This window comes from Spermophilus citellus (genome assembly GCF_964194105.1).
Source record: "Spermophilus citellus genome assembly, chromosome: 10".
In the NCBI taxonomy this organism is placed as follows: Eukaryota; Metazoa; Chordata; class Mammalia; order Rodentia; family Sciuridae; genus Spermophilus; species Spermophilus citellus.
The window spans coordinates 73,604,207-73,675,255 of NC_138197.1; the positions used below are offsets into that span (position 1 = coordinate 73,604,207).

At 41.3% G+C, this 71,049-nt stretch overlaps 3 protein-coding genes across 10 annotated transcripts; 1 reads left to right on the forward strand and 2 right to left on the reverse strand.

Annotated features, from left to right (window-relative positions):
- Positions 1-1,460: 1,460 nt before the first annotated feature.
- CBX5 (chromobox 5) lies at positions 1,461-36,351 on the reverse strand. 3 transcript variants are annotated; one of them, XM_081310252.1, is made up of 5 exons: positions 36,181-36,351; positions 16,351-16,528; positions 11,222-11,408; positions 7,647-7,747; positions 1,461-5,823 (listed from the first exon to the last, which is right to left on the reverse strand). In XM_081310252.1, exons 1-5 carry the CDS (start codon positions 36,323-36,325, stop codon positions 5,673-5,675), a joined length of 762 nt encoding a protein of 253 aa, XP_081166378.1. In that variant the 5' UTR covers positions 36,326-36,351; the 3' UTR covers positions 1,461-5,672. The 3 variants fall into 3 exon arrangements, with proteins under 3 accessions (XP_081166378.1, XP_081166379.1, XP_081166380.1); XM_081310253.1 differs by lacking the exon at positions 36,181-36,351 and adding an exon at positions 35,732-35,880; XM_081310254.1 differs by lacking the exon at positions 36,181-36,351 and adding an exon at positions 18,267-18,355.
- Positions 36,352-36,384: 33 nt separating this feature from the next.
- On the forward strand, positions 36,385-42,725 carry HNRNPA1 (heterogeneous nuclear ribonucleoprotein A1). Of its 6 annotated transcripts, none has more exons than XR_014024096.1 (12): positions 36,385-36,540; positions 37,085-37,201; positions 37,499-37,645; positions 37,789-37,999; positions 38,092-38,184; positions 38,282-38,374; positions 38,506-38,580; positions 38,787-38,948; positions 39,507-39,662; positions 39,918-39,986; positions 42,295-42,375; positions 42,581-42,725. XR_014024096.1 is itself a non-coding variant. In XM_081310242.1 (11 exons), the coding sequence occupies exons 1-10, from the start codon at positions 36,526-36,528 to the stop codon at positions 39,971-39,973; spliced, it is 1,125 nt and encodes a 374-aa protein (XP_081166368.1). In that variant the 5' UTR covers positions 36,385-36,525; the 3' UTR covers positions 39,974-39,986; positions 40,226-40,889. The 6 variants fall into 6 exon arrangements, 4 of the variants coding, with proteins under 4 accessions (XP_081166368.1, XP_081166369.1, XP_081166367.1 ...); XR_014024097.1 differs by having other exon boundaries at positions 39,918-39,982; XM_081310242.1 differs by lacking the exons at positions 42,295-42,375; positions 42,581-42,725 and adding an exon at positions 40,226-40,889.
- Positions 42,726-45,398: 2,673 nt separating this feature from the next.
- Positions 45,399-55,211, reverse strand: NFE2 (nuclear factor, erythroid 2). The gene is made up of 3 exons (XM_081309584.1): positions 54,971-55,211; positions 48,887-49,056; positions 45,399-47,512 (listed from the first exon to the last, which is right to left on the reverse strand). Exons 2-3 carry the CDS (start codon positions 48,998-49,000, stop codon positions 46,502-46,504), a joined length of 1,125 nt encoding a protein of 374 aa, XP_081165710.1. The 5' UTR covers positions 49,001-49,056; positions 54,971-55,211; the 3' UTR covers positions 45,399-46,501.
- Positions 55,212-71,049: the final 15,838 nt, after the last annotated feature.

Genomic DNA, 71,049 nt, shown 5'->3' on the forward strand with positions numbered 1-71,049 from the left:
CCCAGAAACACACTCCTTAAAAGAAGGTGACCATTTGGACCTGGATCAGCTGTCAGGGTCATACCTGTCAATGCCAAGGGACATCACACACACAAAATGGAGAATGACAAGATAAAAAGTTCATTGCATTCAATTTGGCCTAATTTCTTGATAATAGTTTCCTATTAGATTTTCCGATTAATACTGATGGCTCTTACCTAGACTGTGATAATTAGGTTTTGATCTATTATGACATTAATGATCACAATCAGTTGACTTTGAAATTGTCTTAATTAATGGCTCTTTCTTTGTCAGCTTTTGCCTCCAGTGCAGGATCTGTCCCTCCCCCATCACCTTGTTTTAACTCCTCTCTTACTGACCTCAGAGAAAAACAGCACTGAAGGATCACTTCTTCCCATAAAACAAGACTTTAAACTATTTTAAAACATTTCTTCTGACAGAGAAGCAATGTGAGATGATGCTAGGTGAAATGAGGACCAGAAGAAAAGGAACTACCAAATAGGAAAATGCCACCTTAGAAAACAACCAGTCAAACATGATGTTCAAGTGGCAATGACAGGCAGAAGTAACTCTAAAGACAAGATGAGGTAGATTAAAATTCAAGAAATCCAGCACAAGCAAAATGAAACAAATTGTTTTTATGAAGCTATCCAAAGAACTTCACACTTAACTTTCCAGTAATTAGTCTAAATCCTGGGAATTCTGACTTCCAAAGCTTCTTTACTCTTGCTAATCCAGTCAGAGCTAAATTTCTTCTTATGAGCATGTGGGTTAGAATGGACAATTTCTTAGGATTACACTATTTCATAACTGGGTTAGGATTCATTGAGACTCCAGGTTATGTGTATTTTTGGGAAAGGTTACCACATAACTGACATAAGTGAGAAATCACTCTCCTGCTGTACTTGAATAAAACTGTACTACCCCGAGGTATATGCTCAGGTATTAACAGATGTGCCCCCAGCTTTTCTTTTTTTTTAAACAAATCTTCTCAAGAGATAGTACATTTTAAGCTTAAAGCCCACCTCATGTTTACTCCTCCAAAGGGGATAAGAAACTGAAATATGTGTGAGCAACTTTGATAACATGTCCATGAAGAACAGTGTTAAAGAATCTACAAACAATTAGATACATAACATAGCTGATGCTTTCCACAAGCAAGAACTACATCACTGAATACTTTGGCAGAGGACAAGCCAGGGACTCAAATCAGGGGTTCTCTATACCCACTCATCTGATTTCTCTCTCCATAATGACAGCATTTTAAACTCAGCTTTGTTTATTTTCTGGAAAACAATTTTGCTGTGTTCTACGGCCAATTAGCTCAGTTCATCCAAGGCCATAGGTCTTTTCCACATATTAACTAATTATTGTCACCTTCCTACTCTAGAGCTCAAAACTACACCACATCAGTCAGCTGTCTCTGTCCCTAAACCAGAACTTTGTACCCACTTGTAATCTTTAAAAAATATTTTATTAGTTGTTGGTGGCCCTTTATGTGGTGCTGAGAATTGAACCCAGTGCCTCACACATGCTAGGCAAGTGCTCTACCACTGAGCTACAATCCCAGCCCCCACTTGTAATCTTTATTATTCAAAATTATTAATGATCAATTCATCCCATACCAATATGAAAATTCTCTTGAGTGTAAAAGGATGGCCCCTTTTTGAACTTGGTATCCCCAGGCCAAAAAATGTTTGTTGAATGAAATCACCAAAGTTGATGTACATTAACATGGCGAGAATTTAGACAGCTCTATGTAAAACTCGGGGCACCCAATTCAGAGCATATGCCTTTGTGTGTAAGGCTGGACAACATCTGTTTTTGAAAACAATCCTTCATTAGAGGGTGAAGCCAATGTCAAACAGTGGCTCCAGACCTTTCCTCTCTCCTCCTTGGTACAGACATGCCTGATGATTCAATTATAAAAGTACAGACCTCAAGTCTATACTGTGTTAGACTGTAAGTTAAAGACTGTAAATAACCCTAACTTTGACTCTAAAAATCTAAACCAAAGGGATGGGGCCATAAATCCCCTTTTTTTTTTTTAGCCCATTTGAGATTTTTCAATTCAGCTCTAAAAGGGCTCTCACATCCTCACAAAGCAGTGTTTTAGACCCTCAAATTTGAACCCTAATGCGGGAGACAACGATTCCTCAGTCCAAATGCTGCTCCTTCACTGTTCCTTAGTGAGCTGGATTAAAGCACAGGCCCAATAAAAACTCAAGATGAAGTCCTAAAACCTTTCCCAGTGCCCTGTGATTTGGACTGAATGTAAAGAAAACAGACAACAGGTAGTTCTAGAACAGGAATAAAAAGAATTAAGGATAATAACTGCCTGGGCTGTGGGAATAGGACCAACCCTTCAACAACCAGAAGTATGCAGATATGGTTGGGGGACAGCCAAGGACCATCTAGAGTTGTCTGTGCTGGGAGCACCACAGGTTCAAATATTCCCGAGAGCCCGTTTGAACAAGGAAAAAAAAAAAAACAACAACAATATGGCTCTCTCCAGGTTTAAAATGGGCACTGCCCTCCAGGCTGACCTTCCCAGTAGTGGACTTAAACCTGAGAGCCATTTGTGCAGTCCTGGGAATCAGAAGACCTGCTAAGCTGTCCCTGGTAGACTCTACTCCAAAAAGCTCTGTTAAACTCTGTAGAAAGGGATATCGCTTACTGCTGTTTATTGGAAGAAATTCAGCATTAGAATGTTTTGAAAGAGAACTGAACACAGGAAAAATATACCGCGAGCACCTGAGACCTACGCATTTAAGAGTGTTTTCTTTGCAAACTGGGTGCAACAGCATACCTGTAATCCCAGTTACCTGGGAGGCTGAGACAGGATTCCAAGTTGGAGGCCAGCCTGGGCAACTTGGCAAGACCCTATCTCAAAATAAAATAAAAAGATCTAGGGATGTAGCTCAGTGGTGAGCACCCCTGGGTTCAATCCTCAGAAAGGGGAAGGGGGTGCTTCACCCATGGCTACAAACTCCTCAGAGAGGAGAAAGTTCCATGAAACAGATTTGTTTGAGGCTGCAATTCTCCAATGGAGAGAACAACTACCCAGCACCAACAAATGCTGGAGGCACTGGCAGGCATCTGGTTTCCTTTGTGCTAAGGGCTGAAATTAGTATTGGTGCTCTGGTTCCCTACATTCCACACGACCAGCTGTGAGTAGCAAGGAGAGAACAAAAGTTGTTTTGATGGTAACTCAGAAAACCATGATTCTATAAACTGAAGACAGAAAAAGATGAAATGAAGAGAATTAAAGGGGTGATGAGTAACAGATGACACTAGGGTCATTTTGGTAAAGGAAATTCAGACTTTGATAAATGTTTTCAACATTACCTATAGCCACAGCAAAACATCGTGTACCTGGTTTCAAGGACTAATCTCAGTACCAAATATTGCTGTTTTCCTTGTCCATGTGCTAGATTTGATTTTAAAAACATGCTCACTGCAGTTCACATAACCACTATCACTGGGAGGCATGCACTGGTTACTTAGGTAGGTTAGCATTTTCTCCAGCAGTCAGTCAAAGTGATATGGGTGATCCCCTTCTCAGGAGCTCTGGACATCTTTTGCCCTATTCTTACCTACCCTGATATCCTGTTACTTGTACGAAAAATGTGTTTTCTGACCATCCTTCTTTTCTTGCTGATGCCCATCAGATTAAATACAAATGACTGTCAATGATCTACCACTTGATCCGGCCTTTAAATCCTTCATAGAGCAAAGGAATATGGAGATAAAAACTCCTACCCACGTTGAGGAATGGGTTATGAACTCTCCCCCCAATCACATTACCATTAAGAAAAATTTTCCTGGCTGACTTAAACCAAAAGCTCCATTGTTCCAGTCTGTCCTGTCACTGCAGCAACAGCTGTCTTCTCAACTGTGCAGTATAATTTTTGACATAATTTATACAACATACAGAATTCAATCAGCAGCTGAGCAGGGAAGCAATGTAACAAATGCTATGAATGGGTATATGATTTGCATATTATTTGGCTCATCTGTGGACTGGAGCAATCCACCATTCCCCTCATTACTATGAATAATCTAGCAATGGCTGAATGCTCCTGGCCAGACAGCTATGTTTTAAAAGTAAAAAACAACAACAAAAACAGCCTCAATGGCTGGCAAACTCTAGAATTAAGGCTACTTCAAGCATTTATTCTTATTTCCTCAGCTTTGAGGCTGGGACAAGGATGCTCAAACCCTGCTACTTCCTTATGTTTAGTCCTGATTCTCTAGCCCTCTCAATTATAAGAAAAGGATAAAGGGAAGTAGGGCATTGTTTGGGGGACAAAGGCAGAAGGATATGATCAGAAAAAAATCTCTCAATAGCAAAGCAAGAAGAAACCAAAAGGGAACTATTTGGCTGAGTAGGGAGTAAAGGTTGTGTCGACATGCTAATGCAAGGACCTGCCACTTTCTGAGGTGATAGTTTTCCATGAAAATGGGTTTTAAAAAATAAGATTCAAATAAAATTTGAGGGTGGAAAAGGAGAAGAACATTAATACTTTGTGGACTCTGTTGGCAAATCCAGGAGTCAAAAAAAGCAGGAAACGTATATATAATTGTTAATGAAAATTTAAAATTGATATTGTGGCCAATGGCTCCCCTCCAATAATTCCCCACTGAAAATAATGACATGGAAGGGCAACATAGGTCCATTGAGAAGAGAGAGTCAGGTTTGAAGCCTCTTTGGTAACAGGAATGCTTTGGGAGGCCATAAAAGTTGGCAGGGTTGGAGGGTGCCTAGCACCTTGGCACAAGCAAGCACCAGGCAATCACTCACACCTACATAAATACAGTCTAAATATAAGGGATGGAAGGAAAGAATACGTACACATCATACATGATAAAGACAACTGTTTCTTGCCCCTACCCTATATCCTCCTGTCCCATAGTTAATAATCTTGTCATTTTATGACAAACTTACAGAAGGAGAATCAGGGATTACTAAGAACAAGGCCAAAAATCCTAGGGCTAAAAGGAGGGCCTTGATAAATTTCAACATAAAATTTCAAGTCCTCCAAAGGACGGAGTTATTCTGGGAGGATGGGTGAGGATGAACAACAGAGGGTAGCCCAGAAGAAGACCACACCAGGGACCCTGCATTCTCCTGGGTAGAGCTAAAGAAGTTGGGAAAGCCCCAACAGGTAGGCAGTTGCTATTGGCTTTTTAAAAGATGGGCAATATTCTTTCCATCCCAACATGTCAAAATAAAGGCCAGCTGGTCATCAACATATTCTGAGAAACAAAGCAAGAAACCAAAATTCATCATCATTGTAATAAAATCCCCCAATCTAAAAAGCAACCAACCAACCCTGAAAAGATCAAGACTCTTAAGGTGATTAAAAAGTTAAAACTTATCTTGAGGTCACAGGGGAGCAGAAGGAAGAGATAAGGGCAAAGGAAAAACTTGTGGGAATTACACACAGTATGTAAATGCCTGGTCTTCACAGAAAGACACTTATCATGAATCAGACCATCAGTTATGTTACAAGAGAACCAATACCAACATTTCTCCTGTGGAGCACAGTGATAAGCACATTTTTTTTTTTTTTATGGATGTGTTTAGGATAGAAGAGGGAGGGCAGAAGGGAAAGGCAGGGACGCGAATGTATTATGTACAAAGAGAAATGACAGAGACCACCCGTCCTTTAGCTCTTTGCGGTTTCTTTCTCTTTGTTTTCCGCATCTTCAGGATATGCATGCCACGTCAGTCTCTCTTCATAAAATGCTATCACAATTTGTGGACATTTCACATTAGCTTCTTTTGCAAGAACCAAGTCGGCTTCATCTGTGTCTTTCCTGGAAGGAAGAATAAAAGACTCAGAAGGAAATGAAGTAAGAGGGAGAGAATCTGTCCAAACAGACTTTAGGTCACTATGCGCACTGAACTGACTTGATGTCCTCCTCAGCTTTATTTCAGGGTGAAAGGATGAATAATACATTATTCTACTTTTGTAAGTTTTATTCGTGTGTCTCAACATGTGAGTAAACACAATTAAACATGTACTCAGCATAATTATGATATGTGTAAATCTAGTTTCTGAATCATTTTAAGCAAAGAGATCTAATCCTCCTCATTTTGTGGCCTTTTAAATACTCATTACCTTTGGTCATAACTATGATCCCCCCGCCCCCCCACCCCCACCCAGTGCCAGGATCAAACCCAGGACCTCATGCATGCCAGGCAGATGCTCTACTACTGAGCCACATCCCTAGCCCCAGAACTGTGATTTGAAACAATAAGAACATAGAAATTTGGTGAAAATTCCTATTACCCAAGTCACATAGCCCCATTACCAAGTAAAAACAAAATATCTTAGCAACACAATTATTTTAATTAATCAAAAAAAAAATTTAAATTCTCCTGAGATGTGGACAAATATAGCTATACTTTCTTTTCTAGAAAATTGAGCATTTAATTCACAGAGGTAAGTATTATGGATGAGAGGAAATAGAAAATGCATAGCTTAGAGCAGATATTTAATTTTGGACTATGGTAGAAAAAACTAGTTAAATATGTGAATGTAGGTGGGCACACCTATAATTCCAGTGACTTAGGACACTGAGGTAGGAGAATTTCAAGTTCAAGGCCAACCTCAGCAACTCAGTGAAATCTTGTCTCAAAATAAAAAGAAAAAAGAATTGGGGATATAGTTCAGAGATTAGATGTACCCCTAGTTCAATTTCCAGTATCAACTACAACCAAAAAAAGTTAAGGGTCTAAATTGTTTAGGGCCTCACTAAGCTGCTGAGGCTGGCTTTGAACTCTGATCCTCCTGCTTCAGCCTCCTGAGTCACTGGGATTATAGGTGTGCACCTCTGCACCCAGCCCCCTTTTTATCTTGTTAGACAGAGTCTTGCTAATTGCCCAGGCTGGCCTTGAACTTGCAATCTTCCTGCCTGAGCTTCCAAGTGGCTGGGACTACCTTGGCTAATCACCCCACCTTTAAGAACCCAAATTGAGCTGGGCACATTGATGCACACACCTGGAATCCCAATGACTCAGGAGACTAAAAACAGGAAGATGTGAAGTTCAAGGCAGCCTCAGCAACTTAGCAAATGTAATCTGTCTCAAAAAATAAAAAGAACTGGGGATGTAGCTCAGTGGCAAAGTGTCCCTGGATTCAATCCCTAGAAATAAATAGATACAACAAACTGAAAAAAGTACTGCACTTTACTTCAAGAGCCACTCTCTCTACTGGCCAAAGTAACCTGTGCTTTGGTCAGTATTAGCCTTAATATTTTTCGTTGAGGTTATTTTTCTCTTTTTGATCATTCAGTGGTCTTAGCCCTCAGGAATGGTAGAAAGTCTAATTCAACTCTTATTGTCACAGGCTCATGGTCTTATAGTAAACAATTCAGAACTGTATAACAAATAGTTTATGTTTTCTACTTTTTTCTGATATATGGGCTACTATAACATAATTTGGTTTCATAATGAAGCTTGAGAATGTCATAAATACATTGTGAATCACAATTCCCATTTAATGCCAGATAGCGGGCATAGGATTTGGATCTCTGAAATTCAAAATTCTTAGTTTGGGAATTCTCAGTCTTGTCACTCTATCTTCCATACAAATTCAAAGAAACACAATCATGAAGTGGAGCCCAATCTCTCTCACCATTTCATTAGGAACATTAAATCACCACAGGAATCTGTTGCCCCAATGATCTTTTCTGGTTCCAGTCCTCTCTCAAAGCCCCGAGCAATATCATTGCTCTGCTATAAATAGAAGATAAAGAAAGGTTACTTACAGCTTGGAGAAAGAGTAAAAAAAATTTCTGTTTCTCAGCACAACAAGCTCAATCTGGGTTAATATCATGTGATACCACTTCTGTCACAGATTCAAAAAAGTCTTAGGATTTAAGAAATATAATAACTAGGTTAAGTCGGTGACAACTATGATGCCCAGAGATTTTTTTTTTCTTTTGCAAGAAGATGCAATTGTCCTTCCTTATATTCCCTTCAAAAGATTCAGAGTGACCCTTACAAGTCTTTAAGGTCCCATGAGATGTTCTGAAGTCACTATTTAGAAATTCCTCTAATCCTCCTACTCACTCTGAATCTCTCTAGTATTCTAAGCAGCTGCCCCTGTCCTATAGCTTCTGAGATGACTAGCAAGTTCATGTTTACTCTACCTAAACCTTTTCTCACCTTAAAAACTTCAAATATACCATCTCTCTCAACTCTTTTTTCTTTTTTTAAATTTTTTAGTTTTTGGCGGACACAACATCTTTGTTTGTATGTGGTGCTGAGGCTGAACCCAGGCTGCACACATGCCAGGCAAGCGCACTACCGTTTGAGCCACATCTCCAGCCCTCTCTCAATTCTTATTTGAGGCTTTTACCCTTAACACTGAACAATAGTTTAAATTTTCCTTTTCACATAGTCACCTATGTTATGAAAGAACAGAGGTAAAAATGATATGAGGCTGATGACACAAAACAGTTTCAAAGATCACAAACTCTAATACCCACGCACTTGGTCTGCCTATCCCCTCCAATGTGAATGAGCTGTTAGTGAAGATAGAATTGGACTGTGATTATGAACTAACTAACTAGTTGATAAGTCACAAGAGAAGTGTTGAAACTTGGTTTAAATGTAATCATTATCTAGACAGGGTCTTATCCAGGTGGATAGCAAGAAAATAAAATTTCATATAAAACATAATTTTTAAAAACTATATCATGGAAGATAATGCAAGCTTATCTAGTAGCAGCATACTAAAAAATTTAGGAAAACTATCCAAATGAATGAAATCCCTTGTGTCTAATTTTTATAAGATCTCTTTGATCTAAAATTCACCTTACTTTCCTCTAAGAGATGCAGGGTTCAGGTGGCCCCCAAAGATACCAGAACCCACAATAGGAAGGAAATTCCAGGCATGGATCAAGGGGAAATACTTTTAAAAACATAGCCTCTTTTGGGGGTGCTTAAGGGGAAGAGGTTCCCAGATGTGCACACAGCTGCTCACAGCTGGAAAGCTGGCGCATGGTCTGGGTAGTAAATCATAGTTGGCGGCTGAAAACAGTTTGCCACATTGGGAGGGAAGGGGGGAGGGGGATGGGAGAAAAATATTCAAGCTGCTGAAAAGGAGCTGAGGCGAGGTAAATGCTAAAATCATCACAGAGACAGTGATTTTAAATCAGGCATAATACCAACTAACCAATTTTTAATGCAATGGTGTTAAAAAAAAAATGCAATCCTCCTCTGTTCCTCTATACTTTAAAATATACAATCATCTGTCTTCCCAGCTGCCTACCTGATAGCCACCAGTACTGCTCAGAATGCTATCAAGGGCCTCGGGTGAACAGCACAGGTAGGGGTTGTTTTCAAGGTCGGCAGCCTCAGAATCAGGCCTAGGAATGAAACTCTGTACTGGCCAGTGACGCTAAGCCAGATTACTCAGATTGCTCCTTTGCAAAAGGACAGAAACCCTAGATTGAGTACATACTCACTATCTGTCACAAATGCCTAACTGGAAGTTTTATACTGTGTTATTTTTGCTCTCTTAATTTAGACAGAAACTGAATCAAATAATAAAAGCCAGAATACAAAGGACTCATAAAAAAGAAGAAAGAGACTCAAGACCTCCCTCCTTAGAGAAGGCAAAGCATTCTCAAATCCTTTATAAGTACAATATATCATAATAATATACAGACCTCACCAAAATAGGGCAGTTTTTAAAATAAGGTTGCAAAAAACAAAACAAAACAAACAAACAAATAAAAAACAATTAGTCGGGGAAATAAGGACATAGAAATTGTGAGTCCCCTTTCACTTGCAGCTTCCAGTCTTTCATGCTCACTTCTTTCTAAGCTGTTTTTCCATATCTTGCCCTATGAAGACCAGGAATCACTTGTGTAAGATTTTCTAAACCATGATTCCTGGGTCCAAACCACAGAAATTCTCCTTGAACTAGTCTGGGGGTGCATCTTGGGCACTGGAGATTTTTTAAAGCAGCCCCCCCAGGTGATTTTAATGTGCAGCCAGTGATAGGTATCCACGCAGAATAAAGATAAATAGAGGTGCTTGTGGCAGTGATGCTGGAAGACTCAGAAGTGGACTTATGCTTTTATTTTATTAAACTTTAAGTGTGTGATATATCCTTCACCACAAAAGGTTTGTAACCTTGAAATAAATGAAAGGAATAAAAGCTGGAGGGTGGTGTGTGTTTATGTGCACACATACAGGTGAAAAAGGAGGTAATAACAGTGCTTATGCTAGTTACTTGAGAGCTAAAGAGCACGGATTAAAGCAACTGAATCAAACAAAAATTTCATAAATATACTTTCCAAATAAACAACAAAAAGATTCAAAAGGAAGATTAAAATTAATTTCTTTTGTGAAGTATGAAAATATATTAGGATCAAGAGAGAACAGAAATGTCAGTTAATTGGATATTATGTGAATTTCATCTCAATTAAAAAAATAGAAAGGGTTGAAAACAAGTACTATCATTAAAACAAATAAAGGTCTTTTCCATTCTTAAAAAATTCATCAAAGATACTCCCTCTCTAAAATAACTAAATCTTCTATTTACTGAGAAGGCAAAGTAGTTAAATGTTTTACAGATTTAATTTTTCCACTTTAATACAAATCCATTGACCACAAATTACATTTCCCACTCAGCCAGAAGGGGGCACTGCAGTTAACCAACAAGCCTCCGGAAAGCTTTTGTTCTAGGTACATCCTTAGAACAGAAATACCTAAAATAAAACAGTTTGTGAATGCTATGGTTTGCACACAAAGTGTTCCCCAAAGACTCATGTGTTGAGGCTTGGTCCCCATGCAGCAATATTAGGAGGTGGGGCTTTTGGGAGAATGAATCCACTGATAGCTGAATGGGATACTAGGAGGTGGTGGAATCTATAGGCAGGGGGACATGCTTTTGAGGAAGTAGGTGTGGGGGGGCATGCCCTTGTTGGTTCCTGGCCTCCCCTTCCCCTTTCTCCTCTGCTTCTAAGCTGCCATGAATTAAGCAGCTCTGCTTTGCCATTCCCTTTGGCCATGATGTCCAGCCTAGCCTCAGACTCAAAGCAATGGAGTCAACAACCATGAACTAAAAGCTCCGAAACAGTGAGTAAAAACAAATCTTTCCTCTTCTAAGTTTTTTTTTTTTTTCCTTCATGTGTTTGTCACAGCAACAAAAAGCTAACACAGTGGCACAGTGGGGAACAGGGAAAGGAAACTTACCTCTCTCTTTTTTTTGGATTTGATATCATCAGCACTGTTTGAAAAATTGGATTTCCTCTTGTTACTTTCTGACTTCTCCCTGGGTTTGTTATTCTCACCCTCCTTCATCTTCTTATACTTTTTCATAAACTCAGAAATTAGCTCAGGACAATCCAAATTTTTCTCTGGTTCCCAAGTATTGTGCTCCCTGAGCAAGAAGATTGGAGAAAAGAGGAAAATGAGTGTACAAAAAAAAAAAATCAGGCATTTTTTGTTGTTGTTGTTGTTTGAACCAGGGATTGAACTCACTGAGCCACATCCCCAGCTTAAAAAAAATTGCCCAGACTGGCCTTGAATTTGTAATCCTCCTGCCTCAGCCTCCTGGGTCACTGGGATTACAGGTGTACACCACCATGCCTGGCATCCATCTTAGATTTCTACTATGAAAAATGAAAAAACTATGCCGGTACAAAGACTTGTACACAGTTATTTACAGCAACATTTTAATAGCCAAAAATGAAAACAAACATCCTTCAATTGGACAAACTGGTATATTCATACAAGATAATACTATTCAGCAACAAAAAGAAACAAAATACTAACATATGCCACAACTTCAAAGAACCTCAAAAACATTAAACTAAGTGAAAGAAATGGAAAGCAGATTAGTGGTTGCCTGAGGTTGAAGATGGGAGTTGGCATTAACTACAAATGAGTTGAATGGAATTCTGGGGGATGGAGGCATATAAATGTTCTGAAATTGGAGTGTAGTAATAACTGCACCACTCTACAAATTTACGAGAAATTACTGAATTGTATAATTTCAGCGAGTGAATTTTATACTATGTAGATTACACCTCAGTAAAGCCGTTCAACAGTTCAAATTTAGGGCAGAAGGTTATACCTCAGTGGGTAGAGTGCTTGCCTAGCATGTATGAGGCCCTGAGTTCAATTCCTTGTAGTACCATGTTAAAAATTCTTTTTGAGGGCTGGGGTTGTGGCTCAGAGGTAGAGAGCTCGCCTAGCATGCATGAGGCACTGGGTTCAATCCTCAGCACCACATAAAGTAAAATAAAGACATTGTGTCCACCTATAACCAAAATATTTAAAAAAACTTTTTGAAACTTGAATTATGCTTTATTAAGCAAGAAATACGATTTAACATATAATCAACCATTTGTACAACTCTTGAAAAAAAGGGCAACCTAATAATCATTCACCTCCAGTTTTTAAAAAAATTTTTTTAGTTGTAGATGGACATAATACCTTTATTTATTTTTACGTGGTGCTGGGATCAAACCCAGGGCTTCACACATGCAAGGCGAGCATTCTACTACTAAGCCACAACCCCAGCCCCTCACCTCCAGTTTTCATTGTCCTAAATGTTACTCATATTTTGGGAAAAAGTTTTTTAAGTATTGGAGGACTTAAATAGTCACATAGAAAAAGGCAATGAAGTTGGGTGTGGTACTGCATGGCTAGAATCCTAGCAGCTCAGGAGGCCAAGGAAGGAAGATTACAAATTCAAGGCCAGCCTCAGCGACTTAGTGAAGCTCTAAGCAACTCAGTGAAACCCTGTCTCCAAAAAAAAAAAAAGCTAAGGACTTAGCTCACCACTAAAGCGCCCCTGGATTCAATCCCCAGTACCAAAAAAAGAAAAAAAAAAAAAGGGCAATACAGTACTATACTAAATCACCACAATAAAGACAAAGAAGTAGGATTTGGATTATATTAATTCAAATGGACTCAAGTCTACTGCCACTAGTCATTCAAAAATATTTTCATATTCTCAACAACAAAAAAATCATTCACACAACTCTTCTCCCAAACCCAGAAACCATATAGTTTACTATTCCAGAGGAAATTAAGGCACCAAAATCAAAAGTCACAACAACACTAACACAAGAAGTAGACTTGGGGGTGGGAAAGAGTCTGCTGATAGCAAAAAAGCCTGACCTATGATGGGATTATCTCTTTCTTACCATTTTGGCACTGCTGCTTCTATTTTAACAATTTTCACCCAAAAGAAAGCACAATATAATTTTAAAAGGATTTTAGAACCAAAGAAATATTTTTTTAAAAAAAAAATATTTATTTTTTAGTTGCACACAATACCTTTATTTTGTTTATTTTTTTAATGTGGTTCTGAGGATTGAACCCAGGGCCTCGCACGTGCTAGGCGAGTGCTCTACCCCTGAGCCACAACCTCAGCCTCCCCTGCCCCCCGCCAAAAATCTTGATACTGGATTTTTGTTCTACTATCACAGGTTATGTGATCTTTAGGAAACAGCTTCACTAATTTCCTCATCTGGAAACTGAAAATACCTCTAAAGGCTTGTGTGTATGTGTGTGTGTGTGTGTGTGTGTGTGTGTGTGTGTGTGTTTTACTATGAATTGACCCCAAGGGCAACCTACCACTGAGCTACATCCCCAACTTTTTATTTTTTAAGACATGGTTATCATGAAGTTGCCAAAACTGGCCTCAAAATTGTGATCTTCCTGCCTCAGCCTCCTAAATCCTGGGATTACAGGTGTGCACCACCATGCTCAGTTCTTCTAAAGGTTTTCATGAGAATTAAATAGAACAGAGGAAGTAGAATCTGATCACTGCTTAGCACATACACTAGTGGTTTCATTTTCTGCAATTTTTTAAAATATTTATTTTTTAGCTTTAGGTGGACAGAATATCTTTTTTTTTTTTTTTTTAAGGGGGGGAGAGAGAGAGAATTTATTTATTTATTTATTTTAGTTCTCGGTGGACACAACATCTTTGTTGGTATGTGGTGCCGAGGATCGAACCCGGGCCGCACGCATGCCAGGCGAGCACGCTACCACTTGAGCCACATCCCCAGCCCCAGAATATCTTTTTATTTTATTTTTATGTGGTGCTGAGGATCAAACCCAGTGCCTCACGCATGCCAGGCAAGCGCCCTACTACTTGAGCCATACCCCTAGCCCCTCATTTTCTGCAATTTAATTTACCTGTGGTTGACTGCAATACTAAAGTATTAATTGGAAAATTCCATGAAATAAACAATTAATACACTTTAAATGGCATGCGTTTTGAGCAACATAATGAAATGTTGCACCATCTCACTCTGTTCTGTGAATGTCAATCATCCTTTGACCAAAGTTCCCACACACTATCTGCCCAATATCACTTAGTAGTTATCTCCACTATCAGACTATCATGGTATTTGTAGTGCTTATGTTCAAATAACCCTATGCAGTAGCCTAATACTATATTAGAATGCCTACGTTACTCACCTCACTTCATCGTATCACAAGCACTATATCATCTCATGTCATCATAAGAAGGGTAAGTACAATAAGTACTTGAGGGAAATCCACATTCACATAATTTTTATTGCTGTATATTGCTACAACTATTCTATTTTATCATTAATTAGCTGTTGGGGCTGGGGATGTGGCTCAAGCGGTAGCGCGCTTGCCTGGCATGCGTGCGGCCGGGGTTGGATCCTCAGCACCAAATACAAACAAAGAAATTGTGTCTGCCGAAAAAACTAAAAAATAAATATTAAAATAATAATAATAATAATTAGCTGTTAAATCTTTTTTTTTTTAGTACCAGGGATCAAACTCAGAGTCACTCTACCACTGAGCCATATCCCCAGCCCTATTTTGTATTTTATAGAGACAAGGTCTCATTGACTTGCTTAGTGCATCGCTATTGTAGAGGCTAGCTTTGAACTCATGATCCTCCTGCCTCAGTCTCCCAAACCACTGGGATTATAGGTATGCGCCGCCCTGCCCAGCATTAGTTGTAATCTCTTACTGTGCCTAACTTAAAAATTAAATTTTGTCATAGATATATAAGAAAAAAACATATAGTGCATTTATATACGATTCAATATTGTCCACGGTTTCAGCATCCACAGAGGGTATCCACTAGCACTCAGGCAGGTACTTTTGTTGTCAAACGCTGGGGTAAAGGGCCAAATTTGTTCCAGTCATTTATGAGTCCCAGGTATTGATGACAAAGTAAGGATCAGTGCTTAACCTGTCTTTCCCAAACTTTATCTTCTTCTTTTTTATCTATGGTGAGATACCAGTAGCTCAAAAGAGATAGTTTTAAATACCTTAGTACTTCTAGTTGTGATTTGAAGGACCTAAAGAACTCCCTCAAAATCTTTTGTTATTATTTTAATTCCTACCTCACGGTGCTCTCAGTCTCCCCTAAACTCAGTGGTTCTTATCTAGCGGAAGTTGTATTACCACCACTCTTTAAAAATATGGAAAGCATCTTCAGATTGGTGTACTACCCACGTATAGCACTCTGGGTGCTAGAGATGCTAGGTATCTTACAATGCTTGAATTATCTCTTATTTTGAGATAGGGTCTTACATTGCCAGGATGGCCTTGAACTTGTGATCCTTCTGCCTCAGTTTCTTAATAAGTTGCCTGGACTAGAGACATGTGCCACCACACCTGGGCTATGTTTGAAATTTCTGCAAATAAAATGTTGACCTCAAATAAGTCTTTCAATAAGATGTATAATTCATCTTGATACAGTTTTAAGATCCGATTCAGGCTAGATGACTTACTTCTTTCTTTGCTATAATGTACATATTTTTTTATCTTAGTTGTATCCCAAATACTGCTACTACCAACAGTTTATACTTACACTAAGCTTATGATTCAGACTCTATACATCTACCCAACAACTCTCAAGTACTTTTTCTTATCCAAATTTTATTGAAGAGAAATAAGGAAATTAGCCAAGATCATCCAGCTTGCGTCTTAAGTGGTGAAACAAGAATATGGAAACTTTGGTTCCCAAGGCCTATGCTCCTTCACCAATCCATTATCCTGCCCCTCAAAAGCTGTATCAAAACATCAGCTCCAGGCTGGGGTTGTGGCTCTCCTAGCATGTGTGAGGCCCTGATGCTACATAAAAATAAATAAATAAAATAAAGGTTTGTGTCCAACTACAACTAAAAGAAAATTAAAAAAGAAAAAAAATCAGTTCTATGAGAAGGGAGACTACTTAGTGACTTCTGCACCTTCTGATTCTTCGGAGAGGTAAAAAAAGGTGGGGGGAAAAAGACAATGACCGTGGTGGCTCATGGGTGAGTAAACCAATGGTCTCTACCTCTATAGAGTCCTAAAGCCTGAAAAAAAGCACTTACTCAGAAAAGCCTTTCCACTTCAGCAGATACTCCACTTGCCCCTTAACCACACGCCTGTCTAACACCTTCTCCACAACATACTCCTCCTCATCCTCTGAAGAAGAACTGTCAGCTGTCCTCTTGGTTTTCTTTCCCATGTCGCACACTATTCCACCTGAAGGACTAAGGCCACCGGTTCCTGCAAAGGGGAAAGACGAAATGGTTACAACCTTTGTGAGGATTAAAAACTTTGTCTCTTATCAATGTGATGAAAGGGAGAGAACAAAGTTTCCGATCATTCTATATAGACAGCTTAAGAACTTAATTTAAACAAAAAGAATTTAATTAAAAAATGGATCAATTCCTCAATCCCCCAGCTACAATTTTCTCTTTGTCGAAAGAGATGAAAATTATCAGATGGCAGTTATCTAACTCCTGGTTACTTTTGTAACTGTTTTTAAGCCTGGAACTCAAAGAGAAAATGTGGAAAACCTTTGGTTAAATGAACCAAGACAGAATGAAAACATTTCCCTACAAGGTGAATAGAGTCTTTATAAAAATGAAAAAAGAAGCCACCAATATGTAACTTTTCTCTAATCTGAGCATTTTGACCAGTCTCTTAGCACAAAAAAGGCCTTGCTTAGGCATCTTTCACCACATTTTCAGTGACTCAGTACATTTCCTTGAAACAAATTGAGCTTGTCCCTCCAGAGCATCCATCAGCTCACAAGAGCAAGGCTGACATCTCAAACACACTAAGCCTCCTTTTTCAGCATGCTCATTTGGGGATGGGAGGGAAGAAGAAAAACTTTTTAGTCCTAAAATTCAAAATTAGTCACTGGATTATTCAGTAATTCCCATGGCTCAACTAACCCAAATAGTTAAGAAGGTCCCTCTCCTCTTAACTGAAGTTGACTCTGGGCCAAAGGAAGAGGAGGAAAAAGAAGTCTGGCCCCAGACTCAGCATCAACATTAAGCCTCCTCAAAACACAGAGGAGCCTTTCATAGGCCCAAGGAAAGCTGAAGCAAGGCAAAACTAATGGAAATTGAGTTAAGCCCAGAAATATGCACAACAGGGGGTGCTCCATAAAGACTCTAGTTTTTTTTTTTAAATTCAACACTGTTGTTACCATAACCATATTTAAGAATTCTTCCTTAACCATGTTAAATGGTGCCTACAGTCTGGATTACAGAGTACCAGGGATTGTTTTCTTAGGTGAACTTCATTTTTATTTTGCTGTTATCTTTAAAGATGTTTTTCAGCACTCCTAAACATTACCAATGTTAACCAGGAAACCACTCCCAGGAATAAGGACCACTAATGTCAGAATTATGTTCATGTCAAGTAAACATAAAAAATTACATCAATTCACTTCAAATTAGATTTTAAGAAATTATTGCAATATTATTGGAAACCACATTCTAGAACTTATTGCAATAGGTATACACATCCTAAAAACTGCCTGTACCCATAACTGCCCTATAATAAAACTAAGTTTTCATTAAAATACTTTATCTGGAAGAGTATGGGAGAATGTTAAATAGGTGTTTTTAAAATAATCTTTCCATGAATTTAGAAGAGACTCCTAAGCTGCAAGAAAATAGATCTGATTTTGGTTTATTTAAATAAAAACAGCCTCCGACCTCACCAGAGACAGGAAATGTCATATTCCAGGGAGAGTCCCCACCCCCACCCCCACTCACCTTGGAATTTCCGGGAGCTGAGCAGTTTAGGTCAGAGCGCTGGGGTAAAAACCAGCCCCATGTTAGATGCATGCAGTTAAGCATTGTGGCTATGGCCTCCCCTGCCTCAGCAGGAAAAACAAGGATTTACATATGTGTTCTTCAGTGTGAGGGAGGGAAAAGGAAAATTTCCCTTTATCCCTTCATGAAGTCCCCAAAGTAGAAAATGAATGGGGGTTCCCTCCTTTACCTACCGGATCGCCCCAGTTCTTTCTTTCCCTCTGGGCTAACAGGAGGGGCCTCCCCTCCCAGGTCTGGGGCTTGGCGGGCTGGCAGCTCCCCCGCCCCCACCCAGCTGCCTGGGCGCCACTGCGCAGCTGTCCCAGTCCGTTGCCATGGCAACTGGCAGCCTTACTAGACTGAGGGGGAGAGGCAAATGGAAAAGTTAAAAGGCTTAACTTTCCTTTTCAGTGATGACTGGGTGGAGAAGTTGGACGGTACCTCCCTTGGCCTCAAGGCAAGGCATTCAGAAACCAAGGGAATTGGTTCTTGGGTTTTAATTTCAAAACTTATGCTTATTACTCTAAAAGCACTGTGAATTAATCAATAGCAATTTAAGATCATCTAATAAGATTATAGCTCACTGAAAGGAGGAATGGAAAGGCCAGGTCCTTCTACAACAAGATCTGTACCCTAACCCACCAGAAGCACTTTAGACAAGGCCTTTTTCACCATCTGTATGGTACGGTTAATGGGCTAGGGTTGTAGCTCAATGGTAAAGTGTTTGCCTGGCATTTAAGTGAGGCCCTATGTTTGAGCACCACACTGGAGGAAAAAAAAAAAAAAAAACTCCCTGTGTATAGTACAATTATTAAAATTGTTTGGGAGGTAATCAGAGGAAAGAGGGGGAGGGGAAGCATTTCAAAGATACCATATAAGGGATGGAGATATGCTCAGATGGGAGATTAATTGCCTCAAATGCACAAGACCCTGGCTGGGTTCAATCCCCAGCACCACCAAAAAAAAAAAAAAAGATACCATATGAGCTTTCTTCTTGGGAGGAACACTAGACACAGAACTAGAATCCAAAGGCTTGAAATACTGACCAAAAAAACCTTACAACTGAAATTATAGCTAGGGAAGAAAATTAATCCTTAATACAGCAGTTACATAAAGGAAGGGAGAGTAGGTTAGCCAAAACCACTGCTTTTGAACTATTTATTTTCACTTGATTTTTTGTTTTAGTACTGAAGATTGAACCCAAGAGTGCTTTACCACTGAGCTACATCCCTAGTCCTTATGCTTTCTTTTGTGACAGGGTCTCCCTCAATTGTTGAGGCTGGCCTTGAAGTTAGAATCCTCCAACCTCCTTGCTTCTTTTTCTTTCTTTCTGTGTGTGTGTGTGTTGCAGTGCTGGGGATTGAACCCATTGAACCCACAGCCTTGTGCATGGGAGACAACAAGCACTCTACCAACTGAGCTGTATCCCCAGCCCTCTCACTTTTTTTTTTTTTTTTGGTACCAGGGATTGAACCCAGGGGTGCTTAACCACTGAGCCACATCACTAGCCCTTTTCTTTTTTTATTTTGAGACAGGGACTCACTACCTCGTTTAGTCACTGAAGTTGGCTCTGAACTGGCAATCCAATTCTCCTCCCTCGGCCTCAAGAGCTGCTGGGATGGGGCTGGGATGGGGCTCAAGCGGTAGCGCGCTCGCCTGGCATGCGTGCGGCCCGGGTTCGATCCTCAGCACCACATACAAAGATGTTGTGTCCGCCAAAAACTCAAAAATAAATATTAAAATTCTTAAAAAAAGAAAAAAAAAAAAAAGAGCTGCTAGGATTACAGACCTGCATCACCATGCCCTGGTCATTCTTGCAATGTTGTTATGAAATGGATCTTTTAGTAATTATTATCCATCTGATACACATTATTAATACATCATTCCCTATGTCAACAATCCCTAATACTTGAGAAAAGGAGAACTGGGATGAAGAAAAGAGACTAAATGCCATAAATTTTGCTTTTAATTATCTTATTTTTTTAAATATATTTTTTAAGTTGTTGATAGACCTTTATTTTATTTATTTATGTGGTGCTGAGAATGGAATCCAGTGTCTCACACATGCCAGGCAAGTGTGCTACCGCTGAGCCCCAGCGCCAGCCCTTAAACAAACATTTTAGAGCTCCCAAATCCTACTCTGCTTTACATACAGGAACTTTATCTTATTTTACTTTTTATAGTGTTAAGGTCTGGTGCATTCTAAGCGCACTCTACCACTGAGCTACAACAGCAGTCCTATGTGGGAACTTTGTTTTTTATGATACTGGGGATTAAACCCAGAGGCATGCTACCACTAAACTACATCCCTAGCCCTTTTATTTTTTTAAATATTTTTCAAAATTTTGAGACAAGGTATGAGTAAATTGCAAAGGTGGGCCCCTGAACTTGCCATTCTCCTTCCTCAGTCTCCAAAATAGCTGGGATTAAAGATGCGCACCACCATTCCCAGCTCTTATATGGGAACTTCACAGCCAGAGACTGCTGCCATGGGATAGAAGGAAAAGGAACAATCAAAAGCAAAGAATCTGTTGGGCTGGGTAGCAGAAGCCTGCAATTCCAGCAGCAGGAGGCTGAGGCGGAAGGATTGTCAGTTTGAGGCAGCTTCAGGAACTTTGTGAGACCCTGTCTCAAATAAGAAAATTAAAAAGGGCTGGGGATGTAGCTCAGTGTGTGAGACCCCTTGGTATTAAAATAAAAGAATCTGATTGAATAATAGCAGACAAATAAAGGTGATTATTTGGTTGTCAGACAGAAAAAAAACAGCTATTACAGGTCAGAAAAGTCAAAATTTTTAATTATAGGGGATTTCCTCAAAATTGAAAGGACCCATCAGGAAACCTCTGAGTAAAAATTGCCTTTTTTCAACTCTTCTTACTTTTCTTAACTTTTCATAATTAAGGAATCTAAAAACAATGCCATAGAAATTAAAATAGTGTCCTGATTTTTCATTGATTTGCCATGTGTGATCATGAATAAATAAATTTTAGATCTAACCCTAGTATCATTAAAACAGGCCAAATAAATCCCCACTTCCTACCTCCTAGGGAAAGGGTGAGTTTATGTTGAAATCAAAGAGCTATTATGTCCTCCAAAAAGAACCTTTTGTAAAAATAAGTTAGGGTCCAATACCACAGCAGAAAGAAATATGTGACCTTCTAAATTCCTAAGCCCATAAACCATACCACATGCAGTAACTCCTGCGGTTCAACATGTTAGCAGATAGTAAGAAAAGCGAGGAACAGTACCTCTGTAAAGGCACTGGAAAAGTAATAAAACTTCAGAGAAGAGTAGGTATGTTCTCTCAAGGGTCAAGTACTCATTCCTACATCTTAAAACTCACAAAATGTGGGAGATAGCAGAATGAAAAGACAGTAATTCTGTGAAGGAATAAAAGACAGGAAAAACACATTTTGGTGAAACCTTTCAGAAAAAGAAAAGAATTCATTCTGGGGATATAGCTCTACTGTAGAGTGCATACTTAGCATCACGAGACCAGTGTCTGATCACAAAAAAAGAGTGAATTCAACGAATAACCATACTACATATTCTAGTGTCCACTCTTCCCCCTAAAACATCCTGAAATTAAGGTTCAGGTCTACTCTCTTCTTCTCATTCTTAAGAACTCCCTAAAGGACACATGGGCTGAGGTCCTTTTCTCTTTGGGAAATGGGTTTTCTAACGCTGACAAATAGAATTGGGCCTGATGCCAGGAGTCAGAGTCCAACCATAATATTCTTTAAAGAATGGCATGCAATTGTCTTGTAAATCTCCTGGACAGTCACAGATCAGAAGCTGGCAAGGATGACGACATAGTTCTGATGGAATGTGTCTTATCTTAACCTTGAAGTTACAGATCTGCTCAGGAGCAGCAGTAAAAAATGAGAAATGTACTCAGACATCGGAGGGGACATAATTCTCTTTTAGACAGTGCGACCCAGTGTATTAGGGTCAAATGAAACACAAAGCCAGACAGACAATTTAAGGGCTAGAGCCTGGACCAGATAAAGCATCAAGACTGGTGGTTCACGCTGAGCTTGGGAGAAGGGAGCTTTCTGGTATGAGAAATGAGAATCTGTTGGCAGGATGATGAAGTGATTAAGGTAGAATTCTGATACTACCACAGAGGAGGAGAAGACGAGCCTCTGCAACCTTATCCTTGTGGAAATCTTCACAAGAAGGGGTGAGCAGCTTCTTAAGTTTCTAGAGAGTCTTTCAACCAAGACAGCTCCCAACCCTTTCTTGAACATGGATAAAGGATAAAATTCTCTGGTAAAAGGATTAACCACTATAGATAGACTGTACCAGCTACAGCATTAGGACACAGAAAAAGAGCAGCCCCAGCAATCTTTCCTATCAACAATGCAAGGCAAATTCACCTTACAGGCCTCTGAATGCTAGGGGAGAACACCTAAACCAGGGATCCGGACTAAAGGAGGTCCTGGAAGATCATCAAAGAACTTTGTGGTTATGCAGAGTCGGAGCCCACATTCCAAGTCACTGCCAGGGAACTCTTAAAAGTTGAACCGTCCACCAAAAAAAAAAAAAAAAAAAAAAAAAGGGGTGGGGTGGGGAGGGGAAAGTAAGAAGATAAAGCAGACAGGAAGAAAAAAAAATAATTCCATATATTATGCAGTTAAAGAAAATCATTTAAAAACTGTTAGTCCCTAGCAATTACATAGTGAGCATTACAACAAAGCTGGAAATTCCAAAATAACAGATATAAAGGCTAGCCGCTGGCACCAATCAATCAATCAGAAAATCATAAAACCACCCATCATAAGGTTCCCAGTATCAGTTTGCTGTGGTCCCTCTATAACCCTTTATTTATTTATTTGTTTGTTTTTCTTTTTGGTAGTGGGGATTGAACCCAGGGACACTTAACCACGTCCCCAGCCCTTTTTTGTATTTTATTTAGAGACAGGGTCTCACTGAGTTGCTGAGACTGGTTTGAACTTTTGATCCTCTTGCCTCTGCCTACACCAAGTCTCTGGGATTACAGGCGGAAGACCCACTATAATTTCCTTTCAATGCCAGCTGCTTCATGACTTTTCTTAGATCTTGGTGTAGCACATTTTATTTACATCACCACTATGAGGAAAAAAGTACAAATAACAGAATTCTGGTATCTTTCTCCAAGCATTCTTTTTATTGTTTAGAAAGAATAAAAATCAATGAATAAGCTGCTTCACTGAACTAGATTCTGAAGTATTTAGAGGTAGTAATCAGAACAAAAGTCAAGATGCATAATAAGTGAGCTCTCTTCACTTTCGAGCTTCAATATAAATTATATTACACCCACTAAGTGGGCAAAATCCTCCAGAAAGTCATGGTAAAAGAATAAGGGGGGCTTGGGATATAAAGCTCAGTTGGTAGAGTGCTTGCCTTGCATGCACAAGGCCCTGGGTTCGATCCCCAGCACACACACACACACAAAAAAAAAGTAACAAGGAAGGCAGAGGGCATATGCAAAGTTCCCTATCATCTGGATTAATTAATTACTGATGAGTGGCTTCAGTAGGCCCAGACTTGATAAATTCCCATTTCTCCCCTAAAGCCCTTGGGGAAAGACAGTAGTTTAGGGAAAGATTAAATTGTCAGGCACAGCACTGTTTTCTAAGCATCCTCTATAGTCTTATTCAGCAAATAAAACGGATGAAAACAAACCAAATTTACAGAACCATATTAATCTGCTGTATGTTCTTTGCTCTTTGTGGATATTGAAAGTACCAATGGTCTTAGGTATGTAACCCATACAGCATAAAACTAAAATACCCTCTATAAAGGTGTTTTCTTGTACTAGATTTATGATTTTCAAAGTATTAGCCATGTGGCACTTCAACAAAAAACACAGCATAGAGACGCACATTATAGCTGTCCTGGCTGTCTAGGATTTTGTTAAATGGGCTGATAACTATCACTCCACCTCCACCAAAAGCCCATGAGCACCCAATTCAAGAGGAGTTAAAAGCTTTTTAAATGTCTATTTAAGAGACTGGATTAGGAAAGAGTTGAGGAGGAAGATTAACTGTGGTCATTAACACCCCTATCATTAACAAGCCACATTCAGACAACACAAACTTTATTAATAGAGAGGAGTATCTAGAGAGGAAATGCTCTCCCTTTGGCTAGCAAAACTCCAGTTCATGACCCTTGAAAAATCAAGCAAACAGGGCAAAGTGGCTGTTCTTCAGAGGTAGAGCACACACTTAACATGTGATGTCAAGGTTCTGGGTTCCATTCCCATGACCCAAAAAAAAAAAAAAAAAAAAAAAATCAGGGACTAAGGCACTGCTTCAGCCAGCTACTATGAGGCAATGTATGCTATATGTTGATTATCCAGGCCTCCTAAAACCATGAGCAAGAGAGTAAAGACCTTTGTTCTTTTAGATTAAAACATACACTGTGGACTACCATTATTTTATAAATCAATGTGCACTCTAGAACTCAAATCTAAAAACTGCTTTAAATTGCCAGTCTCGCATATTGTTGTATTTAGCAACAATAAACAAATCTGTATTATCTCAATAACTTTATGAATTTTTCTTTTCCTTTTATTAAAATCTACTCAATTTCTTCTCCCAAGCATCGGTCTTGAAATTTAGTTAGGGCACACCTAAATCCAACCATTGGGCAAAAGGTTAGATATCCAGCCGTTCCAAGATTTATGAGAAAGTAGAACTTGGCACCATTATGGGAAAATGTCTTCCAGATGGTGCTTTCCAACAACTATCTCTGGAACATACTAAACTCATCTCAAGGCACCCCATTCTTAGATGGGTGTTCATCTCACACCCGTTCCTCTCTTAATTAAATGTGATGAGGGGCTGGGGATGTGGCTCAAGCGGTAGCGCGCTCGCCTGGCATGCGTGCGGCCCAGGTTGGATCCTCAGCACCACATACCAACAAAGATGTTCCGTCCACCGAGAACTAAAAAATAAATATTAAAAATTCTCTCTCTCTCTCCTCTCTCTTTAAAAAAAAAAATTAAATGTGATGAAGCATGAACTTAAAAACCTTGTCACCTTTCACAAAGAACATTTTCAATGTTCACCATAAATAAATCTTAAGAAAATTGGGTAATAGCAATGTTCAGCAGATTACCATGAATCACAGATTTATACATACCACTTTGGCAGATCATGCTCACAAAATATGGAAGGGTTAAAATACTTACCCCAAAATAAAATTATAATTATAAAGCATTTTTCCAACATCAGCCACAAAATTAAAACTCACTCCTTACCCTGGTATTAGCTTGCAGTTTTTGGACATCAGCAGTTTAAGGATTACAAAGACCCCTTCAGGTCCTGTCAACATATCATTTATTTTAAGGAAGAACCTACATTAAGACAATTTTGCTTCTCAGTAGTCTTCTTAGTTTAGTGAAGACATTAAAGAGATATAAAAACTAATTTTCAAAACCATAAACTAAAATCTCTAAAATCTCTCTAATTTCACTGTTGAAAAAATATTAGAATTTAAACCAATGTTAGCAATACTAAAATCTGATTACTACTGCTGACAAAAATTTTTTATATAATTGGAATAAAAAATAACTCAAGACTATAAAACTTCTGGGAGTAAAAGAGCATTCCTTCAACATATGGCATGATTTTGTGCTTTGCCATCACCTTGGTGTATCTGCAATATGAATTATACTGAAGTTCATAGCCTACAATTTAGATAAATAAAATCAAGCCAGTATTGAATTTTTCCCATCCCATACAAGGGTATCCTTGGCAGCTCCTGGGCCATCTATTATGATCCCAACCAATTTCACTCTGTGGCAATTTAAAAGCTGTAAAAAAATACATAATGGGTGATGACAGGAGAAACAAACCCACACCAGAAGTTATTGAACCTTGCAGGTCTTTGCAAGTGTCTCTATTGACATTTAAGTGTGAGTTACTATGCCACAATATCATAAAAGTGTGCTCTACACTTCAGATATATTGATAGTTAAATGCAAAGAAAGGCCACCATCAGATAAATGGCTAAAGGGATGGCCAATCTCAGACCACCCAGCTCTTCAACTGTTTTGACATGTTACTTAAGCCAAGTAAGATTTTTCTTTTTGTACAGTTTCCAACTACTTTCCCAATTCAAATCCTTTGCCAAAGGGATGATTAATGTAGTCATTCTGTTCCTTGCTCTAAAATTGTTTGGTTGGTTATGGGACATTTATCGAGGGTCTAATAACTGCAGTTCTACTCCAGTCTTCAACTTAAGGGGATTTTAAATTTCTCCCTTAGTTAAGCCAGTGCTTGTTAGCACCTTTAAAGGTTGTTACAAAAAAGCAACTTAATGTGCAACTTTTTAACAGTTCTATTCAGAATCTGGAATAAGTAGATATTCCAGATTACTAAATATTGAATTGGAAAGTTCAAAAGTTAAGGATGTTAGCTATTTGCCCTACATATTTCATAGGTCTGTTGCGGGAAAAAGAACAAAATATTTCAGGTTTGGAGTTTTCTTTGTGGGATATTTTTAACCTCAATTCCTTAACAGATATAGAGCCAATAAAGTTCTGTACTGAAGTGAGCTTTGATAGTTTGTTTTTCCAGGAAGCAATTAATTTCACTAAGACATGGAATATAGTGCCACAGTTTCTCATACTATTGAGCTATAGCCCCAGCCCTTTCTATTTATTTGAGACAGGGTGTTGCCCATGCTGGCTTTGAACTTGTGATCTTCCCAGCCTCCCCAACTGCTGGGATTATGGGTATGTATCACTACACTTGGCTTATTACCTTTTTTATCTGTAGGATCAGGGATTCCGATATAGCTAGCTCAGTGATACAGATCTTGCCTGGGCTCAATCCCCAATAATACACACACACAAACACACAGTCTGTGGGATCAATAGTAATATCCATCCTCTTTTTCCAAATATTTGTGTCTTTCTGACAGAATCTTGTTAAATGGCCTTTAACTAGTGATCCTCTTGCTTTGGCCTCCCAAGTAAACTGGGATTACAGGCAATGTGCCAAAATGCCTGGCTAGTCATCTGTCCATCTTTCCTGATTTATCTCAAAGAATTAAGTTCCTGATCTTCTCTAAGAACTTTCAGTTCATTATTTTCTTATTTTTAAAAAAATATTTCAAGCCGGGTGTGGTGGCGCACACCTGTAATCCCAGTGACTTCGGAAGCTGAGGCAGGAGGATCGAGACTTCAAAGACAGCCTCAGCAACTTAGTGAGGCACTGAACAACTCAGTGAGACCCTGTCTATAAGTAACTTTTTAAAAAAGGACTGGGGATGCGATTCAGGGGTTAAGTGCCCCTGGATTCAATCCCTGGTACCAAAATAAAATAAATTTATTACTACTTTTATCTTTACTATTTTTCTTCTGCCTACTTTGGATGAATTTTGGTTGGTTTGTTTAACATAACAGCCTGTGTTGCACAGGTTGGCCATGAACTCCTAGATTCCTAGACTCCTAGAGATCCTCCTGGTCTAGTGCAGTGGCACAGGCTTATAATTCCAATGATTCCGGAGGCTGAGGCAAGAGAATCCCAAGTTCACAGCCAGCCTCAGCAATTTGGCAAGGCACAAAGGAACTCAGTGAGACCCTGTCTCTAAATAAAACAAAAAAGGGATGGGGATGGGGTTCAATGGCTACATGAACCTGAGGTCAAACCCTGGTACCAAAATGAAGAGAGATAGAAGGGCTGGGATTGTGGCTCAGTGGCAGAGCACTTGCCTAGCACGGGTGGGACCTGGGTTTGATTGTCAGCACCACATAAAAATAAAGGCATTGGGGCTGGGGATGTGGCTCAAGCAGTAACGACTTGCATGGCATGCGCGGGGCGCTGAGTTCGATTCTCAGCACCACATAAAATAAAGATGTTGTGTCCACCTAAAAACTAAAAAATAAAGAAATTGTGTTGTATCCATCTACACCTAAAGTATAAATATTAAAAAAAAAAGAGATAGAGATGGATCCTCCTGCCTCAGTTTTCCAAGTGGCTGGGACTACAGGCTGTGAAGATACTTGGGATTTAATTCCTCTTTTTCTAGGGCTTTAAGGTGGAAACCAAGTCGCTGACTTTAGATTCGCTTTTGTAGTTAAGTTTCCCCCTAAGCACTGCACTATCTGTATTTCATGTTTGGATATGTCATGCTCTCACTTTCATTCAGTTGAAAATATTTTCTAATTTTCTTTGTGATTGCATATTTGTGTTGCAAGAGATCAAACCCAAGACCATGTACATGCTAAGCTCACATTTTACCACTGAGCTACATCCCCAATCCATGAGTTCCTCTTTAATTCATGGACTACTCAGAAGTGTGTTGTATAGTTCAAAATATTTGGGAACTTTCCAGATGTCTTTGTTACTGACTTCAAACTTAATCACACTATAATTAAAAAGGAAAAAAAAATTGACACAGCTAGGGATGTAGCTCAGTGATAAGATTTCTTGCCTCAAATGTATGCAGGTTTGATACCCAGTACTGCAAAAACAAAATATAGTGTACACAACTGAATCTTTTGAATATGAGACTTGTATTATGACCAGAGGATGATCTGTTTAGGTTAAGTGTTCTATGTATACTTGAAAAGTACTCTGCTGTCGTGTGAACTACTCTACAAACATCAATTATATGAAGTCTTCTATTTCCCTATTGATCTTTCTACTTGTCTTATCAATCAGCAAGGTATTAAAATTTCCAAATATAATTAGATTTCTATTATTTCATTTTTCCTTTATATATTATGAAGCTTTTATTATTAGCTGTATAAACACAGGATTGTTACATCCTCTTGATGAACTGATTCCTTTATTACCTAACCTGCTGCTATTTGCCCTAACTAAGCCATAGATCTTTTATTAAAAAAAGAATAAGAGAGGCTGGGGTTGTGGCTCAGTGGTAGAGTACTCGCCTAGCTTGCATGAGGCACTGGGTTCGATCCTCAGCACCACATATAAATAAATAAAATAAAATAAAGGTCTATCAACAACTTAAAAAAATTTTTGGAAAATATATAGGACATATAAGGTAAAATGTTTAATAGTGGAAGTTAAAAATAACTTTAATAACTTTTCTGAATTATCTGTAAGTTTTATCTATGCTTGTCTCCAGCTACTCATATAAATGAAGTTTGCCTATGTTTTATCAGCTCTTTTGAGATAATTTATTGTTGTAAAATACTGAACAAATTAGCAATATATTACCCTCTACAACTTCCTGTGAGGTGAGTCTTACTGATTTGGGGACAAAAACAAGGCACATGGAGTTCAAGGATTTGCCTCCAAAACTAAACTTCAAGATTTCCCAGCCTGTTAGTTGACCTCTTTAGCACAGGGCGTTTTATTCCGACATAATTATGCCTGCTGGCTCAGACTGAACTTGCTTTATTTTCTAAGAAACAGATTACGATCAGAGAAATACTTGAATTCAATTTGGTTCCTCCACTCCATGGAAGAAATAAATGTGTGCTATAAAACTTGATCTTAAAACAGCCCTTTCAAGTATACCATTTCTTGATCTCATGCTTGCTAGTGCCCTTCCTAGCCATGAAGCACAATAGAACAGGCACACAGTAAGTCTAAAGATTAAAATTGCATGTGAAATTTTTTTCTGTCCACGATCTAGTTTCAGATGGAAAAATGTGTCAGTGTTAAATTTAGATGGACTACTATTACTAGGAAATTCAAACTATATAGCCCTTTGTCTCACTAGGAAAAGGGTGAAAATGGCCTAGTTAGTCCCTTACACCCTTTGCAGAAAATCTTTTCTTTGAAAAAGTTTTAAGCACAGAGTAAAGGTTATCCTGTGTTATGCCCTGGGAAGTTGACAGTCAGCCAGCAAGTCAGTCTTCTGTCTTGCAAGTCCTAGGAAAGAATACCAAAGGATTACACTGGCCCAAATGTTAGAATAAGTTCTTTTATTTTTTTCCCTAATGTGAAGACACACTTTTTGAGTGATCTTTTTTTTTTTAGAATAAGTTCTTTTTAAAATTTATTTATTTTTTAGTTTTTGGTAGACACAACATCTTTATTTTATTTTATGTGGTGCTAAGGATCAAACCCAGTGCCCCATGCACGCCAGGCGAGCACACTAATGCTTGAGCCACATCCCCAGACCTAGAATAATTTCTTGATTGGCACTTACAATTATTGGTATAAAAAATAAACTCCAAGATGACTTAGGAGCCACTTCATAAGTTTTAGTCTCAAGTTATTAGCTATCGCTTATCCAACTCTAGACCAGACGGCAAAGAGATCCCCATATGCCACTAGTTAATGGCAGAAATAGGAAAAGAACCAAGGTTTCTGAGCTTTTCTTATTTTTCATTTGCCTCTTTCATTTAAAATAACCTTTTTTTTTTTTTTGAGGGAGGTCAAATTTATTTGAGTAGGAGTTAAGGAACCAAGGTATAGTGGTCCAAATGGTGGTCCCCCCAAAGATATTCAATTCCTAACCCACAAAACTGTGATTGTCGTATATAAGAAAAGATGTGAGAGCTAAAAAGAAATAAGGCAAAAAAGGTGAGGGGACCTCATGAAAACAAGGGAGACTAGAAGAATAGAAGATGTGGGCCAGGGGAAGGGATGGAGGGAAAGGGAAGGATGGGAAAACAATATTGTGTACATGTACGAATATGTAACAATGAATCTCATTATTATGTGTAATTATAAGGCACCAGTAAATATATAGGAAAAAAAGATCTGAGAGAAATTAGTCCTGATCTTCTAGCCTTAAATGCAATCTCACATGTATCCTTTAAAGAGCACAGGGAAATGAGTCCATTAAGTCAAGGAATGGTAAATTACCACCAGAAACTGGAAGAGGCAAGAAACAGACACTATCCCCTTGGAGCCTCCACAAGGGGCTCAAAGCCTTGACTACAGACTTATGGCCTCTAGAACTATGAGGATTCCTGGTTTTTTGTTGTTTAGGATTTTTTTGTGGTACTAAAATTGATCCCAGGGGCCCTCTACCACAGACCTGTATACCTATACCTTTTTCTTTTTAGAACTACTACATCCCTAACCCTTTCTATATTTTACTTTGAGTCAAGGTCTCACTAATTTGCCAAGATTGGCCTGAAACTTGTGATCCTCCTGCCTCAGCCTCCAGAGTAGCTGGGATTACAGGCCGGTACCATGGTGCTCAGCTAAATTCCTGTTGTTTTAAGCTACCAAGTCTGTGCTAGGATGTTGTACGAACCACAGGAAGCAAATAAACAGTGGAAGTACAATTTTTGAAAACACAAACCAGGAGGCTATGCATGCAGTTTAGTGGGAGAATGCTTGTCAACATGTGTGAGGAACTGGGTTTGATATCCACCACCTGGGGTGTGGCAGGGGGAGCACCACCATAAATTGGGGCTAGGAACCTGAAGTGTAACTCGGAAGTAAGAGCATGTACTCAAAGCGCTGGTTCATTCCCCAACACACACATCCATCATAAACTGGACATATATAAAACTGTGTACTGATTCAAAAAGAATTGTGCTTCACTTAACCCAAAGGATAACTAAAACTTTTAATCCCTCATTTCAAAGGGTAAATTGAGGCAACCACAGGATCTAAACTGCCCAAAAATAAATCGGCAGACCTGAGAAGATAAACTCAGAGAGAGGTCTAATATTTACATAGCTGCTAACAAGAACAGTGTAGGTTTTTCCACAAACATACTAGCTGGTTGAGGTCTTGGACAGACTAAACATAGACAGCAGTTGTCACTGTGGGTGTTCTGCCAGCACAAGTGTAAAGTTGTCATCAGAAATGAATATGTGGCATCAAATGGCTTACAGAAATCCAACAAATGTGCATCTTGAACTCTGTATAAGCCAACTCTTCTCAGGACGACCTGGACTTCTTCCTATTAGTACAATGATCAGTTAAAGTCACCCTCTATGAGCAAGAAAGGAAAATCAAAGTTTATGTTAGTGACAAAAGATGACTGCCCAGAGTCCAAGTTCATGAATAATAATGTGTAAATACCTATATTGAATCAAACAATAACCACATTAATATTCTGCATTTAAAATCAATATCCATAGCACAGCTTTAGGCCTGATTTCAGGTAAACCAATTGAAAATAAAAAAAGACCAAGAAAAAGAACAAAATGAAAGTTGAACATTCTCTACCAGGTGAACTTATTAAATGAGTGATTCCAATAAAATATGAAAATTAGGGGGCTGGGATTGTGGCTCAGTGGTAGAGCACTTGCCCAGCATGGGTGAAGCACTGGATTCAAATCTTGTTACCACATATAAATAAAGGTCCATTGACAACTAAAAATATTTTTAAAAGATGAAAATTGTGCTGTGGTTACTAATTTGCCTTAAAAATTAAAAAGAGGTGGGGGTGGAACGACAGTACTGGCTCAGCATGTAAGAGGTTCTGGTGGGTTTAAATCCCCAAAACCAAAAATAAACACCCACTAGTCTTCCTCAGAAACTTTGCATCCTGAATCACAAACCATTCTCTTTTCTAAAGTATTATTAAAGGCTCTGAAAATCTACAAAATTTTCTTAGACATTTAAAGAAAATATCTGGTCACTTCAGACTTATCTGCTCTTTCTGTCTCTCTCCCAATTACCATCCTGCTTACCTAAGACTCTGATATAGCTGGACATGGATAGTGGCACAAACATGTAATCCTAGCAACTCCGGAGACTAAGACAGGAGGATGGCAAATTCTGTACCACCTATAAGGAAGTCTTCTACTTTTTTTTTTTTTTTTTTTTACAGACCAGTGAAGATATGTTATTTTCTCTTTTAGTAAATAATCCTTTTAGGTTTAGATGCATTAGTAGCCCTCCAAACTCGAAGTGCAAGTGCTTTAACTTTTGTTAATGGAGGCCCAACACTTTGTATTACTGTGGGGTGGTTTTAACAACCCTACCAGATTTTCCACGGCAAAGGATAAGTCTAGTTAGGATTTTTCATGTGATAGTCTTGAGAATTTCAATGAAAATTATCTATTAAAATACCCCCACCACAGAGAAATATTCATCAAACCTACAATCCCATTAGAATACACTTCATAATAAAACAAGCAATTTTTACTTGCACAACAACTAGAAATGCTCAATTTCACAAAGCTAAAATCTTTCAAGGTAAAATACATGTAAAAACACCATATAAGGGACCACCAATGAATCTGCTTATATATTCAGGTAGCTGAAACTAGAGATGAAATGAATTCACTCAGAATAATCTAAGGTGCAATGATCTGGTTGCCCATTCCTCTGAGCAGGGCTCTCCCCACACCCCTGCCCAAAAAACTGTGGGTTTATAACAGTTGTGAAATCAGTTCAGTGGAAACTGACCTGGTTTTTTAAAAAATGAAATACATTGTAGATGAGAAAGTGCTAGTGTTCTTTGCACTTTTGTCTGGTGAAACATGTTTCAATATGTATACAGGACCAGTGTAAAATCTATTTCTCACTAAATCAAGGTCAAAGGAGAATTTGAGACTCTGGCCCAAAAGAATTCCAGGAATGTCCAAATCACTTAAATCAGGTAAAATGTAGTACTCCCTTACCAAAGGTCACTCCCTCAACACCTCACCCATCATCTCCAGTCTTTCCTAATTTGCAACTGGTAAAATATTTTGAAAATATATTTTCAAAATATAAATATAAACTCTGGCATTGGTCATTTTAGACCATGATTAGATTTTTCTTTATTGTTCTTTCTTGGTATTCCTTTCAAACCTAAATACATCAACGATAAATATCCTTAACCCATTATCACTTTAGTTCTTAGAAGCTCAGCAACTGCATCCTTAACATAACCTATAAATAGGTGTATAACTGATAATGTTATCCCTTTGCAAGCACCGGTTAACATGGAAATCACTCCTCTGTTCATTATAAGCTGCACTGGAATTATGTTTTTTGTACAAAACTGTAAAGGTCTCAGGGCTGTGGCTCAGTGGTAGAGTGCTCTTCTAGCACACGTGGGGCATTGGGTTCAAACCTCAGCACCACATAAAAATGAAATAAGGATATTGTGTCCACTTACAACTAAAAAATAAATATTTTTTAAAAATTTTATAAAAATAAAATAAATATTTTTTAAAAAACCCAAAGGTCTCTAATCCTAAATTTATTTCATATATAGTTGATTTTATCGGCCATTTAAATATCTTCCCTTTTGATTCTACATTAACCAGTGAACAATGAAGTATTAAAATTGACACAGCCGGAGTAGACACCTCAGGCCTACAATCAGAATACTTGCAAGTTAGAGGCCAGTCTCAACAATTTAGCAGAGACCCTCAGCGACTCAGCAAGACCTTTTTCTTATTAAAATTGTTTATTTATTCTAACTTATTATACATGATGATGATGGTCAGCAAGATCTTATTTCAAAATAAAAAATAAAAAGGACTGGGAACATAGCTTAGTAGTAAACTGCCTCTGGCTGGGTTCAATACCCAGTACCAAAAAATAAAAATAATAATAATAATAAAATTTTAAAAGCCCTAGAATAAACACAGTGGGCATTACCAACAGAAGAAGAAAATCTAACCAAAAGGCAATGAATGGTGATCCAGGTGATGGGTGGTTCTTCCCTCCCCATACCCTCCTTAAGCAACTTCTTTTTCACCCCAAACCAGACATCCTCAAAGAGCAGGAAAGAGGGGCTTGGGAAATCTTTAATGGTGTAAACAAAGATACATTTATGTAAGGAAAGTTCCTCAGCGGAAGAGACCAAAGAGAAAAGCACCCAGAACATACATAATTAAAGTGAAAGGAGGTAATGAGAAATACGTGATGACTGGAAACAAAAAAAAATTTTTTATTTAATTTTAATGACAAATTATCATTTTTTATTCAATTTTATGACAAATTATCTCTGAAAAGATTTAAACATTAGAAATCCCATCTGCCTCGATCCCATTGTGTCATATCCAAATATGTAGTCTTTCAAAACTCTCTCTGGACCTACGGACCTATTTGTCCGTGGAAATATGATTATGATATAGATTTTTCTTGGATGCATTCCATAAAGATACGTGAAGATTTATCCTATTTGTTCTACCGTCTTAACGGTCTTCTAAACAAGTAAATAAGTCAAGTCTAAAACTTCTCGTTTTCCCTAAAACTAAAGTGGTAGATAAGGTGTGTGGGATGGAAACCTAAAGATTTCATTAGGTTAGTTATTATGGATAAAATGTTCATTCCCACGCACCATCACAGGTATTGAAAGTAACAACTCCTAGTCTAAGATAACTCCCTCTTTTGGAGTACCCGTTCACCTACTGGCTCCAGACTCGGTCTATCCACTTAACTGCCCAACTCCCGCGCTCCCCATTGGAGTCAAACCGCTGCCTCTTGGAGAAGGCCAACCTACCGCGCGCTTCGTGCTCATTGGCTCAGTAAGACGCTGCTCAGGAGGGAAAAACCCGCCTCCCACATTCCGATGGCCCAAGCGCCGGTCATTCGGCAGCTGAAGGCAGACCCAATTGGCCTATACACTTGCCAGTCAAATTCTTCGGCTGCAAAGCCCCCAAAGAACCTGCAAGGATAAAATATCCCGCCCCCTGTTCTTCTATTGGTTGGCCCGATGCATCGCTGCCCTTTCACTATCCCCCCCACCCCGCGGTCCATTCATTTCACACAATAACGGGCCCAAATGGAGCCGGTTCAAGACCTCGTATGCGTAGACAAGACTCTCCTCCACTTACCCGGGATCGAGAGTGATCACTCACACTAACGTCTGCCCTGTTCCTCTGTGGTGGGGCCGAACCACAAGCCACCGCTGCCGCCGCCTTCTGCGCAACGCCAACCGCCCGCCAAAACGGATCCTTCCCTGCGCCTGCGCAACCAATCCTGGAACCGGACCCTTTCTCCGCCCATAACGCCTGCGCAAAAGAGGGCACAACTCCCGCCACTACGCAGGCGCCATAGGCTCACCGCCCACTCCCACCCGCCATTTCACGTGTTTCAGCGGCAGGCGGAACTTCATAATACGCCTGCGTAAACTCGCCATTTTACTACACATGCGCTCTGTAAGTAGTGACTGCAAAAAGAAGTTTTTACAAGCTACTTATCTAACTTATAGTATTAGTTATGCTTTGCCAGGCGAGGTGAATGTATTATATGGGTGTGGAAGACGAAAAAGGCGTTTACATACCTTGGGTATATTCAAATATGAATGATTGGCGGGCTAGCCAATCAGACTGGTTAAGAGTAACGTAGCTCAGGCACCAATGACTCAAGGGGGCGGGGCTTGCGTAGAACGCCCAAACGGATGACGTTACACAGCAGTACGGAACCATAGACCAATAGAAGGAGGAAGTGATTTCAGACAGCCAATCGGAGCTTTGGAGGGGCGGGGTCTGCCAATGCCGAAAGCGAGGAGGCGGGATAAAAAGGCGAGGCTGAAGGTAGGCTGGTGGATACGTTCGTTAGCTTACTCCTTTCTGCCCGTGGACGCCGCCGAGAAAGCATCGTTAAAGTCTGTCTTCCTGCTGCCGTCATGTCTAAATCAGAGGTGAGTTAGACGATTTTCGAAAGTTGAGTTTTCTTTCTCGCCCCTTCTGAGTTGGGTGAGATGCTATGTGGTTTCGCGGCTTGCACTAGCGCTTTCAGCAGATCCTTCGGTCGCTGCCAGGGCCTACTCCTCCCAAAGTTGAGGTCGCCATTTTGTTGTCCTCGTCGTCGCCATGAGGCCGCCGTCCGCTAATTATTAGTTATCACGCCGGACTCGTTACTAATGTCAAAACTCGTAGACGCATACGGGCACTTTTTGCTTTGTCTCATGGGCGAATTTCGTGGAGCTATTAGTATCTTACTGACGATGCACCCCTTCGCACAGTCCTTTTGTTGCGCGTGCGTCCGGAGTAGGGGCGCATGCGCTTGGTGCTCTCCAGCCCTCACTACCACCACCACCACCCTCAGTGATGGGGAGAAGCACGTGGTTTGTTGGGGTTTCAAGGAACAATAAGTTATACGCACGTTGGTGTCTGGTTTTGTTTGTCCTAAATGGAAGCGTCCGTGTTATAGCCCCACTTAAACGCGTTTTTCCCACACTCTAGTCCCCTAAAGAGCCCGAACAGCTGCGGAAGCTATTCATCGGAGGGCTGAGCTTTGAAACAACTGATGAGAGTCTGAGAAGCCATTTTGAGCAATGGGGAACACTCACGGATTGTGTGGTAAGACTTGGAAGGGACAAAAGGAAGTAGAATTAGTTGATTTCCTAGGCTTTTCCTGATATTAATCTTGTCTGAATGCTTTGTGAAGGTGGTTAATAGAGGTAATAATTAGAAATAACGTGGCAAAGGGACTGCCTTTGTTCTTTAGTGTACAAAGCTATCTCAAATCTACAGTAGTGGGAAACTGAATGGCTTCGTATACAGGATTGGTGTAAAGTTTCTTCTTGGCCTTAAAATAGAAATGACATTACCTTGTAGAGTTGGGCTGTGTATTAAATGAATTAACACTGTTCACAGGTAATGAGAGATCCAAACACCAAGCGCTCCAGAGGCTTTGGGTTTGTCACTTATGCCACTGTGGAGGAAGTGGATGCAGCCATGAATGCAAGACCACACAAAGTGGATGGTAGAGTTGTGGAACCAAAGAGAGCTGTCTCACGAGAAGTGAGTGATTTTTTTTTCCCCCTCCCCCAATATTCATTTGAAGGTGTTGCTACTGATGAGATTTGGGAGTCTTCTAAGCTTTAAAATTCTGATTTTGGGAATAGATCTTGCTTATGTAAAGTAACTTAATTTCCTCCTAATAGGATTCTCAAAGACCAGGGGCCCACTTAACTGTGAAAAAGATCTTTGTTGGTGGCATTAAAGAAGACACTGAAGAACATCACCTACGAGATTATTTTGAACAGTATGGGAAAATTGAAGTTATTGAAATCATGACTGACCGAGGCAGTGGAAAGAAAAGGGGCTTTGCTTTTGTAACTTTTGATGACCATGACTCTGTGGATAAGATTGTCAGTAAGTAACGCATTGCTGACATTTACTAAGGCTTTTAAGATCCACTTGAAGTCTCCATCTAAGACCAGAATTTTATCTTTAAATTTTTTTAGTTCAGAAATACCATACTGTGAATGGCCATAACTGTGAAGTGAGGAAAGCCCTGTCAAAGCAAGAGATGGCCAGTGCCTCATCTAGCCAAAGAGGTACATTTATTATTACTTGATTACAATGTAAAGGTAATTCTAAGTTACTGTAAGCCAATATGTGGTTTAACACTTAAATATTTTTTTTTCTATTAAGGTCGAAGTGGTTCTGGAAACTTCGGTGGTGGTCGTGGAGGTGGTTTTGGTGGAAATGACAATTTCGGTCGTGGAGGGAACTTCAGTGGTCGTGGTATGTGTTGTTATCTAAGGCTTAGTGAAAATTGATAGTGACCATATAATTCTATTGCTCTATATCACATCCTTTTTACAACCCACAGTAGTTACATACTATACACCTCGTATATAAAATCTTTATTACAGGTGGCTTTGGTGGCAGTCGTGGTGGTGGTGGATATGGTGGCAGCGGGGATGGCTACAATGGATTTGGTAATGATGGTAAGTTTTTAGAGAAATGTGTAAGTAAAAATTTCTGGCAACCTATACCTTTAGAATAGGATGGTAGAAACTAAAACTCCTAGTGCATGACGAACTCAACTTGGCCCATAATTTGCATGCTGAAAGGAGGCCCTTAGCTGTTAAATTTGCACCAGTTTTTATTGTTGAATACTTTTGTCTTATTGAGAAGAATTGTATTCTTGTAGGTGGTTATGGAGGAGGAGGCGGCCCTGGTTACTCTGGAGGAAGCAGAGGCTATGGAAGTGGTGGACAGGGTTATGGAAACCAGGGCAGTGGCTATGGCGGGAGTGGCAGCTATGACAGCTATAACAACGGAGGAGGCGGAGGCGGCTTTGGCGGTGGTAGTGGTAGGTATCCAGTGATCCAAGTACTTGGTGTGATAGCTAGATTAGCCTTTTAGAGTTTCTGCCTGTATTGGAATTTGGAGCTTTTAAACCATTGTGTGGTACACTGCATGGTACATTTAAAACAAGCTTGCTGTGCTACCTCCTCCTGGCTTTAAGCTGGGGCCGCCTCACTCCCTTATAAGTAGATGGGTATGTGTTTAGTGGTGTCTTAAATTTGAGTTAGATAAGCAGTACCATGGCAGGACACTTAGTTTTGAAACAACTTTGGGACCTTAGGTACTTAGGTGATTTAGCTTGTATTTGCACTGGCCTTGGATGTGGAAGAAAGGCCTTAAGGCTAGAGAGTGCTTGCAAATGCCACTAGGGGAAAACTGTTGAGTTGAATGATGTGTTTTGAATACCTTGCCCAGAGATAAAATATAAGGATTTGGAGCCAACAGTTTGGGAGGAAGGCAGGCAGCAAATATATAACCTCTTTTTATTCTGAACACTAAGCAGAATTGGGCACTATCAGTCATCTTCCCCAAGTAATAGACAAGTCCCTCTTTCCATTCCTAGGAAGCAATTTTGGAGGTGGTGGAAGCTACAATGATTTTGGCAGTTACAACAATCAGTCATCAAATTTTGGACCCATGAAGGGTGGAAACTTTGGAGGCAGAAGCTCTGGACCTTATGGTGGTGGAGGCCAATATTTTGCCAAACCACGAAACCAAGGTATTATTATATATTTGTAATATTGATTGATCTCATTGGACTACCAATTTTTAAGGTAGTATATATGAAAATAATGAAAAGCTGATAATTTAACAATTGTGAATAATTTGCAATCAAATTTGAAGACTCAACATGACCTCCTCACACCTTTGTCACTCTAGGTGAAGGTCACTTTAATGGCTGTTCCTTCTTTGAATGTGTCATTGCCTCAAAACGGTACATTTCCTAAATATAAATGAAAAAAATTTTCTCTAGGTGGCTATGGCGGTTCCAGCAGCAGCAGTAGCTATGGCAGTGGCAGAAGGTTTTAATACTGCCAGGTAAGTAAGTACCCTTTTTTATTTTTTTTACGTGTTGACTTAATTTTTATAATTGCTGATGAACCCAGTAACCCTAATATAGCTGAGCAGTGCAACATAGTTAACATTATAATTGCAGTAAATTGTGGATGTTAAGTTAATATTCAGATTAGCAAAATTTGTGGGAAACAACTTTGCTATTGGATTATAGCCTTGAGTCTTAATATGTTTAGATTAACAACTTTATTCCATATTGTTCAACAGGAAACAAAGCTTAGCAGGAGAGGAGAGCCAGAGAAGTGACAGGGAAGCTACAGGTTACAACAGATTTGTGAACTCAGCCAAGCACAGTGGTGGCAGGGCCTAGCTGCTACAAAGAAGACATGGTTTAGACAATACTCATGTGTATGGGCAAAAAAACTCGAGGACTGTATTTGTGACTAATTGTATAACAGGTTATTTTAGTTTCTGTTCTGTGGAAAGTGTAAAGCATTCCAACAAAGGGTTTTAATGTAGACTTTTTTTTTTTTTTTTTTTTTTTTTGCACCCATGCTGTTGATTGCTAAATGTAATAGTCTGATCATGACGCTGAATAAATGTGTCTTTTTTTAAATGTGCTGTGTAAAGTTAGTCTACTCTGAAGCCATCTTGGTAAAACTTCCCCAACAGTGTGAAGTTAGAATTCATTCAGGATGATGCCAGGTTCAGAAACCTTGGTGTAGTTGTGACCTTCTGAAGTTCACCATTGAAAGGGTCACCCAAGCAGTCATGGAATTATTTGGTTATAAAAATGATTGTTGGCATATCCTATGCAATATCTAAATTGAATAATGGTACCAGATAAATAATAGATGGGAATGAAGCTTGTGTATCATCCATTATCATGTGTAATCAATAAACGATTTAATTCTCTTGAATGGAATGAAAACTGTATGGATTTGGGACTGGCAGAGATTTGTACTTTTCCTACCCACTACCCCGATAAATGTTGAATGCTTCTATCACAATGCAAGTTCAAAGCTCTGCCAGAGAATAGAAACCAGTTGCTGGCTAGTGCCACCCCTCAAGTCCACAGATTAGAAGTGTTTGGGAGACATTTGATAAAACAAGAATTTTAATTTACATGAAAATAGGCTTTTATATTAAAGGAAAACTGCAGTTTTGCTGGGTCATGGTCTTGGGTGGGTCTAAAGGTTTATATACAATATCAACTAGTTATCTGGAGGGCAAAACTAGAAATATGTGGAGCCATGTTTTCTATGTAATTTTGTGTTAACTGCAGTTTTCCTTTAAATTCAACACAAAGATAACACGATCATCCTACAGTGATAATTGTGTAGAAATTCCAAATAGACCCAATAATTGTTATTTGTGCATAGATACTTTTGAGCCTTCCCTTTGGTACCCTCTCAATTTCAGTGCCATTGTACCTAGTAGCATAGATATTTGTTTATACGATAGGACTGTATATTCCATCTCATGGGTGTATCACTTGGAAGTTTTGGGGAGGAGGGGGGTGGTTGGGTGGGGTGGGTGGGAGGGGGTGGGGGTGGGGAAGCATGGATGATAGTTCCATGATACTGGCTGAGTTTGCAATAGCAGGTGGAACCTTAACTATTAAGGGAGTTTGCAGATACCTCAGGATTCGTGACAAAGCCTTTAAAGTTCCAGGAGATGTTCAGCTACTAGGAACTGCTAGCAAGTATAGCGCGAATGGCTCCGAGCTCAGACACTCTGCAGCTGAGAGTAGACACTTGTGGTATGTGGAGTACAGATAAGCCAGGGGCAGGCCACGGCACGCTCCATGAAAGCTAGGAGGGAGTGAAGTTTCAGTGATCATCGCAAGGAAGGAGGCAGACAAGAGTAAGGCACACCTGACTCTTAGGACTAGCAGTCAGAACCAGGAGGAAAGGTTTTATTGCTATGCTGGTAGGTAAGAACAGATTTTACTTACATCCATTAGTTACCTAAAATCCAGTTTTCTGTTGCATTCTCCTTAATAAATTGAGCCAAAACTAGTCCAGTTAAGCTGCAATTGGTTTTTCTGGAGATGAATTCTTAACACCCTGCTCTTTGTTGGTTCCCAATTGAAGGAAGTGAGCACATTAAATTATTTCTATTGTGAAGGTATATTTTTGCCCTATAAATTATTCATTTATTACCTTCCTTTCACCCATTTCCTTAAAACAGTGGCTCAAAGTAATGACTAGAATCCTTTCCCCAAAATGGTGGGAGGTTGGGTGGGCTGTTTAATGGGAGGTGGGAGGTATAACTTGAAGATGGGACATGGTCTCAGAAAAGAGTTTGTTCTAAAAGGTTGTTTACTTTTCTAGGAGGAATCTGCTACTACAGGCTTATCAGCTCAATTTTTTTAAAAAAAGGCCAGAAACTTCTGTCCAAGTTCATTACTAAAGGTAAGTTTTAACAATCAGCACTTACCATTTCCAGATTAAGAATGAGATGTTGCACCTCAGATCAGAACAAAAATATTTCATAATGTTGGATTGTTTGTAGTCAGCAGAACTATTAGAACCAAGTGTTATCATAATGAGTGGATACAGTCATAGAATCTTTCTACTCTGCTTACGTAAATACTGATAATCTTTTTTCTTTCTGCAGGAACATCCTTGTGAGGACAACCTTTATCTAAGTCAATGTACTTCATTCTCACTGCCATGCAGTTGGTTTTTAGCTGCTCTGCAGCTCTGTAATCATTCAATTTTGTGAGTGACTTTTCTAATAAACTGGGTTGTTGTTGGTTGTCTGGTTTTTTTTTTAGCTTTGTTTCTTGTTCCTCTGTGTTAATAGTAGATGACCTGATGCTGCAATCTTTGAAACCATTTCAAATTGGCGAATAGGATATAGGGGTTTTAGTGATTTACACTAGTTGTCTGGTGGTAAGCCAGAAAAACAACATGGATGCTTAAAATGAAATCTTGAGTTCCTGAAGTGGTTCTAATACTCTGCTTCTTTGTTTTGTGCTGGGAATTGAACCCTGAGCCTTCAGCATGCTATACAGATATTTTGCTGCTGCTCTGTACCCTTAAGCTTATATGTTTGGGATACATTATGGTTCATACTCCCTGAGTGATGGTTTAGTAAAAGCCAAAAAAGCACAGTGGGGATAATATGACCCAATAGAAATACATTGTTTACTTCACTCTACTGGAGCATGTGTTTCTAGTTCCCCTGGCAAGGAAAGGTCAAGTTATATAAGCTTAACACCTGCCACTGGGTTTAATGAATCTTTTGGGAGCTGTGTGCCTATCATGGAGAAGGAGGAGCATGGTAGAACTCATCTTTGATTAATAAGTTGTACTTGTTGACCAGATACCTCAGATTTTAAAATTCTCATTCCAAGGGTAAGAAATGAACTGAAGGGCTGGGGGTGTGGCTCAAGCGGTAGCGCACTTGCCTCGAATGCGTGCAGCCCGGGTTCGATCCTCAGCACCACATACCAACAAAGATGTTGTGTCCGCCAAGAACTAAAAATAAATATTAAAAATTCTCTCTCTCACTCTCTCTTTAAAAAAAAAAAAAGAAATGAACTGAAGACCAGATACCTCAGATTTAAAAATTCTCATTCCAAGGGTAAGAAATGAATATGAAAGACTTCCTTTTTTTATATTATTTATTTATTTAATTTTCGGCGGAAACAACATCTTTGTTGGTATGTGGTGCTGAGGATCAAACCCAGGCCGCATGCATGCCAGGCAAGTGCGCTACCACTTGAGCCACATCCTCAGCCCATGAAAGACTTTCTTAAAGGTACTAAGCCAGCCAGGCATGACAGATGTCTGCAGTTGTAGCTATTTGGGAGATTGAAACAGGAACATGATTTTGAGGCTAGCCTATGCAACAAAAGACCCATTTCAAAAGTCAAAGGTGATGAATAAAACTTAAAGGCGAAGCTTGGCATGGTGGCTCATGCCTAATTCTAACAATTCCAGAGGCTAAGACAATAGTATCACAAGTTAGAGGCCAGCCTGAGCAATTTAGTAAGACCATTTCAATTTTACACAGTGCCATTTCTGCCCTAAATTTTTAGCAAAGAATTAGGGAGAAATTTTGCCTCTGTTCATGGCTATATTATTCTGAAATACTTCGTGGTAAGAGTCTTCCACCCTTACGTGTTTTAAGAGTGGTGTCGGATCTGTTTATGACTTGTATTTGTGAAAAGGCATCTTTTGCACAGTTATATGGAGGGAAAGAATTCTAGGATCCTGTAGTTCACTGAAATCCTATTGAAATTGAAAAGTGAGTTTTATCATATTCTACTTAGACAAGATTATGAAAGTAAATTCCCCATTTTTGGTACTGGGGATTGAACTTGGAAGCCTTAGCCACTGAGCCACATCCCTGACCCTTTTTTAATATTTTAAGAAACAGGGCCTTGCTGAGTTGCTTAGGGCCTCACTAAGTTGCTGAGGCTGTCTTTAAATTCAATATTCTAACTGCCTTAGCCTCTTAGAACTGCTGGGGACTACAGGTGTGTGTACCACCACACCTGGCAAATTCCATACTTGTAACATGAGGAAATAGATTTGGTGTCTTATTCAAGTTCCTATAACCACTTGATCATATAATCCAGATAACGTCCAACTTTTGCTTTAGATTAGCATGTATCAGAGTATACTATTGCCTTCCTCCATTAGAATGTGATCATGGGAACAAGGCTTTTTCTAAGCTAGTCTAAGGCCCTGCTCTTTACAACTTGAAATGTGGGAATATCTTCAAACCTGTTAGAAATAGGAGGCATGGAGCCTATTTGGCACAGAAGTGTAATCCACCAGCTCAGGATGCTGAGGCAAGAGAATTAAAAGTTCAAAGCCAGCCTCAGCAAAAGTGAGGCACTAAGTGACTCTGTGAGACCCTGTTTCTAAGTAAAATACAAATAGGGCTGAGTCTGTAGCTCAGTGGTCAAGTGGCCCTGAGTTCAATACCTGGTACCCTTCCCCTGACAAAAAATGTGGGTCAGGTGTGGTGCATGCCTGTAATCCCAGCAGCTGGGCAGGCTGAAACAGGAGGATCACAAGTTCAAAGCCACCCTTAGCAGTGGTGGGGTGCAAAGAAGCTTTAGGCTTTTATTCCTTAAACCCAGGCTAGAGACCATGTGTTTCGGAATCTGTAAGCATTGGGGTTCTACTAGAAGTGTGTTTTCCCTGTTGAGATGGAGTTTGTAAAATGGTATGGTAGGATGGAGGTAAAACACTGCAGAAGGGAAGTGGTATGATTCAAGTGATAGAGGAGATTGAGAGGTACCAAACCCCAAGTTAAGGAGTTTGATTAAACTTTGATGTGACTAAAAAATCTAAAACTTAGTTTATTATATCCTGGAGAGTTTTGTGAGACAAGGCTAATAAAAGATTTTTTTTAAAGAGAATTTTAATATTTTTTTTTTAGTTTTCGGCAGACACAACATCTTTATTGTATGTGGTGCTGAGGATCGAACCCAGGCCGCATGCATGCCAGGCGAGCACGCTACCGCTTGAGCCACATCCCCAGCCCAAATAAAAGATTTTCAAGGTCTTGAAGAGGGCCCAGGCCCCAAAACAAGAATTGGGTAGTAATTATCTAACATGTCCAAAGATTTTATGAGAGTGCACATTTTACTTCACTTTAGACTAGGTTTTACCAGTGCTTGGGTATGAAATGCTCTGAAACTTTGGTGTGTAATTGAATTCATTCCAATCAAGAACAGTTCACTCAGTTTTCTGAGAGCTCTGGCACATCATGACCAAAGCTGAGAAGCAGAAGAAAAAAAGCCTGTGGGCTTTTTTTGTGCTCCACAGGTAGAGAGAAGAGAGATCTAATTAAACAGGTCTTGGTGGCACACACCTGTAATCCCAGCAGTTTGGAGGATTGCAAATTCAAGGCTAGCCTCAGCAATTTAGTGAGAGCCTCTCAAAAATAAAAAGGACTAGGGATGGGGGTGTAAAGCACCCCTGGATTAAATCCCCAGAATCTAAACATCAGGAACCTTGCATGGAGGGCCCATCCAGTTTTGGCACCTCTCCCAACTTTATTAATGGGTCTTCAGAGAGAGAGAGGGGGGTTCCTCAGATCATCCATTATCCCTGTCTCTTAAAGGGGGATGAAGGTGGATAAATACCTAGGCTTCCCTCCCCACCCCAACAAGCAGTGTCCTAGGGAGTGCCCAGGTCCCTCAAGAAAGAAAACAGTGGAAAGCTATTTCTGCAGAACTTTTTATAGACCAAAGTCTATACTAGAGGTGGAGGTTGGAGGCCTGAGAAGCTAAGCTCCTTCTCCACCCTCAAACTCCCCCACCCCCCCCCGTTTTTTTTTTTTAATTTGTTTTGTTTGTTTGCAGTGCAGAAGATTAAACCCAGGGTTTTGTACTTGCTAAGCATGCTATGCAAGCAAACAAATCATCTTCCACAGCTGCATCCCCAGGCAAGGCAAACCTCTTCAAACACAACTTGTAGCTTCCAAATGCCAGGGTTCCCCCTTTAGTTCTAATGAACTCAGTGTCTTCTGGATCTCAAAGTTCCCTTTATCAGTCCCCTTCTCTGAGCCAGTTCAATCTGTGGCCTCCATCTTGGTTCCCCGGGGCACCAGGAAGATGGTCCCATCTGCAGCCTGTTGCAGAGCATACTCATCAGGGGAGTAGCTGTTGCCAGATTCATCCCGAAGGTGCTGGAAAATGTCACGGTACAGCTCTGCCAGCTGTTGGCGCATGACCTCCAGGGTACGGTCTGCCTCTCCCCGGGCCCTGAGAAGCCTCTCCCTTTCATTGCCCAGCCGTTCCAGCTCTCGTTCCAACTGCACAATGGTTTCCAGCTTTCTCTTACGACAGTTCTGGGCAGCCACCTTGTTCTTGCCCCGACGTCGGATGTCCCGAACTAGTGCCAGCTGGCTTTCAGTCAGCGGATACCGTGCCAACAGCTCATTAAAGTCATCTACCGGCAAGTTGACAATCTTGTCTGTAGGGAAGGGAATCTTCATGGCCAGAGCCCGACGCTCATCCCGACTTCCTGCCTCGCCCCGTGCAGTAGGCTTTGTTCGCACTGGGCCTGAAGAGGGCTCTAAGGCCATGGGGGTCTCAGCAGGGGGCAAGGCATAGTTGGGGTGGGCCAGAGAGTTGGACATAAGTGAGTAAGGATACTCCACTGGATACATCTCTACACACTCATTCCGCCGCCGGCCAGCCTCTGTCCCCTCCAGCTCAAGAGATTCAGCATCACTGTAGTTGAGGGATAATCCTGAGTCTGATTCTGGGTCCTCTTGGGGCTTGGGTGGCCCCGCTGGCAGCCCAATGTCCAGAAGGGTTAAGGGGTCTGGGAGGGGCTCACTGAGCAAGCCTGAAAGGGTCAGTGGCTTAGAGACTGGAATGGCCATGTTGCCATAGGAGTATGGGGTGTCTTCTGGAACATGAGTCACAGATGCTGGGAGCTCATAAGGTGGTGGAGGAAGTGGAAAACCTGGATCTGGGTGGATTGAACAGGGACAGTAAGTTGGGGGTGGTGGAGGTCCAGGGTATGGGGCCTGGGCTTGGAGCTCAAAGGATGGCTCACTTGGAGCATTTAGACCCTGCAAGGAAAGAGAAAAGAGTTTTGAGACAGGCTGCCAAAGTGAAGCCAGCCCTGGGGCTGGGATTGTGGCTCAGTGGTAGAGCACTTGCCTAGCATGTGTGAGGCACTGGGTTTGATCCTGGCACCACATAAAAAATATTAACAAAGGTATTGTGTCCATCTACAACTGAAAAAAATTTTTTAAAAAGGTCCATTGACAACTAAAAAATATTTTAAAAAAGAAATCTGGGGATATAGCTCAGTTGGTAGAGTGCTTGCCTCACATGCACAAAACCCTGAATTCAATCCCCAGCACCAAAAAAAAAAAAAAAAAGAAGAAGAAGAAAAAGAAGAAACCAGCTCTATCACAGTCCTTCCAAAGACCCAATGAGAAAAGATGTGCACAAAATTGGAAGCTTCTTGCAAAGTGGAGATGCAACCATTCCAAGAAGAAAGCAGCATAAGCAAGAATAGAGGTCACTGGGGTCAGACTTCAGAGAAGACCACCTAATATTAGAACAATTACAGAACCTCCTCCTCAAGAGAAGCTCTTACTGTATTAAAATGGCTCCTGCTCCATTATTTCCTTCAGGAAGGCAAGGTATTGTTAGCCAAGATGACCCCTCAGAACCCCTTCCTGCTGTGGTAATCTAGGGACAAAGGGTCAAGTTCAGTCCCTGGCCATGCCCTGGGTGCCAGCAGAGGGAGCTGTTGTGGAAGGAGGGCCTAGGGCAGATCCTGAAGGTGCCAGGGCCAGTGACTGGAGACAGGCACAGAGCCAGGCCTGGAGGCTAAGAAGCACCTTGGGGAACCTGCACAAGCTCTACCCTCTAACTCTTCAGTCCTGTCCCTGCCCAGGTGCAGCGAGGAGAGAACATGCTGGAAACAAGGCCCCCAACCCACGTAGGGGAGCCACCTTGCTCCAACCCAGCTGGGGACAAAGGCATCATTGTTAGGCCAACAGACACCCCTTTGTCCAACTTGTAGGAGGAGAGGACCCCGGCATAGTCTGACTCCCCTTCCTAAGGCCCCTGAACTACTGCTCTGCTACCTGGGGGAAAGGGGCCCCGTTGCTAAGGGCAGGGGGAGGAAATAAGGGAAGAAGATGAGCAGGATTGGAGGAGAGGGAGGTCAAAAGAGAAGGTGAGAAAGGGAGGGCAGAAAAGGAGGTAGGGTAGAGAAAGGCGAGCAGGCAGTTTCTGAGAGGGGCCTCTACCCTAATCAGACCCTTCCCTCCCCACCACTCCTTCCCCAGCCATCCACGCTCCCATCTCCCCATTGTCCCCAGATGTTTCCATGCACACTCCCCAGCATTTCTTTTCCTCTGTTGGCAGCACTGGCAGCCTGAGATCTGCTCTTCCCACCCCTGCGCCAGCCCTCCCCTCCTGCGCACCTGCAGCTCAGCAATGGACATGATCTCTTGCCAAGTCAGTTCCATCTCGCCCAGCTCCACAGTGGGCAGCTGTGTCACCCTGTTCCTGCTCTGCTGGGGAGGACACGGGGGCATCCTACTGGGCCAGGATCTGGGCCAGGTTCCCCCAAAGCCCGAAGGGCCTCCACAACCTGTATGGAAGGAAGAAAGGCATTAGAGCAGCTTCTGCTAGGCCTGGCAAGTTTGTCCTGCCTCTGGGCTCCCTCCAGCTTCACCTGAGGGGAGGGAGACCTTGCCGGCGCACTCATGTTGGACTTTTAAACTGGAAGGTCCTTTTGTGTGATGTGGTCTCCATCGCAGCTACCATGGCCATGGCAGTTCCCTTAGGAGAAGCGCAGTAAACTTTTACCTTTTTTTCAAACAAGGTGCTTTCTCCTTGCCCTACTTCTCACTCTCCAAAATTATATTCCTGGCCAGAGACAGGGTCAGATCTTCTGAACTTCTTAAACTTGATTTGGTTTTCCATCTTGGGAAGAAATATCAGGAGTCACCCCAGCTTTCCTCCTGTGTCTTCAGTTTTTGGGTCTCAGTCTTTTCTTCCTGAGAGTAAGTGGGGGATCCCCTAGGAGTGTTTGGGAAGTGCAGACAGGCCCTCCCCTTCTCTGATAGGGCCCAGGCCTGGTGGCTGATAGCAGCCCTGCCCTCTCCTCCTATCCTGACCCTGGGCTCCCCTGCCTGGGCAAGATAAGAGGTTTATCAGCCGCAGGCAGCAGAGGCAAAAAAGGAATGGGTTCTAGAGACCCTGGACCTCTTCCCTGTGTCCCCATAGGGTCATTTTGGCCATACCCTAACTCACATAAACAGGGGTCTTTCCTCTTCCGAGGTAATATGACAACCACAGCAAAGACATTAAGTCCTTGTCAAAACTGTCCTAAGCCAGGCATAGTGGTACACTCACTTAATCCTAGCAACTTGGGAGGCTAAAGCAGGAGGATCACAAGTTCAAGGCAAGCCTCGTCATCCTAGAGAGACCATTAGTAACCGGGCAAAACCCTGTCTCAACAAGAGAGAGAGAGAGAGAGAGAGAGAGAGAGAGAGAGAGAGAGAGAGAAAAGAGAAAAGAAAAAGAACTGTTCCAGTGCTTTACAAGCATTATTAGTTTATAAGATTGATTTTCACAGTTAGGTGCAGTAGCACACACCTGAAATCCCAGTGACTAGGGAAGCTGAAGCAAGAGGATCATCAACAACTTAGCAAAACTCTGTCTGAAAATAAAATATTAAGGGCTGGGGTGTGGCTCAGTGTTAAAGAGCCCCTGGGCTCAATCCCAAGTACAAAAGAAAGAAAAGATTTCCACAGATCCTATAAGGTCTTTGATTCAAGCTGAAAAATGGCAGGATATGATCTGGAACCTGACTCTGCTCATCCATAAGGCCTCCCAGTATCATTTCTGGGTCTTCATACTCTGGGCCTCTATTGGCAGTCTGCTTCAGTCAGTTCTTTCTGTGGTGTCTCAGTCCCTTTTCTCTTCTGGGCATGCGCTCTCGCGCTCTCTCGCGCTCTCTCTCTCTCTCTCTCTCTCTCTCTCTCTCTCTCTTTTTCCTGTACCAGGAGTTGAAAATTGAACCCAGGAGCACTTTACCACTGAGCTACATCCCCAGGCCTTTTTTTTTTTTTTTTGAGACAGGATCTCATTAAGTTGCTTAGGGCCTTGATAAATTGCTGAGGCTGGCTTCAAACTTGCGATCCTCCTGCCTCATCCTCCTGTATCGCTGGGATTACAGGTGTGCACCACCATGCCCTGCTGGGGAATACCTCTTTAGACCTTTGAGTACTACACTCCTATCCAGAGCCTGTTCTTTCCTCATTTATAAAACTAAGAAGTTAGACAAGTTGAACTTGGAGGTCCCTTTCTGTTTGACAGCTTAAAATCCTCAGAAAACCCTTATCTCTGTCTTCTCTCTGTCAGTCCCTTTCCTGGTCCTACCTTTCTGTTCCCTAACACTGCATCTGTTCTCCTTGGCTTCAGCAAGAGAAGTAGATTTAGCAGGGGCTTTCTGATCTCTGAGGCCAGACACAGCATGCCTAGGTTTACACACCACCACCATTACCACCACCACCACCACATAGAAGAGAAGCAGGCTAAAATAAAGGAAATTTATGGGACAGAGGATAGGACTGGATAACCTCACCCACCCACCACAAGGATTGACCATCACAACTATTTAATAAGAAATTTACTCTTGGACTTAACTATAAAATTGGTGGAAAGTACAAATTATTCTTTTGAAAGAGGATCTCCCTGAGTCCTGTCTCCACCCCCTTATTATAGTGCCATCCCCAGAGCTGGGAGTCCATGTAGGCACAGGCCCTTGGCCAGTGGGCAGAGTGGGTGGGGTGTTTATGTCTGTCCAGGATGCCATTTCAACACCGGAAACCCACCCTCCCCCACCCAGGTTTGGCGGAAATTGCCCAAAGGCAAAGTGAATGGAGAAGGGGACTTGGAGGGCAGGGACAATGATTCTTGCTTCACAGTTCTTCACCCACCTCACCCCTCCTTTGTCTCTCCTGTCTTCCTGGATCTGAGCCAAAGGTGCAGTACAAAGATTCTGCTCTAGGAGGCAGGAGACCAGGTTCTCTGGCCTTCAAGATGCAGGACCTTGGGCTGGGGATGTGGCTCAAGCGGTAGCGCACTCGCCTGGCATGCGTGCAGCCCGGGTTCGATCCTCAGCACCACATACCAACAAAGATGTTGTGTCCGCCGAAAACTAAAAAATAAATATTAAAAAAATTCTCTCTCTCTCTCTCTTTAAAAAAAATTAAAAAAAAAAAAAAGATGCAGGACCTTGGGCAAATTTCTTCACATTCAGTCTCTTCCATCAAATGGAGACAGGACTGAAGAAAATTATTGCTGAGAGGAAATAGATTACATCTAGCTCTGGGAGTCACAACCTTTGTGTACCACATTCACCTGGGATATGTGTAAAAAACAAGATTCCAGAAAGCTGCTGCAGGCCTGCTGGGTTAAATTCATAGCACAGGGGGGCTGGGGTTGTGGCTCAAGTGGTAGCGCGCTCGCCTGGCATGCGTGCAGCCCGGGTTCAATCCTCAGCACCACATACCAACAAAGATGTTGTGTCCGCCGATAACTAAAAAATAAATATTAAAAAATTCTCTCTCTCTCTCTCTCTCTCTCTCTCTCTCTCTCTCTCTCTCTCTCTCTCCTCTCTCTATCTTTATAAAAACAATTCATAGCACAGGAACTAAGAACCAGCATTTTAACAAGTGCCTGATGATTCTCATGCAACAGCCCAATTTCACCATGAGAAACACTAAAATAATCCATCTGTATGGATTTACAGGAAAGAACAGAAAACCAGAAAGGATATCAACAAGTGTTCTTCTCTAGACTTCTTCCAGCTTCAAAACCTTGATCTAGGCTGGGCTGGGGATAGGGGTGCATTTCTGTAATCCCATGAGAGTTCAAAGCCAGCCTCAGGCAAAAAGCAAAATGTTAAACAACTCAGTGAGACTCTGTCTCTAAATAAAATACAAAAAGTAGGGCCAGGGATGTGGCTCAGAGGTCAAGTGATCCTGAGCCCAAACTCCAGTACCCTCCCCACCAAAAACAAAACAAAAAAAAAAAAAAACCTTGATCTAGGCAGTTCATCTCTGAGCCTAGATGTCATGAGCCTTTGTTTTATTCTGTTGTGAGACAGGGTCTTGCTAAGTTTCCAAGGCTGGCCTCAAACCTGTCATCCTCTCTCCTCAGGCTCTTGAACAGCTGGGATTACAGGCATGCACCACCACACTGGCTAAATCAGCCCTTTCTGATGAAGACTTGGAACTCGGTCTTCCCCTTCTTGCTGTAATAGGAAAATGAGAACATGAAAGAAGAGCAGGGGGAGGCAGGAGGCTGAGAGAGAAGGAGTTGAGATCTCTGGGCCAGCTTGAGCCAGCTGTCTGGTGCAGCGGCAAGGATGCACCAGGCTGCAGGGGAAGTAAGAGCTTGATGTTCACCAGAACTCAAGAATGAATGATGGTCTTTATAACAAGTGAAAGTGAAGTAAAGTTTGGGGGGTTCTAGAAGCCTACCTTTCAGAGGACCAGCAAGTTGGCAGCCAGTGGCTAGATCCCTAAGGAGGATGTAATCAGAAATGAAGCAGACAGAATGGCCATAAAGAATGCAGAAACAGCTGGGTGTGGTGGCACGAGCCTATAATCCGAGGAGCTCAGGAGGCTGAGACAGGAGGATTGCGAGTTCAAAGCCAGCCTCAGAAAAAAGCAAGGTGCTAAGCAACTCAGTGAGACCCTGTCTCTAAATAAGATACAAAATAGGACTAGGTATGTGGCTTAGTGGTCGAGTGCCCCTAGGTTCAATCCCCCGTATTAAAAAAAAAAAAAAAGGCCCTGTCTCTAAATAAAATATAAAAAAGGGCTGGGGATATGGCTCAGTGGTTTAGTGCTCCTGGGTTCAATCCCCAGTACTAAAAAAGGAAAAAAAAATGGGGCTGGGGACATAGCTCAGTTGGTAGAGTGCTTGCCTCACACACAAAGCCCTGGGTTCAATCCCCAGTACCACAAAAAAAAAAAAAAAAAAAAAAAAAAAAATCAGAAACAGGGGAAAGAAATACTGGAAAAGAAGTAGAGTGGACTTCCCTATGTCCCTTTTCTTTGTAATTAGCAGCTCTAAATCTTGACGTCACACAACCACTTTACTTCATTCCTTCTCTTATTTCTCAACATTATGGATCAGGTAGAAATGGAGTCACTATCAGGAACGAAAATCCATCCTCCTTATTCACCCAGATGGTGTCAGTCAGAAGGATTTTTTTTTTTTTTTTTTTGGCAGTGTTGGGAATTGAACCCAAGTTCTTGTACATGTTAAGTAAGTGATCTACCACTGAGCTATATCCCCAAATCTCCAGGAAGATCTTATCACAATCCTGGAGTGCTCACAGAATGAAACAGAGCTTTATGCTTAGGGATTCAGGATCATTTGGAGAAGGATGCTGGTGGGAGGAGGATATTTGGCCCCCACTGCTGTCCAAGGCTCTTAACTTCCTTGACAAAGGAGTATGATAGAGAGGGGGCTTGCCCCAGTGTCCCAGTTCTCAGGCTTATTAGACTACTTCCACTTCTCCAGGTGTCAATACAGGGGAAAGATCAATAAAATTTGGAGTGTGGGTTATCAGGTAACCAACTTAGTTAAAAAGATTAGGAAGAACTTCCAAAGAGGAAGAAGCACACAGAGGCAAGACAGAGAAAGTACTTGTGTGAAGGAAAAGGGAAGAGAGAGATTTGAGCAGAGTGAGTGCAGTCCTCTGGGGACATATATGACTCAAACATGTGTATGGGAACAAGGGAAAGGGGGGGAACAGGTTTCTGCTATCCTGTCATTCTATCCCTAGACCCCAAATTCCAATCTTCTGACACCAATGACTAGAGACTCCGGACCTCAGCAGATCAGATACCATCCCCATTCTCTTCCACCGCATCCCCATTTCCCCAGTAGCCAAGTTCCAGATGGAAGGAACAACACTGTGGTTGGGATGCCTTCCTCTCTGTTGCAGTGCCAGCTGATCCCGACTGCAACGGGGCCCATACAAGAGAAGGGTTAATGAGAGGCAAGATCCCAGCACTCTTCACCCAACCAACACATCTTGCTGAAGCAACACTTCTCAGAAGTCCAGACATCCAGGGTCTCCAATCCCGCGATTCCCCACAATCTTCCCAGCGCGCTGGACAATGCAGCAGAATGAAATGGTGTTACCATAACACCTGGGAGTCTTTGGGTTCCCCCAGGACAGCCCACCAGTTGAAAGGTTCCTTCTGGCTACTCTTCAGTCCCTCAGGAGCGCCTCAGGTGGTCGGCACCCACAACCTCCCATCGGAAGGATCCCAGAACACCTAAGAAGCCATCTAGATCTTCTCCCAGAGGAGTTCCCAAAGATGTCAAATTCCTAAACCAGGGGCAGTCTGGGAAGGTCTCCTAGAACCGTACTGAAAGTTGGTTATTTTCTCCTTCCACCTCCTCCACCTCCCCAGCGTGACCCGTGGGTCCTCCTAGGATCGCTCCCCTCCCCCACCCCACCTTTCAGGTACCTGTGGCAGAATCCAAGCAGGATGAGGCGAGGGGTGAGGCTCCGGGTGTTGGCTCTGGGGAGGCTAGGTCAGAGCTGACACCTCCTGGGCGAGGATCCCTGTTACCTCTGAGAACCGGCCAGGGCCGCGCCCCGCCCCTGGGCCATTTCTGGGCGCTGAGTGTGGAGGCTCCAACCCGCTAAGCGCAGAGTCCTGAAGCTGGCTGGAGCACCGGACTGGTCTCTGAAGCCCTCGGTCTGAGTTCTCAGTTCTTCCTCCAACCCTCCCCTTTTCCCCGTGGCCCTCCTCTCCTCCTGCCCCTTCTGGCCAAGAGAGGAAACTTGAGCCCAGTGTGGTTTCTGCCCACACCCCGCCCCCGCCTTACTCCCGGCCAGCGGGGGCACGTAGGGCTCCAAGCCTCTCCCAGCCCTCCTTTTCACCCAGGAGTCCAGCCAGGTCTGCGTTTCTCCCATGCATATGATGAATTCCAACCTGATGGTCCACTCAAGAGTGACCTCTAAACTGTATGCAGGTCGAACCTCCTTCCTCTGTCCCCGTGGCTTTCTTAGCGACAGGGAAACTGAGTCATAGCAAGGTGAAGGGCTGCTAAAGGTAAGGACCAGCTGTCTAGCTTCCCACTTGTATAGGCAGGTGGGCATTTAGGGTACAGCCTCCCTCTAAGGAACACCTAGGCCCTGAGAACACCTAGGTTAGGGACCTATTTGGGGGAGGAGGGGCTGCTGGCTGCTTTGATGTGTCCTTTCACCTTTAGACTTCTCCCTTTCCCCCTCAGTCTCAGATGTCCCAGGACAAAGGCTTCTTTCTTGGCCAGGTTTTTTTGTTTTGTTTTGCTTTGCTTTGTTTTGTCAGTGTGTGCGGAGACTTGGGTTGGGGGCTGCCCATAAAGGAGACCCCTGCCTTCCTCTGCTTCCTTTCTTCCAGGCAAGGTACCCAAGCCACATGGCAGCCACATACCCTGGACAAGCCAGGACACATGTGCAGGTTATCAGATTCATCTCCAAGCAGCTCTGCATCAGGCCTACCTGTACCCCTAGAAGTGTCTCTCATTCATCCTTTTGTCTCCAAGAGTTTGGTCCAAGACCCAGACTAAACAGATCTCTCTCTAGAGAGTAGGAGAAATCTTTCTTCCTCCCAGTTTTTAGTAATTTTCAGCTGTAAGGAAAGTCCTTTATGTCTAGCTGCAGTACTTCAATACTTAGAGCTGCAGCTTACACACTTTTTTTTTTCTCCTTTTTTTTTTTTTTTTTTTTTTTTGACCAGTGATTGAACTCAGGGTGCTTAACCACTGAGCCATATCCCTAGCCATTTTTATTTTGAAACAGGGTCTTGCTAAGTTGCTTAGGGCCTTGCTAAATTGCTGAGACTGGCTTTGAACTTGGAATTCTCCTCCCTCAGCCTCCAGACCCTCTGGGATTACAAGCATGAGCCACCAAACTCGGCCACTTTTCCTCTATTTTTTTTTTTTTTCATGATGTTCAAGTTAAATTGGAAACATTTAAAGACTGAGGAACCAGGTGCTACCCCAAGGTAGAGCTGGCATTCAGCCAACACATTCTGATAAGATTGGGTTCACCATTAAAATAATGGAAAATATTCTGTCCCAGTTGATAAACAACAGCTGCTGTGAGCCCTCCAAGTGTTCCTTCACCACTGCACCCCAATTTAGCCACCCCAGTTCTTTCCTAAGATCCCCACAACCCAGCAATATAACCAAGCAGGAAGAGAGTAGTGTTGATACCACAAGAAGCCTCCTGAGTAAGCTTGCCTTGCTGGGATTAATCAATGCCCATGCCAAACCCATAGCTAAGTGCTTTGAATTCCGTCTGTATCCCAGCAGATCATGACTGTGCATGCATGATTTGTGTAGGGCAGACAGCAATCCAATGATTTCATTAAATATTACATGTGGGCTCAGAATCTGTTGACCTGGGCATGAATCTGGGTCACATACATGGGCATTCAAGTACAGCTCCCTCAATTGCATACTTACTTGGACCCCTCACAGGGGATGAGAAGTGGTGACAGTCATGCTTGTGGCTGATTATACGATGATATCAGGTTACAGATAGTCCACAAACATTTATTGAATGAGAACTACCAGTTTCGGACACTGCATTGCAGATACAACTATAGATAACACAACCCTTATCATTCATTCATTCGTTTAACAAATATTTACTGTCTACTATGTTTTACATTCCAGAAACACAAAGATGAATAAGACATGGCCTATATCCTCATAGTGTAGTTGAGGAGTTATATTAATAGAGGTCTTTCTAAAATGCCCTGTAGAAGAGGAAAATCAATTCTGCCTGGTGAAAATCAGGAAAGGCGTTACAGATGAGGTTGACAATTGAAGGAGGCTCTAGAAAAGAAGAGGTGTGTGAGGGCCTGAGTTCCATATCCCCAGCATTGCAAAAGAAGAAAGAAAGAGAAAGAAAGAAAGAAAGAAAGAAGGAAGGAAGGAAGGAAGGAAGGAAGGAAGGAAGGAAGGAAGGAAGGAAGGAGGAAGATAGCCTGGAAATTTTTAACTGGGGCTGAATTGTAAAGTGTCTTGAAAGTCAAGATATGGAGAGTATATTCTACTCCATAAGCAATAGGGATTTTTTTTTCTTTTTTCTACTAGGGATTGAATTCAGGGGCACTTAACCATTGAGCCACATCCTCCCTCTCTCTCTCTCTCTCTCTCTCTCTCTCTCTCTCTCTCACTAAGGTCTCACTAAGTTGCTGAGTCTGGCTTTGAACTTAGAATCCTCCTGCCTCAGCCTCCCAGGGAATTTTTTTTTTTTTTTTTTTTTTTTAGAATCCAGGGACACTTTAACACTAAGGTACATCCCCAGCTCTTTTGTTTTTTATTTTGAGACAGGGTCTTGCTAAGTTGCTGATGGTCTCGCTAAGTTGCTAAGGGTCTTGGTAGGTTGATGAGACTGTCCTTGAACTTGTGCTCCTCCAGCCTTAGCCTCTGCAATTACTGGGATTACAGACATGAATCACACCCAGCAGCAAGAGGGTCTCATGGAAGTGTTTGGAGTCCTTTACTACTTACTTGTAGGGACAGAGATGGTCACAAAGGTGAGCTAAGAGCAGACAGCCTTCATTTAGGCAAGGTGTCTCTCCCACTTCTCCTAAGTCCCCTCCTACAAAGGAAGTATGCTTCCCATACTGTGTCCTGAATCCCCAGCACCCTTTCCAGACCTCAGGGGGAAGGAATCAGTCCTTTAGCCCCCTCCTCTCAGATTCCTAAAGTCCAAAGGTGAGACCCTTCTACTTTAAGTCTCCTTGGCTCAGTTTATACTTTGCAGAGCCTTAGGTGAGTGCTGGCCTGACTGGGTTGTCAGTGCCTGTAGCTCAGCAAGGCAGCAATGCCTAACACTTTCCTATCTCCAAATTATTCCACTTCAACAAACGTAGCAGAGACGAATACAGAGAAAAAGGTGGCCACAGCTTTCCTGTCCTATCATTCTGCACCTATGCTGCTCACCAACCCCTAAAAGGTTAAACTGTTGCCACCCCTGGTCAACCCACCCCCACCATCACCCCTACAATGTGTGTGCACACCACCATCAGCATCAGGTCAAGCCACAAGTAATGTTGCCAAACACCCCACTGGCTTATGCAACCAGCTTCCCGAGAAGAGATGGGCGGGGTGGGTAGAGGTGGAACCAGGGGAGGGCCATAGGTCCCAGAGGGAGCTGGCTGCCCTGCCTGCTTGCCTACTGGTCTGACCGCAGTGGCCCCAGAGGGCGGGGATAGCACTGGCCCTTTATCAGTGCCCCACAGGGTTGCACTTGCCACCCCCTGGCTTCCTCTCTCAACAGACGGAAAGGGGAGGCAGCCACAGGGGGTAAAGGGAGGGCTGGGCGTTATCCTAGGCAACAGAGTCGGGCGGTTACCCCGGATGGGGGAGGTGGTGAAGGACTGGGACCAGGGAATAGTGAGGCCTTTTTGACTAAAGAAAGGGGAATGGTATAAATTGAGGCCCAGATGGTGAAGCCAGATCTCATGAGCCATCCACTCAGTTTTCCTTGTGTTCCAATTTGGGTAAGGATAGGTTTTTTTTTTTTTTTTTTTTTTAAGTCTTTTGAGGAGCCAGGTGTGGTGGTGCACTCCCATAATCCCAGCAGCTCGGGAGGCTGAGGCAGGAGGATTAAAAATTCAAGGCCAGCCTCAGCAACTTAGTGAGGCAATTTAGTAAAACCCTGTTTCAAAAAATAAAAAGGGCTGGAGATATGACTCAGTGGTTAAGTGTCCCTGGGTTCAATTCCTAGTACGAAAGAAAAAAAAAAAAAGTCTTTGAGGAGGTTTCTTTCCTTTGATAAGAACTCTTGGAGGATTGACTCAGGAGGTAAGGAAGACTGAGCTCCACTCTCAGGCCAAAAGGGAGTTGTATAGGACCAAGCTTCCTAGACCCTGGCATCTATACCCAGCAACATAGAAGAATCTAGCTGGGTGCAGTGGCACACACCTGTAATCCCAGCAACTCAGGAGCCTGAGGCAGAAGGATGATGAGTTCAAAACCAGCCTCGGCGACTTAGCAAGGCCCTAAGCAACTCAGTAAGATTCCATCTCTAAATAAAATATAAAAAAAGGGCTGGGGATGTGGCTCAGTTGTTAAGCACTCCTGGGTTCAATATCTGGTACCAAAAAAAATGAATTTAGAATATCCTAGATAATAAACCCTGGGGCTTAATTATAAATCTAGATAGACAGCTGGGAATGTAGGTCAGTAGTAGAGGGCTTACCTAGCATGTGCAAGGACATGGGTTCAATGCCCAGCACCCCATAAAATGAAATAGAAATACAGTGAGTCCTGTTACTATTAGGAGATCAATGCTTAGGTACCTGGAGGCAAGAGTCTTCTAGGGTTTGAGGAATTGAGAACACCTTATCTGGAGGCCAGCCTCTGGTGGTGAGATGCTTTGTACAGGGCTGAAACCACTTGACACTAGGAGGCATGGAGTTGGTGGCTAGACTTCCAGGAATGAGCCCTTAGGGCACAGCTCCTCCATCCTAGCATTGTCGGGTGGGATTAGTGCTAGCCACCCAGAGGGCACAGTGCCAATCTTGTGGGCTTCAGTCACCTTCCAGGAACCTCAGAACCCCTACCCCACCCCACTGTTGCAATGCTCTGCAGTGGGCGGAGCTGCCTAGGAAGTCCCGCCCTCAGAGGATGGAAGGTCAGTTGCCAGGCTATTTACTTACTACCCCTTTCACAAGGTCCTACTTGTCCAGTATCCCGTCTGCGCCTGCTTCTTCTCTCTAACCAGTGAGATCTGGATTCGAGTCTCAGCTCAACAAGTGTGGACTTGGACGAATTATTGAACCTTCTTGAGTCTCTATTTCACCTTGGTAAATGGGGAGAACAGAGCTTCTGTCACAGGATGTGTTGGATCAGATGAGGCAATGTACATGCCGTGTTCATGACTGAGAATATTAATGTTAGTTCCCTTCTTATCTATTCTCCAAGGCCCAGTTCATTTCAAGCTCTCACATCACATTTTCTGACTAGTTCATATGCATATTCCTCTTCTCTAATCCCTTTTATAGTTAACCTCATTTAAATAGTTTCTGATGCAGGGTCTTTGTTTTTTTTTTTTTTTTTTTTTTTTTTTTTTTTTTTTTTTTTTTTTGTGGCACTGGAACCCAGGGGTGCTCTAACACTGAGCTACATCCCCAGTCTTTTTTGTTTTTAACTTTAAGAAAGGCTCAGACTGGTTGCTGTTGTTTTGGCAGTGCTGAGGATTGAACCCAGGGTTTTATGCATGCAAGGCAAGCACTCTACCAACTGAGCTATATCCCCAGTCCCTATTAATTTATTTTTATGTGGTGCTGAGCATCGAACCCAGTGCCTCACATGTGAGAGGCAAGCGCTCTACCATTGAGCTACAGAGCTTTCTTTTTAGTTGTTAATGGACCTTTCTTTTATTTTACTTATTTATTTATATGTGGTTCTGAGAATCCAACCTTGTGCCTCACACATGCTAGGCAAGGGCTCTACTACTGAGCCACAATCCCCGCCCTCCCGAGCCCTTTTTATTTTTAATTTTTAGATAGGGTCTCACTAAATTGCTGAGGCTGGCTTTGAACTTGTGATCCTCTTGCATCAGCCTTCCATGTTGCTGGGATTACAGGCATGTGCCATTATTCCTGGCTGACGTTTACTTTGAAATCTCAGACAAATTCTTCAAGTTCTGTTTGTCTTTATTTTGTAGGGAATGAACCCAGGGCTTCAGGATGCCAGGCAAGTGCTCTACCACAAGGCCATGTCCCCAGCACAATTTCTTTAATTTCACTGAGCTTAATTTTATCTGTCTGTAATTTGGGGATCATACTAGTACTTATATGTAAATGAAAAAAAAAGTTTTAAAAATGGGCAGATACAGGGCTGGGAATATAGCTCCCTTGCAAGCACAAGACCCTGGGTTCAATCCCCAGCACCATTAAAAAGGCAGATACATTAAATCCAGTCTATATATATATATACACACACACACACACACACACACACACACACACACATATATATATACATATATATATATACACACATATATTACACATAGTCAGTATTATTAAATTATTAAATAAATATCAGATATCAAGTTATTATTTAATTAAATTCTTATTAACTAATAAACTTTTAGTGGGAGGGATTATAGTCTGGTTTTTTTATATATATTAAGTATCTAGTTCTGAGTATTATATGTAGTTATTTATTCAACAAATATTTATAGGGCTGGGGATGTGGCTCAAGTGGTAGCGCGCTCGCCTGGCATGCGTGAGGCCCGGGTTCGATCCTCAGCACCACATACAAACAAAGATGTTGTGTCCACCGAAAACTGAAAAGTAAATATTAAAATTCTCTCTCTCTCTCTCTCTCTCTCTCTCTCTCTCTTAAAAAAATTTAAAAAAACCCCAAATATTTATGGAGTGTGTACTCAGCTGCTAAATGCAGAAGATACCAAGGTGGGGGCTGGGGTTGTGGTTCAACGTTAAAGTGCTTGTCTAGCATGTGTGAGGCACTGGGTTCAAATCTCCAGCACCGCATATAAATAAATGAATAATATAAAGCTCATTGACAACTAAAAATACATATACAAAATTTTTAAAAAAAGATACCAAGATAATTAAGGTGAGATCCTTGCCTTTGAGCAATGACAGTCTAATGGAGCAGACACACATATAAGCAAACAAATAGATGTGGCTAGTGATTTGTAAATAAGGTAAGTTAAATTCTCTGATTCAGGAGGCTGAGATGGGAGGATTGAAAGTTAGAGACAAGTCTCACATATAGCCCATTGAGACACAGCCTGGGCAACTTAGTGGGACCCCTCTCAAAAAAAAAAAAAAGTTCTTTGAGAACAAAGGATAGGGAGCAACTAATTGATACAAAAAAGTCCTCAGGGAGGAGATAAGTCTTTCAACCACTATTGAAGGAGGAAAAAGCCCAAATTTTCTTGGGAGAAACATGGGAATCAACATTCCAGCTAGAAAAAAAAAATCAATATATGTAAATATACAGTTTTGGGGATAAAGGTTTGATTCACAGTAGCATATAAGAGCCCATTGTTGTAAAATGAGGTTTGGGTGGAGAGGAAGTTTCCAGAGTTTTCCTAAGACAGGAGGTAAGTCATAGTGGTCAGGGCTCAAGGACCACTCCCTTGCAGGAGTCTGGTTGCCTATCAGAGTTCTCAGCCCCCTCCCTTCAAGTATTCTGGAGCAGGCTGTGCCCACCTATCCTAGTTCTGTTGGGAGAACCCCAGGGCTTTACTGAGTGACTTCCAGTCTTGTGAATAACCATTTGGCCAAAACCAATAAGGAGGGGTTCTCTTAACTGTGGTGGACCCAGGCTTCTTTGGTTCCTCCAAATTTCATGTACAGTACATTGAGACACAAGGTAAGAGTTCATCTAATTTAGCATGATGACTTGGGCCCCTTCTCAAGTTCTCTCATATTTAAAGTTCTTCCCCAAGACTATCTCCAGGACTAGGGATATAGCTCAGTTGGTAGAGTGCTTGCTTTGCATGCACAAGGCTCTGGGTTCCATCTCCAGCAACACACACACACACACACACACTCACACACACACACACACACTCACACACACACACACACTCACACACAATGACTGTCTCCAAGCCAGGACCTCTCATTCTCCCTGTTCTTTGTGGTTGCAGTTAAAAACATTCCATAACCTGGTTGCTGCTGCCCCTGGCCATGTTTTGCCAAAGAATGACACACCCGCTAAGAGGAAGGTATAGGGCTCTTGGCCTCACTTCCCCACAACAATCAGCTTTCTTTTTCCAAAATGAAGATCTAGAAAAGGTGAGGCAGAGGCCCCTATTGAGGATTGGTAGAGAGCCAGTCCTCTTTATAAATCATCCAGTCAGAACAGGAAAAGCATACTACACTGTTCTTTTCTCTTTGTCGGGCGGGAGAAAAGGTGGAAAGAAGAAATAAGGGAAAAACAAGGATTGGAAAAGAAAAGGAAAACTGGGCAATTCATTCTAGAGAAAACCCTCTGAAATGAACATGTATCTCACAGTGTTTACATTGTTTTTTTCTTTTGCTTGTACTGGGGATTGAATCCAGGAGTGCTCTACCACTGAGCTGCATCCCCAGTCCTTAATAATTTTATTTTATTAAGACTGCCTTTTATTTTATTTTTTTTAGTTGGAAATAGATACAATATCTTTATTTTATTTATTTTTATGTGGTGCTGAGGATCGAACCCAGTGTCTCACACATGCTAGGCAAGCACTCTGCCACTGAGCAACAACCCCAGCCCCCTTATTACATTTTGAGACAGGATCTTACTAAATTGATCAGGCAGGGCTGGGGATGTGGCTCAAGCGGTAGCGCGATCACCTGGCATGCGTGTGGCCCGGGTTTGATCCTCAGCACCACATACAAAGATGTTGTGTCCGCCGAGAACTAAAAAATAAATATTAAAAAATTCTCTCTCTCTCTCTCTCTCCTCTCTCTCTCTCTCTCTCCTCTCACTCTATCTTTAAAAATAAATAAATAAATTGATCAGGCAAACCTTCAATTTATAATCTTCCTGCTTTGGGCTCCTAAATCGCTGGGATTACAGGTATGCCCCCCCCCACACACTCAGTTGGAAGGCCCAGGGCCTTGCCCACACTGTATGAGTGCTCTACCTCTGAGCCCACAGACCTTCAGTTTACATTTTATTTCTTTCTCTTACCTTATTACCCCTTTTCTTACCCTAACATCCTTCCTTCCACCCCAAGTGCCCCTCCTCCCACAAAGACTTCTTTTATTTTAGTACCAGGAATTGAACCCAGGAACACTCAGCCACTGAGCCACATCCCCAGCTCTTTTTATATTTTATTCGGAGACTGGCTCCCTAAGTTGCTGAGGGCCTCACTAAATTGCTGAGGCTGGCTTTGAACTTGTGATCCTCCTGCCTCAACCTTCTGAGCTGCTGAGATTATAGGTGCCCGGGTCCCACAATGACTTCTAAACTATGGGTACTCTTTTATTTTTATTATTTATTTATTTAGGGTATTGGGGATTGAACTCAGGGGCACTCAACCACCAAGCTACATCCCCAGCCCTATTTTATGCTTTTTTTGTTTGTTTGTTTGTTTTTGTTTTTTGAGACAGGGTCTCACTCACTTGTTTAGCGCCTCACTGTTGCTGAAGCTAGCTTTGAACTCTCAATCCCCCTGCCTCAGCCTCCTGAGCTGCTGGGATTACAGGTGTGCAACACTGTTCCCCTCTATTTTTATTTATCTGTGTTTTTATTTATTTATCTGTGACATGCTGGGGATCCACCCAGTTCCTTGGGCATGTTAGGCAATTTCTCTACCAGTGATCTACACTCCTGGCCCATATTTTCTTTTCTTTTCTTTCTGTGACACTGGAGATCTAACTCAGGAGTCCTTTTGCTACTATATTCTCAGCACTTTTTAAAAATTTTTAAAATTTTGACACAGTGTCTTGTGAAGTTGCTGAGGCTGACCTCAAACTTGAGATCTTCCTCCTTCAGCCTCCCCAGCCACTGGGATTATAAACATGTGCCACCACACCTGGCCCTATTTTGTTTTTTAAATAATTCATTTATTCCCCCTTTTTTTATGATAATTTTTTTTTAAAGAGAGAGTGAGAGAGGAGAGAGAGAGAGAGAGAGAATTTTTAATATTTATTTTTTAGTTCTCGGCGGACACAACATCTTTGTTGGTATGTGGTGCTGAGGATCGAACCCGGGTCGCACGCATGCCAGGCGAGCGCACTACCGCTTGAGCCACATCCCCAGCCCTCTTTTTTTTTTAAATATTTTTTAATATTTATTTTTTAGTTGTAGTTGGACACAATACCTTTATTTGTCTTTATATGTGCTAAGGATCGAACCCAGGGCCTCGCGCTTGCTAGACAAGCACGCTACCACTGAGCTGCAACGCCAGCCCTTTCATTTTTTAAATATTTTTTTTAGATGTACATGGACACAATATCTTTATTTTGTTTATTTATTTTTATGTGGTGCTGAGGATCGAATCCAGGGTCTCTCACGTGCAAGGCGAGTGCTCTACCACTGAGCCACAACCCCAGCTCCTTATCCCCCTTTCTTAAACCATTCTTCATTCCCTCTTCATATTCAGAAACATAAACTTGCAGACATTTTTTTTTTTTTTTGCTCCTCTCCCCCTCCATCACACTTACCTTGGGAAATAATTCTACTTGTCTTATCCTTGTCTATATGTGGACAGCTAAACATTGATGGAAAAAAGTCTCAGAATCTTGCTAACTACTATAACTTTAAATTTACATCTCCAAAACTCAACATTGTAAACTAATTTTTTACTTCCCTAGTGAATTATCTTTTCCACTCTGTGCAATGACTGTTTCACACCTTCTTTCTTCTAATATCTCCAACACCATCTCCACTTTCCTCTCAGCAGATGAAGACCTTGCCTCACATTTCATTGAAAAAATAGATGCAATCATCCTGTCTTATTCTTTCCATACCAAATCCACTAGTTTATTTGTATCTATTCTCTCATGCATGGCCTTCTACTTCTTTAAGAAGAAAGAGGTATTCCTATTTTGAGGCCTTCCCTTGGGAGCACACACAGCTAACATCCAGTTCTGCTCCACAGCAATGTTGATTTTTTTTTTTTTTTTTAGAGAGAGAGAGAGAGAGAGAGAGAGAGAGAGAGAGAGAGAGAGAATTTTTAATATTTATTTCTTAGTTCTCGGTGGACACAACATCTTTGTTGGTATGTGGTGCTGAGGATCGAACCCGGGTCGCACGCACGCCAGGCGAGCGCGCCACCGCTTGAGCCACATCCCTAGCCCCAGCAATGTTGATTTATATACAGCTGACAATGTGTGATAGAGTTCTGAGGAAGGGTGACAAAGTAATTCAGAGGTTGGGCTGGATCTCAAACAGCAGTCTAGTTCATCCAAGGAACTGTCAGTGTTGTTCAGTGGTAGAACATTTGGTTAATATGCATGAGGCCCTTCTGGGTTCAATCTGCAGCAATGAAAAAAAGAGGAAAAGTTTTTCCAATCAGTACCCATCCCTTTGGATATAAGTAGCAGGAATCTTCCTCTTTGTGGACTTAAGTTTCATCATAGCCCTATGTTGGGGAGACATTTCTAATACCTCAGAGATTAAGCCAACTGTTGTTGCATCAGAAAGATGCTACCCTGTCGGGAGCAGTGGCACATGCCTGTAATCCCAGTGGTTTGGGAGGCTGAAACAGGAGAATTACAAGTTCAAAGCCAGCCTCAGCAAAAGCAAGGAGGTAAGCATCTCGGTGAGACCCTGTCCCTAAATAAAACAGAATGGGGCTAGGGATGTGGCTTGGTGGTTGAGTGCCCCTGAATTCAATCCCTGGTACCACCCCCAATCACCCCCCCAATAAAAAGAAAGATGCTACCCTTCTTCCACTCTCTCCCCAAGACCTGTGTCACTGCCAGGAATGCCCTTCTGAGCTCAGGGAGCCCTAATCAGTCACATTGTGGCAGGGATGTGCCCACAATTCCAGGGGGACACTCGGAACTGCTGCCTGCAATGACCACCATTCAGTCTATTTCCCATTCTGCATTTCAGCCTAAGATGGCTATAACAAGAGGCAGAGCAAGCCTGGGGTGGAGTTAAGGTATGTGGAGCTTCAATGAGGTGAACTATGTGGCCCCTGGCAATTTTTAACTTTTTTTCCCCAGACTGTATGAATGACTTTTCTGAGTCTCCAGTTTACTTTACAATGGAAAAATGAAACTTAAAAACTCCTCTTACTCTCTCTCTGAAAACTCCATTCAACCCTGAGTTGATGTTAGTGACAATAAATAGAAACATTGCTGATTTAGCTGGGCTTGGTGCATGCCTATAATCCCAGTGGCTGGGGAGGCTGATGGAGGAGGATCATAAATTTGAGGTCTGCCTCAGTGACTTAGTGAGACCATGCTCAAAATTTAAAATAAAGGGGGATGGGAGCTGGGGTTGTGGCTCAGTGGTAGAGCGCTCACCTAGCATATGTGAGGTGCTGGGTTCGATCCTCAGCACCACATAAAAAATAAATAAATAAAATAAAATTATTTAAAAAATAAAATAAAATAAAAGGGGATGGGTAGCTAGGAGTATAATTCAGTGGTAAAGTCCAACTGGGTTCAATCCTGGGAACCACAAACAAATAAACAAACCAAAAAGAAACAAAAAAGTTGCTGGCTTGTTTTCTGTAAGAAGATCCAGATCTTGGCTTAAACGCAGAAGTTCAATTTTGGTCAATTAATTCAGTTGGAAGAACTCACTTATGCCAGATGTGGTGGCACACCCCTTTAATACTAGTGACTCAGGAGGCCGAGGCAGGAGGATTTCATGTTCAAGGCCAGCCTTAGTAATTTAGTGAAGTCTTAAGCAATTTAGTGAGATCCTGTCTCAAAATAAATAATAAATAAATATAAATGGCTGGAGACTTAGTTCAGTGGTAGCCTCCTGGATTCAACAATCCCCACTACCAAAAAAAAAAAAAAAAAAAGAACTCACTTATGCTGACCAAATTTAAAAGAGCATGACATAGAAGCCATAGGATGGATTTACATATTTCTATATAAAACTCACAGTGCTTAAATGATTCTATTAGCTGTAGAAGAGTGGACTACTTTGGAAGGCAAATATGATAAATAGAAGATTTTTTAGTGAACAAGGTGAAATTAGTTGGATAATTTTCGTGACTAAAAGAAATGCATCCAACTGGGCACAGTGGTGCACACCTGTAATCCCAGTAGTTAGGGAGGCTGAGGCAGGAGAATTGAGAGTTCAAAGCCAGCCTCAGCAACTTAGTGAGGCGCTAAGCAACTCAGTGAGACCTGTTTCTAAACTAAATACAAAAAAAGGGCCTGGGGATGTGGCTCAGTGGTTAAGTGCCCCTGGGTTTAATCCCAAGTACCAAAATAAATAAGTAAATAAATAAGAACTGCATTCATGTTCTTTATAAAGATATAAGACAATCATTCATATTGGTCAAACAGGAAATCTTTCCTACATGTCAACAGAGAAACACAATTTCTTTTCAAGAGAGAAGATTCTTTGCAGATGATCTCTCAACTTCCCCCTTCTTATGAAAACAAGGTATAATTCAATTGATTGGGTTTCAGCTCAGGCAAGTTAATATAATTGATTCTTTTTATATCCCCTTCAGCCATGTTATTATAATTGATTGGGTTAGATTTTGATTGTGTTAGTGCTCCAGCCATTTTACTTTAAGTGATTAGGTTGCTAGTGCTATAGATATGTTGATAGAATTATGCTTTTCTCAAACTACATCAGATCATCTGCTACTTCTACAGATGGCTAATCTAATCCATTACACTTTGACTTTTGCTACTTTTACCTGAGGTACACAGTATTTTGGGGACAGCTTTCTGCTGTTGTGTTCACTATAAGCTGAAGAATGGCAAGGGGTTCCTAGTTGATCTTTCTGCCTTCCATCTCTCTTCCAATCCTTTCTGCATACAAAACTGTCAAATTAATCATCTTAAAATTGCTTTCCTACAACCTACAAAATAGCATAAAATATTTGCAATTCATGTTTCTGATAAGGGACTAATGTCCAGAATACACACACACACACACACACACACACACACACACACACACAATTACAATTCAGGCCTGAGGGTATAGATCAGTTGGGAGAGTGCTTGCTTAGCATGCATGAACTGCTGGATTTAATCCCCAGCACCACAAAAAACAAACGAACAAATAGAAATCTTATAATTCACAATTAAAAAGCAACCCAACCTAAAAATGGGCCAAGTACTTGAATAGACATTCTTCCCAAGAAGATATGCAAATGGAAACAAGCACACAAAAAATGCTAAAATCATTAGTCATTTGGGAAATGCAAATCAAAACCACAATGAGACACCACTTCATATCCACTAGAATGGTTGTTAAAAAAATACAAAAACAAAACCAAAAAACTCAGAAAGTAAAAAGTGTTGGTAAGGATGTGGAGAAATCAGAACCCTCATGCATTACTGTGAACAATGTAAAACAGTGGAACATGCCTGAAATCTCAGGGACTGGGGAGGCTGAGGCAGGATGATTGCAAGTTCAAGACCAGCCTCAGCAATTTATTGAGGCCCTAAGCAAATTAGCAAGACCTTTTCTCAAAGGAAAAAGGAAAAAGGGCTGGAGATGTAGTTCAGTGGTAGTGTGTCTATGAATTCAAATCCTGGTACCAAAAAAAAAAAAAAAAGAAAGAAAGAAAAGAATGTAAAAATGGTACAACCATTGTGGAAAATAGTTTGACTTTGAGGAAAGTTAAACATAATTTATCATTGCTGGGTATATATTAAAAAGAATTAAAAACAGACATTCAAACAAACAAACAAACAACAAATATATATATATATATATATATATATATATATATATATATTTTTTTTTTTTTTTTTTTTTTTTTTTTAAGTACTGAGAATTGAAACCAGGGGCATCCTACCACTGAGCTGTATCTCTAACCCTTTTTGATTTTTATCTTGAGACAGGATCTCACTATCCAGGCTGGCCTTGAGCTTGTGATCCTCCTGCTTTCACCTCCAAAGAAGTTTTCCTTCCTTTCTATCGTCCTTCCTTCCTTCCTTCCTTCCTTCCTTCCTTCCTTCCTTCCTTCCTTCCTTCCTTCCTTCCTTTTCTGGACTAGAGATTGAACCTAGGGGCCTTCATCATTGAACTACATCCCCAGCTCTCTCTGTTCTTTGGCTGAAATACTTGTTTCCCAAATATCCATGTGCTTCATTTGCCTTACTTCTTTGAGGTCTTTCATTAAATGTCCCCATCTCAAAAATAAATAGAGAGAAAGATAGATAAATTTTTATTGTAAGGTCTTCTCTGAACACCCTATTGAACTTCCTATCTCCCACTCCCATCACACCATGAATAATGCCATTCCAAATTGTGTTCTCCCTTTCAGCTTTAATTTTCTCCATGTAATTTATCACCATCCAACCCCTTATACAGTTTACTGTTTTGGGGGTGCATTTATTGTTTGTTTCTGCCCTGAAGCTAGGATGCAAGTTACAGGAGAGAAAGGACTTGACTGTTTTTTTTTTTTAAGTATTTTTTTTTAATATTTATTTTTTAGTTATTGGCGGACACAACATCTTTGTTTGTATGTGGTGCTGAGGATCGAACCCAGGCCGCTCGCATGCCAGGCGAGCGTGCTACTGCTTGACCACATCCCCAGCCCTTAACTGTTTTTTTCACTGCTTTATCCCCAGGGCCTAGACTGAGTGACTGATTCATGATTGGCCGACGATAAACCGACGATAAACATTTTTGAATGAATGAACAGAATGTAAATATTTGCAAACTGTAATGTGATTACAGTCTTGTTTTTTTACTTTATTTATTATGGGGGATCAAACCCAGGGCCTTGAGCACATTAGGCAAGTGCTCTACCACTGAGCAACACTCCCAGCCTCCAGTCATTCACATACACACACACACACACACACATATACACACACTTTTTTGGGGGTACCAGGGATTAAACTCATGGGTACTCAACCACTGAACCACATCTCCAGCCCCATTTTGTATTTTA

What these genes read in the sequence shown, in the direction of transcription:
- CBX5 (XM_081310252.1), bottom strand. Translation starts at nt 36,325, where the DNA reads ATGGTTCCGTACTGCTGTGTAACGTCATCCGTTTGGGCGTTCTACGCA. An exon ending in CATATTTGAATATACCCAAG is followed by an intron (nt 16,529 to 36,180) that starts GTATGTAAACGC and finishes TCCCCTTTGCAG; the next exon opens with GAACCGGTGGCCTTAGTCCT. An exon ending in AAGTGGAAAGGCTTTTCTGA is followed by an intron (nt 11,409 to 16,350) that starts GTAAGTGCTTTT and finishes CTTCTTGCTCAG; the next exon opens with GGAGCACAATACTTGGGAAC.
- HNRNPA1 (XM_081310241.1), top strand. An exon ending in GAACACTCACGGATTGTGTG is followed by an intron (nt 37,202 to 37,498) that starts GTAAGACTTGGA and finishes CACTGTTCACAG; the next exon opens with GTAATGAGAGATCCAAACAC. An exon ending in CGGCTTTGGCGGTGGTAGTG is followed by an intron (nt 38,949 to 39,506) that starts GTAGGTATCCAG and finishes TTCCATTCCTAG; the next exon opens with GAAGCAATTTTGGAGGTGGT.
- NFE2 (XM_081309584.1), bottom strand. Translation starts at nt 49,000, where the DNA reads ATGCCCCCGTGTCCTCCCCAGCAGAGCAGGAACAGGGTGACACAGCTG. An exon ending in TGTCCATTGCTGAGCTGCAG is followed by an intron (nt 47,513 to 48,886) that starts GTGCGCAGGAGG and finishes CTTTCCTTGCAG; the next exon opens with GGTCTAAATGCTCCAAGTGA.